Source organism: Pristiophorus japonicus, chromosome 5 (genome assembly GCF_044704955.1).
Source record: "Pristiophorus japonicus isolate sPriJap1 chromosome 5, sPriJap1.hap1, whole genome shotgun sequence".
Classification (NCBI taxonomy): Eukaryota; Metazoa; Chordata; class Chondrichthyes; family Pristiophoridae; genus Pristiophorus; species Pristiophorus japonicus.
The window spans coordinates 124513186-124585274 of record NC_091981.1 but is presented as its reverse complement, the minus strand read 5'-3'; the positions used below and the strand labels follow the sequence as shown (position 1 = coordinate 124585274).

Genomic DNA, 72089 nt, shown 5'->3' with positions numbered 1-72089 from the left:
GATGCTTGGACTGTTGTGAAATCCCCGAGGGAGACAGCTCCAAGTATATTGCTGTTCCTTGAAGGTGAACGCAAACTTATACTGGTCTTCTCTCCTTACAGGGATAGACCAGAAGCCGTTTGAGATATCCAGCACTGAAAAGGTAGTGGCAAACACAGGAATTTCCCTGATCAGGTCTGCCAATGCGGCTACTATGGGAGCACAAGCCGGGATGTTTTTATTGAGCACCCAATAGTCCACAGTGGCTCTCCACGAGTTGTCCGATTTTCTGACCGGCCACAGGGGAGAGTTCACGTGCGTGGCTATTGGCCTCAACACACCCTGCTCCACCAGTGAGCTCAGTGCTACCTCCAAATCGGCTTCTGCCTCTCTCGGGAAGTTATACTGCCTCTGAGGACGGGACATGGGATCCCCATTTACCCGGACTTCGACTCTGGCGACTCTCCCACAATCGTGTTTGTGGGTGGCAAATGCTGCGAGACTGGCTCGCACATAGGCCCTGTACTAGGCCGGGGTGTTTCTGACCAGAAGCTCCAAATCGTAACCCCCTTTCGGCTTCACAGTACATAGGGTCCCTTTGTCCTGCTCTTTCTCATTAATCATGACTTCGTTATTCTCTCCCGGATCTACTATTCCCCATAAACAGTGATTACATAAATCCATCAGAATCTGGTGGGCTTTTACGAAATCTGCCCCTAGTATCCCCTTGTTAGCCTGCTCCCATCGCATTAGGACGCACTTTCACTTGGTTGTAAGTGCTCCCAACTTGAGGGTCAATGGGATTGAGAAGTACCCTGCCCTCTCGTCTCCTGTGAAGCCGACCAGCTCGTAGGGTACACCGTTAGACAGGGGTGAGGAGGCCGGGTCCTCTGTGTGGACAAGGGTGCTTGAAGCCCCCGTGTCCAACAGGTAATTACCCTGGCTCCCCTCCACCTCCATCTTTACCCACGGCCTTCCCCACGAGTCATAGTCCAGCGGACACAGGTAGGCGAGCTTGGTGGGGCCTAGTCACAGCTTCTGCTGTAGGGGAGCTGTTGGGATCTCCCTGCCTACAGCTACTTTCACCTGGCCGGAACCTGCCAGCAGCTGCCTGAGGGTTTCCACCGCAGTCTCGAATGCTGCGGTGGCCCTGGGTTTCTCGCCGCCTGAGTTCCCCTCCGGGGGTGTTTTCATTTCCTTGGTGCGGTACGGGTTGGTCCGGCAGTTGTTGCGGAAATGGCCCGGCTTGCCACACCCGTAACATACCCCCCCTCTTATCGGAAGGATATCCCCCTTCCTGGTGCCACTCTTTCTTGGGGGTTTGGTTGGGTTGCACCATGTGCGTATGGGTTTTTCAGGCTTTATGGGTTTTTCAGGCTTCTACTCCTCCTCCATCCGCCGTGTGGCGGTCAGTCTTCCGATCATGTCCTTTGTGAGGTTGGGGTCTGCGGGGATAAACCAGAGGTCTGCCCTTTCCTTTACACTGGGCAGGCTGTTCGCGATTATGGTGCGAAACCAGGCCTCCCTCTGCTTTATCGTGAGATTAGCCCTGTCGAGCAGACCCCCGCAGGCTGCGCTATACACCAGTCACAGCCTGTCCACATAGATCTGTGGGGCCTCTCTGGTTAGCTGACGGGTCTTTGCTATCCTTTCGAAAGGGCTTCCCTCGTTCCACGCCATGGCTTCCAGGTTGGCCCTTTTCAGATCTTTCAAGTTACAGTGTTCCCCTCGACAAACAGGGGGAAGAGCCTGATAGATTCTTCCATCTATTGAGAATAGGAGCACTTTAACCGCTTCTGCATTATCGCAGGCATTGAGGTCTACTGCCTGCGCTGCTTCCAGGAAATGGGCGTATGGGTCTCCTTGCCTAGTCAGCTTGGGGATGTGCGATACCATAGTCTTTAGGGCTTGCACCCCATGCGGGATAATAAACTCGCTGTCGAGCGGTCCCTGGAGTTGCGCACCCTGTGGGGGGCCGTACTTTCTCTGCACAGCCGGGCACATCGGTCCCGCTGCTGATGTTACTACTGGCTCCCCTTGTTCTTCAGCCGTGATCAAAGTGACAGACTCGACCCTTTCTACCTGTGTCCCATACCCCTTTGGCTGGGTCGGCTCCATCTGGGTGGCCTCATGCCCTTTTGGCTGGACTGACTCTCCCTGGCCGGTCCCATGCCCTGTGGCCTTCTTGGACTGCACCCTCTGTTCCTCCCTGAAGCCTGCCGGACACACTACCGGCGCCTCGGGAGGCGGCCGACTGGCTTCTGCTGTCGGATCCTCCTCCACTCCCCATTCATTGGTAGCCCCCCTGGGCCCCAGCAGACACACTGTCCCCTTTACCTGGGACAGAGCCTGGAGGAGGGATTGGATCCGTTTCTGGCAGGGCGCATGATCTGCCTTCTTACGGCTGATTTCCGTGTTGACTTTACAGGCAACACGCAACTCCTCTAGCTGGCCCTGCAATTCCTGTACTTGCTTTGCATAGGTTATACTTTGTTCCCTATGTTTCTGCTCCGCAGCCCGAGACACTGTAACCTGACTCTGCAGGTACGCCTGATGGTTGCGGAATGTTTCCTCTAACTGTGCCCTTCTATTCCTTTCCTCTATTAACTCTTCTGTGACCTTAGTACCCGCTGCAATGCTGGCTGCTGAGGTTATTACTGCTTCTTTGAGTTCATCCTGTAGCCTCCCTACCTGGAGGTCTAGCTCTCTAACCTGCCTTGTCAAGCAGATTAGCCAGATCGCATTCTCTATATTCTTTCTATAGGTTGGGCCCGCAGTCCACTGGGCCGCTGCGTCTGCTGGACGCGCGCCCTTGTCAGGCTCTGAACCTAAGCCTTAGAAAAATTAACTTTAGAAAACACATAATCTTTAATTCTTGCCTCCGTTTTGGAATGTTCCAGGATCACCTTCTCTGAGGTGGTCAGCTCATTTTCCTACTGAGGTCCCATCTGGGGTGCCATTAGTTGTAGGGGTTTTTCCTTCTCCGTTTGCTGGTGACCGGGCGCAGCCTTTAGACTATGGTGATTTGAGTTGCTATCACCAGTGGACCTTTTTCTTCCTGCTTATACCCAATTACAGCTGAGTGATATGTTTGATACCACCAATATGTCTGAGGCTGCTTATACCCAATTACAGCTGAGTGATATGTTTGATACCACCAATATGTCTGCGGCCGCTTATATCCAATAGCAACCTTGACGTTTTGAGGCGTCCTGTATCCCTATCTGGTTCTGACCTCAGAATTTAGGTGGATAGTGAGCTTCCCACAATAAAACACTCAGAGATGCAAAAGATAAGAAATGTTCCTGGAAAATTCAGTTAAGTCCTACTTTATTAAAACCCAGGTGAGCGTTTAAACAAGGTTACATTGCTAAAACAACACAAAGGCTAATACACACATGTATATTTGGTACGAGCCCCCAAAGTGTGGACCAAGTGAAATACAAAGTCATTGCACTGGCTTGTTGAACCACTTTGAACTAAGAAAAGGTCTATGGGAGGAACGGACACATCAAAAGTTTTACACAGGTTTAAAATCCTTACACCCACTCTATCACCCACCCCCTCCTTTACACCTAACTAGCTAAGCTGACAGTTGGGAAAAGACTCCAGGGTGATACTCACAGTTTTCCTTTTGACAGGTATAGTGGATCCCACCTTAAATCGGGCTTCTCCAGTCGTCCTCGGAGGTTTTATCTGCTGCGAGGCTGAGTCCCTCTCTCTTCCTTCGAGGTGTCGTCAAATCTCTGTCTCTGTCTGAGTGTGTCTCCTTCCGAGTGTGTGTCCTTCTTGTGTGCATCTCCTTCTCCACCTGTGTGTCCTTCTTGCTGTTGCCTTTATATCCGATTCGGTTCCGGCCCCTTTTGCGCCCAAACTGAATCAATGTCTCATTGTTTAAGTCGAGGTGGGGATGAGGTGTTAAGTGTAAAGCATTGTTTCTTGTGCACCTCAGTGCCTAATCGTCTGGCTGGCTATTGTGTCAGGATCGGGATGTCCTGAGGTGTGTGAGGCTTTCCTATTGTCTTTATGTACATGGGTAATGGGCTGGTAATAGGCCCATCTCCTTGATTAGATCCAGGTAAGCTGTTCTTTACAAAATGGGCCGGGTATTCCCCATTGGTCAACGATTTCCCTGCTTCCGGCCTGGCTCGATTCACTGATTGGCCGGCCCAGGATGCACCTTTCCGGGATTGGCTGGCTTCTCAGCCTGCCTGTGGCCCTCGAATTCACAAAGTGTCTGGCCACAGGCATCCTTCCCAGCCTGCCTTTCTTCCTGTGGCTTGCCTTGGCCAAAGTTCGATTAGAGGATGATCCCATGCTCTGTTTCCTTGTAACCGGGTGCCCTTTTCTTTTTATAGTGTAGCACTGGATTTTCGACCTTTACAGATGTGCACTTAAAGGGCCCAAGTTTCAACTGGATTTGTCCCTATTTTTTGGAGCAACTAGTTATTTTTGGAGTATCCTAGAAATTGCAATTCTCCACATTTAGTTTGCTTCAGTTTCAGTGAGTTAGTTTAAACACAGAAAATAGATGCTGGAGTAGGTCATTCGGCCATTCGAGCCTGCACCACCATTCAATATGATGGATGTATATGTGGACTTGAATTTACACTGTACAGCTCATCCCTCGGAGTCCCAAGGGATCCCATAATCCCTTGGGAGCAGAGGTATTTAAGGGGGCTTTACAAGTTGGAGAGGCACTCTGGAGACCTGCAATAAAAGACTAAGGTCACATTTTATTTTGAGCTCACAGTGTTTAGTCTGACTCTTTCTCCATACACAACAACTGGCAATGAGATACAGATAGTGAACCCAAAGAAGCAGAGAACAGTGGGCATCCTGGAGAAATTTTCGGAGGGAGATGATTGGGAAACTTTTGTGGAGCGACTCGACCAATACTTTGTGGCCAATGAGCTAGATGGAGAAGAGAGCGCTGCCAAACGAAGGGCGATCCTCCTCACCGTCTGTGGGGCACCGATGTATGGCCTCATGAAGAATCTGCTCACTCCAGCGAAACCCACAGAGAAATTGTACGACGATTTGTGCACCCTGGTCCGAGAGCATCTGATGGCGAAGTACTGGTTCCATACCTACAAAAGGTCTGAAGACCAGGAAGTGGTGAGTTATGTCGCCGAGCGAAGACGCCTTGCAGGACATTGCGAATTTGAAGGACATTTGGAGCACGTGCTCAGACTTTTTCGTACTTGGCATTGGCCACGTAACCATACTTTGCAAACATTTGACTGTAGAGACCCCAACCTTGAGTAAGGCCAGAGCGATAGCCCAGGCGTTCATTGCCACCAGTGACAATATGAAGCAAATCTCTCAGCACACAAGTGCTGCTACAAGTACTGTGAACAAAGTGATGTTGTTTTCGAATCGTAACATACAGGGCAGGCCACACATACCTACAGCTGCATGTTTGCAGATGACTCAGAGTCCACCATCAAGGATGATGAATGCACGGCCATTAACACCTTGTTGGCACTGCGGGGGTGATCATCGTTTCCATTCATGCAGATTCAAAAAGTACATTTGCAAGGGCTGTGGAAGAATGGGAAACCTCCAACGAGTGTGCAGGCAAGCTGCTAAGCCTGTTAAACCTGCAAACCACCATGCTGCAGAGGAGGACAGATCCATGGAGGATCATGACGAACCAGAGCCTCAGATAGAGGAGGCAGAGGTATATTCACCACGAATTGTTCCCCGATAATGCTGAATGTTGAACTAAATGGACTCCCAGTGTCAATGGAGCTGGACACGGGCGCAAGCCAGTCAATCATGGGCAAAAAGACTTTTGAAAGGTTGTGATGCAACAAGGCCTCAAGGCCAGTCTTAACTCCAGTTCGCACGAAACTAAGAACTTACACAAAAGAACTGATTCCTGTAATCGGCAGTGCTACCGTAAAGGTCTCCTACGATGGAGTGCTGCACAAGTTACCACTCTGGGTGGTACCAGGCGATGGTCCCACGCTGTTCAGCAGGAGCTGGCTTGGAAAGATACACTGGAAATGGGATGACGTCTGAGTGCTATTGCCCACTGATGACACTTCGTGTGCCCAGGTCTTAAACAAATTTCCTTCGCTGTTTGAACCAGACATCGGGAAATTCCAAGGAGCAAAAGTGCAGATCCACCTCGTTGTGTATTTCTAAAGCTTGCACTCCCATGTTCCGCCACCAGGGAGCTCATTCCCTGAAGTCCCAAGGGATCCCAGCATCCCTTGGGAGCACTGTATATAAGCCAGCCCCTAAGGCCTGTTCCTCAATCTGGAGTGTCTTATTAAAGACTGAGGTCACTGTTACTTTAATCTCCCTGTGTGCAGCCTCATCTGTGTTAGGAACACAATAACTGGCGACGAGAATACAAATCCAATGCAAAGATGCAGCAAACTGTGGGCATCCTGCATAAGTTCTCAGAGGGTGAGGACTGGGAAGCCTATGTCGAATGGCTCGACCAGTACTTTGTAGCCAACGAGCTGGACAGAGAAGGAAGTGCTGCAAAAAGGAGAGCGGTCCTCCTCACAGTCTGCGGGGCACCGACCTACAGCCTCATGAAGAATATTCTGGCTCCGATGAAACCCACAGATAAGTCGTATGAGGAGCTGTGTACATTGGTTCTGGAGCATCTTAACCCGAGGGAGAGCGCGCTGATGGCGAGGTATTGGTTCTACACGTGCCAGTGATCTGAAGGTCAGAAAGTGGTGAGCTACATCACTGATCTAAGGCGACTTGCAGGACAATGTGAGTTTGATGGCTACCTGGAGCAAATGCTCAGAGACTTTTTTGTACTGGGCATTGGCCACGAGACCATCCTACGAAAACCTTTGACTGTAGAGACACCGACCCTCAGTAAGGCCATTGCGATAGCACAGGCGTTTATGTCCACCAGTGATAACACCAAACAAATCACACAAGTGCTAGCAATGTTCATAAATTAACTGGAACTGTTTTTTTGAGCAGATATGTACAGGGCAGAACCCACGAGTCTGCAACTGCCAGAAGGTCTCAGGTGACCCAGATGACTTAGAATCCCCAACAAAGGATGAATGCAAGGCAATTCACACCTTGTTGGCATTGTGGAGGCTTCCATTCAGCCTATTCATGCCACTTCAAAGGGTATGTTTGCAAGAGCTGTGGAACAATAGGGCACCTCCAACAAGCTTGCAAACGAGCTGCAAGCTCTGCAAAAGCTGCTAACCACCACGTGGCAGAGGAAGATCAGTCCATGGTGGATCAAAGCAATTTCGAGCCTCAGAGAGAGGAGGCAGATGCTGAAGTACACTGGGTGCAAACATTTTTGATGAAATGTCCACCTGTAATGCTAAACATAAAATTGAATGGCTTACTCGTAGCCATGGAACTGGATACTGGTGCTAGCCAATCCATCATTAGTAAAAAGATGTTTGAGAGACTGTGGTGCAACAAAGCATTCAGACCAGCCCTGAGCCCCATTCACACGAAACTGAGAACGAACACCAAAGAGCTTATCACTGTGCTGGGCAGTGCCATGGTCAAGGTCACCTACGAGGGCACGGTGCACGAACTGCCACTCTGGATTATCCCGGGCGATGGCCCCACACTGCTTGGAAGGAGCTGGCTGGGCAAAATCCGCTGGAACTGGGATGACATCCGAGCGCTATCACATGTCGATGAGGCCTCATGTACCCAGGTTGTCAACAAATTTCCTTCCCTTTGTGAGTCAGGCATTGGAAACTTTTCCGGGGCGAAGGTGCGGATCCACTTGGTCTCAGAAGCATGACCCATTCACCACAAGGTGCGAGCGGTACCTCACATGATGAGGGAGAGAGTGGAAATCGAGTTGGACAGGCTACAACGCGAGGGCATCATCTCCCCAGTGGAATTCAGCGAGTGGGCCAGCCTGATTGTTCCAGTACTGAAAAGTGATGGCACGGTCAGGATTTGCAGCGATTATAAAGTAACTATTAATCGTTTCTCGCTACAGGACCAATACCCGCTACCTAAGGCAGACGACTGGGCAGGACCGGAACCAATGGCCGAGGGGGAGTGTTTGCAAGGCTGTTGGGGAGGAGTTAAACTAATATGGCAGCAGGATGGGAACCAATGCAGGGAGACAGAGGGAAACAAAATGGAGACAGAAGCAAAAGACAGAAAGGAGATGAGTAAAAGTGGGGGGCAGAGAAACCCAAGGCAAAAAACAAAAAGGACCAATGTACAACAAAATTCTAAAGGGTCAAAGTGTAATAAAAAGGAAAGCCTGAAAGCTCGGTGCCTCAATGCGCGGAGTATTCGGAACTCAGGAGAGGGCTCTGAGCTAGTTAGAGTAGGTGAGAGCGCAGATGAACAGGACCCCAAGAAAGAATGCAAAAGGCAGGAGGCAACAGAGCAGAGTAGCACTGGGGTAAGTGTAAACCACAAGGTGATAGGAAGGGATAATATGTATGAATATAAAGGGGCTGCAGGAGGGGTCAAAACTAAAAATCATGGTTTAAAAACTAGTATCAAAACACTTTACTTCAACGCATGCAGCATTCGAAATAAAGTAAATGAGTTGACAGCACAAATCATTACAAATGGGTATGATTTGGTGGTCATTACAGAAACGTGGTTGCAGGGTGGCCAAGACTGGGAATTAAACATACAGGGGTATCTGACAATTCAGAAGGATAGACAAGAAGGGAAAGGAGGTGGGGTAGCTCTGTTACTAAAGGATGATATCAGGGCAGTTGTGAGAGATGATATTGGCTCTAATGAACAAAATGTTAGAAACATAGAAACATAGAAAATAGGTGCAGGAGCAGGCCATTCAGCCCTTCTAGCCTGCACCGCCATTCAATGAGTTCATGGCTGAACATGAAACTTCAGTACCCCCTTCCTGCTTTCTCGCCATAACCCTTGATCCCCCGAGTAGTAAGGACTTCATCTAACTCCCTTTTGAATATATTTAGTGAATTGGCCTCAACTACTTTCTGTGGTAGAGAATTCCACAGGTTCACCACTCTCTGGGTGAAGAAGTTTCTCCTCATCTCGGTCCTAAATGGCTTACCCCTTATCCTCAGACTGTGACCCCTGGTTCTGGACTTCCCCAACATTGGGAACATTCTTTCTGCATCTAACCTGTCTAAACCCGTCAGAATTTTAAACGTTTCTATGAGGTCCCCTCTCATTCTTCTGAACTCCAGTGAATACAATCCCAATTGATCCAATCTTTCTTGATAGGTCAGTCCTGCCATCCCGGGAATCAGTCTGGTGAACCTTCGCTGCACTCCCTCAATAGCAAGAATGTCCTTCCTCAAGTTAGGAGACCAAAACTGTACACAATACTCCAGGTGTGGCCTCACCAAGGCCCTGTACAACTGTAGCAACACCTCCCTGCCCCTGTATTCAAATCCCCTCGCTATGAAGGCCAACATGCCATTTGCTTTCTTAACCGCCTGCTTTACCTGCATGCCAACCTTCAATGACTGATGTACCATGACACCCAGGTCTCGTTGCACCTTCCCTTTTCCTAATCTGTCACCATTCAGATAATAGTCTGTCTCTCTGTTTTTACCACCAAAGTGGATAACCTCACATTTATCCACATTATACTTCATCTGCCATGCATTTGCCCACTCACCTAACCTATCCAAGTCACTCTGCAGCCTAATAGCATCCTCCTCGCAGCTCACACTGCCACCCAACTTAGTATCATCCGCAAATTTGGAGATACTGCATTTAATCCCCTCGTCTAAATCATTAATGTACAATGTAAACAGCTGGGGCCCCAGCACAGAACCTTGCGGCACTCCACTAGTCACTGCCTGCCATTCTGAAAAGTACCCGTTTACTCCTACTCTTTGCTTCCTGTCTGACAACCAGTTCTTAATCCACGTCAGCACACTACCCCCAATCCCATGTGCTTTAACTTTGCACATTAATCTCTTGTGTGGGACCTTGTCGAAAGCCTTCTGAAAGTCCAAATATACCACATCAACTGGTTCTCCCTTGTCCACTTTACTGGAAACATCCTCAAAAAATTCCAGAAGATTTGTCAAGCATGATTTCCCTTTCACAAATCCATGCTGACTTGGACCTATCATGTCACCATTTTCCAGATGCACTGCTATGACATCCTTAATAATTGATTCCATCACTTTACCCACTACTGAGGTCAGGCTGACCGGTCTATAATTCCCTGTTTTCTCTCTCCCTCCTTTTTTAAAAAGTGGGGTTACATTGGCTACCCTCCACTCCATAGGAACTGATCCAGAGTCAATGGAATGTTGGAAAATGACTGTCAATGCATCCGCTATTTCCAAGGCCACCTCCTTAAGTACTCTAGGATGCAGTCCATCAGGCCCTGGGGATTTATCGGCCTTCAATCCCATCAATTTCCCCAACACAATTTCCCGACTAATAAAGATTTCCCTCAGTTCCTCTTCCTTACTAGACCCTCTGACCCCTTTTATATCCGGAAGGTTGTTTGTATCCTCCTTAGTGAATACCGAACCAAAGTACTTGTTCAATTGATCCGCCATTTCTTTGCTCCCCGTTATGACTTCCCCTGATTCTGACTGCAGGGGACCTACGTTTGTCTTCACCAACCTTTTTCTCTTTACATACCTATAGAAACTTTTGCAATCCGCCTTAATGTTCCCTGCAAGCTTCTTCTCGTACTCCATTTTCCCTGTCCTAATCAAACCCTTTGTCCTCCTCTGCTGAGTTCTAAATTTCTCCCAGTCCCCAGGTTCGCTGCTATTTCTGGCCAATTTGTATGCCACTTCCTTGGCTTTAATACTATCCCTGATTTCCCTAGATAGCCACGGTTGAGCCACCTTCCCCTTTTTATTTTTACGCCAGACAGGAATGTACAATTGTTGTACTTCCTCCATGCGGTCTCTAAATGTCTGCCATTGCCCATCCACAGTCAACCCCCTAAGTATCATTCGCCAATCTATCCTAGCCAATTCACGCCTCATACCTTCAAAGTTACCCTTCTTTAAGTTCTGGACCATGGTCTCTGAAATTACTGTTTCATTCTCCATCCTAATGCAGAATTCCACCATATTATGGTCACTCTACCCCAAGGGGCCTCGCACAATGAGATTGCTAATTAATCCTCTCTCATTACACAACACCCAGTCTAAGATGGCCTCCCCCCTAGTTGGTTCCTCAACATATTGGTCTAGAAAACCATCCCTTATGCACTCCAGGAAATCCTCCTCCACCGTATTGCTTCCAGTTTGGCTAGCCCAATCTATGTGCATATTAAAGTCACCCATTATAACTGCTGCACCTTTATTGCATGCACCCCTAATTTCCTGTTTGATGCCCTCCCCAACATCCCTATTACTGTTTGGAGGTCTGTACACAACTCCTACTAATGTTTTTTGCCCTTTGGTGTTCTGCAGCTCTACCCATATAGATTCCACATCATCCAAGCTAATGTCTTTCCTAACTATTGCATTAATCTCCTCTTTAACCAGCAATGCTACCCCACCTCCTTTTCCTTTTATTCTATCCTTCCTGAATGTTGAATACCCCTGAATGTTGAGTTCCCAGCCCTGATCATCCTGGAGCCACGTCTCCGTAATCCCAATCACATCATATTTGTTAACATCTATTTGCACAATTAATTCATCCACCTTATTGCGGATACTCCTTGCATTAAGACACAAAGCCTTCAGGCTTGTTTTATTAACACCCTTTGTCCTTTTAGAATTTTGCTGTACAGTGGCCCTTTTTGTTCTTTGCCTTGGGTTTCTCTGCCCTCCACTTTTCCTCATCTCCTTTCTGTCTTTTGCTTTTGGCTCCTTTTTGTTTCCCTCTGTCTCCCTGCATTGGTTCCCATCCCCCTGCCATATTAGTTTAAATCCTCCCCAACAGCACTAGCAAACACTCCCCCTAGGACATTGGTTCCAGTCCTGCCCAGGTGCAGACCGTCCGGTTTGTACTGGTCCCACCTCCCCCAGAACCGGTCCCAATGCCCCAGGAATTTGAATCCCTCCCTGCTGCACCACTGCTCAAGCCACGTATTCATCTGCGCTATCCTGCGATTCCTACTCTGACTATCACGTGGCACTGGTAGCAATCCCGAGATTACTACTTTTGAGGTCCTACTTTTTAATTTAGCTCCTAGCTCCTTAAATTCGTTTCGTAGGACCTCATCCCTTTTTTTGCCTATGTCGTTGGTACCAATGTGCACCACGACAACTGGCTGTTCTCCCTCCCATTTCAGAATGTCCTGCACCCGCTCCGAGACATCCTTGACCCTTGCACCAGGGAGGCAACATACCATCCTGGAGTCTCGGTTGCGGCCGCAGAAACGCCTATCTATTCCCCTCACAATTGAATCCCCTATCACTATCGCTCTCCCACTCTTTTTCTTGCCCTCCTGTGCAGCAGAGCCAGCCACGGTGCCATGAACTTGGCTGCTGCTGCCCTCCCCTGATGAGTCATTCCCCTCAACAGTACCCAAAGCGGTGTATCTGTTTTGCAGGGGGATGACCGCAGGGGACCCCTGCACTACCTTCCTTGCTCTACTCTTCCTGCTGGTCTTCCATTCCGTATCTGGCTGTGGACCCTTTCCCTGCGGTAAGACCAACTCACTACACGTGATACTCACGTCATTCTCAGCATCGTGGATGCTCCAGAGTAAATCTACCCTCAGCTCCAATTCCGTAACGCGGACCGTCAGGAGCTGGAGGCGGATACACTTCCCGCACACGTAGTCGTCAGGGACACCGGAAGTGTCCCCGAGTTACCACATGGTACAGGAGGAGCATAACACCCGACCGAGCTCTCCTGCCATGTCTTAACCCTTAGATACACTTAAACTGGTAATAACAATGTTAAAAGTTACTGACCAATATAAGAAGAAAAAGAAAAACTACTCACCAATCACCAGCCAATCACTTACCCCCTAGGCTGTGACGTCACCTTTGTATCTTTGCCTTCTCCCTGCAGCTGCACCGGTACGCCTCTCGCCGACCCCGGACTCGCGCTGCTCCGAGCTCCCGCCTCCTCGACTGACTGCTCGAACTGCTCGACTCCCGCTGGCCTTTATAGGCCTCTCGCCGACCCCGGACTCGCGCTGCTCCGAGCTCACGCCTCCTCGACTGACTGCTCGAACTGCTCGACTCCCGCTGGCCTTTATAGGCCTCTCGCCGACCCCGGACTCGCGCTGCTCCGAGCACCCGCCTCCTCGACTGACTGCTCGAACTGCTCGACTCCCGCTGGCCTTTATAGGCCTCTCGCCGACCCCAGACTCACGCTGCTCCGAGCTCCCGCCTCCTCGACTGAGTCCGGGGTCGGCGAGAGGCGTACCGGTGCAGCTGCAGGGAGAAGGCAAAGATACAAAGGTGACGTCACAGCCTAGGGGGTAAGTGATTGGCTGGTGATTGGTGAGTAGTTTTTCTTTTTCTTCTTATATTGGTCAGTAACTTTTAACATTGTTATTACCAGTTTAAGTGTATCTAAGGGTTAAGACATGGCAGGAGAGCTCGGTCGGGTGTTATGCTCCTCCTGTACCATGTGGGAACTCGGGGACACTTCCGGTGTCCCTGACGACTACGTGTGCGGGAAGTGTATCCGCCTCCAGCTCCTGACGGTCCGCGTTACGGAATTGGAGCTGAGGGTGGATTTACTCTGGAGCATCCACGATGCTGAGAATGACGTGAGTATCACGTGTAGTGAGTTGGTCTTACCGCAGGGAAAGGGTCCACAGCCAGATAGGGAATGTTGAATCATTGTGGGTGGAGATTAGAGATAGTAAGGGGAAAAAGTCACTGGTGGGCGTAGTTTATAGGCCCCCAAATAATAACTTCACGGTGGGGCGGAAAATAATCAAGGGAATAATGGAGGCATGTGAAAAAGGAACGGCCGTAATCATGGGGGATTTTAACCTACATATCGATTGGTCAAATCAAATTGCACTGGGGAGCCTGGAGGAGGAATTGATAGCATGCATACGGGATTGTTTCTTAGAACAGTATGTTACAGAACCTACAAGGGAGCAAGTTATCTTAGATCTGGTCCTGTGTAATGAGACAGGAATAATAAACGATCTCCTAGTAAAAGATCCTCTCGGAATGAGTGATCACAGTATGGTTGAATTTATATTACAGATTGATTGGTGAGGAAGTAGTGTCTCAAACGAGCGTACTATGCTTAAACAAAGGGGACTACAGTAGGATGAGGGCACAGTTAGCTAAAGTAGACTGGGAACACAGACTAAACAGTGGCACAATTGAGGAATAGTGGAAGACTTTTAAGGAGCTCTTTCATAGTGCTCAACAAAAATATATTCCAGTGAAAAAGAAGGGCGGTAAGAGAAGTGATAACCAGCCGTGGATAACCAAGGAAATAAAGGAGAGTATCAAATTAAAAACCAATGCGTATAAGGTGGCCAAGGTTAGTGGGAATATAGAAGATTGGGAAAATTTTAAACGACAGCAAAGAATGACTAAGAAAGCAATAAAGAAAGGAAAGATAGATTACGAAAGTAAACTTGCGCAAAACATAAAAACAGAAAGTAAAAGCTTTTACCGATATATAAAAAGGAAGAGAGTGACTAAAGTAAATGTTGGTCCCTTAGAAGATGAGAAGGGGGATTTAATAATGGGAAATGTGGAAATGGCTGAGACCTTAAACAATTATTTTGCTTCGGTCTTCACAGTGGAAGACACAAAAACGATGCCAAAAATTGCTGGTCACAGGAATGTGGGAAGGAGGACCTTGAGACAATCACTATCACTATGGAGGTAGTGCTGGACAGGCTAATGGGACTCAAGGTAGACAAGTCCCCTGGTCCTGATGAAATGCATCCCAGGGTATTAAAAGAGATGGCGGAAGTTATAACAGATGCATTCGTTATAATCTACCAAAATTCTCTGGACTCTGGGGAGGTACCAGCGGATTGGAAAGCAGCTAATGTAACGCCTCTGTTTAAAAAAGGGGGCAGACAAAAGGCAGGTAACTATAGGCCGGTTAGTTTAACATCTGTAGTGGGGAAAATGCTTGAAGCTATCATTAAGGAAGAAATAGTGGGACATCTAGACAGGAATAGTGCAATCAAGCAGACGCAACATGGATTCATTAAGAGGAAATCATGTTTAACTAATTTACTGGAATTCTTTGAGGATATAACGAGCATGGTGGATAGAGGTGTGCCGATGGATGTGGTGTATTTAGATTTCCAAAAGGCATTCGATACGGTACAACACAAAAGGTTACTGCAGAAGATAAAGGTACGCGGAGTCAGAGGAAATGTATTAGCATGGATCGAGAATTGGCTGGCTAACAGAAAGCAGAGAGTCGGGATAAATGGGTCCTTTTTGGGTTGGAAATTGGTGGTTAGTGGTTTACCACAGGGATCGGTGCTGGGACCACAACTGTTTACAATATACATAGATGACCTGGAAGAGAGGACAGAGTGTACTGCAACAAAATTTGCAGATGACACTAAGATTAGTGGGAAAGCGGGTTGTGTAGAGGACTCAGAGAAGCTGCAAGGAGATTTGGATAGGTTAAGCGAATGGGCTAAGGTTTGGCAGATGGAATACAATGTCGGAAAGTGTGAGGTCATCCACCTTGGGAAAAAAAACAGTAAAAGGGAATATTATTTGAATGGGGAGAAATTACAACATGCTGTGGTGCAGAGGGACCTGGGGGTCCTTGTGCATGAATCCCAAAAGATTAGTTTGCAGGTGCAGCAGGTAATCAGGAAGGCGAATGGAATGTTGGCCTTCATTGCGAGAGGGATGGAGTACAAAAGCAGGGAGGTCCTGCTGCAACTGTACAGAGTATTGGTGAGGCCGCACCTGGAGTACTGCATGCAGTTTTGGTCACCTTACTTAAGAAAGGATATATTAGTTTTGGAGGGGGTACAGAGACGATTCACTAGGCTGATTCCGGAGATGAGGGGGTTACCTTATGATGATAGATTGAGTAGACTTGGTCTTTATTCGTTGGAGTTCAGAAGGATGAGGGGTGATCTTCTAGAATCATTTAAAATAATGAAAGGGATAGACAAGATAGTGGCAGAGAGGTTGTTTCCACTGGTCGGGGAGACTAGAACTAGGGGGCACAGCCTCAAAATACGGGGGAGCCAATTTAAAACCGAGTTGAGAAGGAATTTCTTCTCCCAGAGGGTTGTGAATCTGTGGAATTCTCTGCCCAAGGATGCAGTGGAGGCTCCCTTATTGAATGTATTCAAATCACAGATAGACAGATTTTTAAGGGAATTAAGGGTTATGGGGAGAGGGCGGATAAGTGGAGCTGAGACCACGGCCAGATCAGCCATGATCTTTTTGAATGGCGGAGCAGGCTCGAGGGGCTAGAAGGCCTACTCCTGTTCCTAATTCTTATGTTCTTATGTTCTTATGACCTATTTGCGATGCTGGCAGGAGGCAAGACGTTCACCAAGCTCGACCTGACTTCGGCCTACATGACGCACGAGCTGGAGGAGTCTTCGAAGGGCCTCACCTGCATCAACACACACAAGGGACTGTTCATCTACAACAGATGCCCATTTGGAATTCGGTCAACTGTAGCGATCTTCCAGAGAAACATGGAGAGCCTACTCAAGTCGGTACCACACATGGTGGTCTTTCAGGACGACATATTGGTCACGGGTCGGGACACCGCTGAGCACCTACAAAATCTGGAGGAGGTCCTCCAGCAACTGGATCAGGTAGGGATGCGGCTGAAGAGGTCGAAATGCGTCTTCATGTCAACAGAAGTGGAATTTTTGGGGAGAAAGATCGAGGCGGACGGCATTTGGCCCACAGACGCCAAGACAGAAGCTATCAGGAACATGCCCAGGCCACACAACATCACGGAGCTGCAGTCATTTCTGGGACTCCTCAACTACTTTGGTAACTTCCTACCAGGGTTAAGCACCCTTTTAGAGCCCCTTCATGTGTTATTGCGCAAAGGTGAGAACTGGGTATGGGGAAAAAAGCCAAGTAATTGCCTTTGAGAAAGCCAGAAACATTTTATGCTCCAACAAGCTGCTTGTATTGTATAATCCGTGTAAAAGACTTGTGCTAGCATGTGACGCGTCGTCGTACGGAGTCGGGTGTGTATTGCAGCAAGCTAACATTGCGGGGAAGTTGCAACCTGTAGCCTATGCTTCCAGGAGCTTGTCTAAGGCTGAGAGGGCCTACAGCATGATTGAGAAAGAGTCATTAGCGTGTGTGTTCGGGGTAAAGAAAATGCATCAGTACCTGTTTGGCCTCAAATTTGAGCTGGAAACCGATCACAAGCCCCTCACATCCCTGTTCGCTGAAAACAAGAGGATAAATACTAATGCCTCAGCCCGCATACAAAGGTGGACACTCGTGCTATCAGCATATAACTATGCCATCCGCCATAGGCCAGGCACTGAGAACTGTGCGGATGCTCTCAGTCGGCTACCATTGCCCACCACGGGGGTGGAAATGGCGCAGCCTGCAAACTTGTTGATGGTGGCGCAGCCCGCAGACTTGTTGATGGTCATGGAAATGTTTGAAAATGATAAATCACCTGTCACGGCCTGCCAGATTAGGACTTGGACCAGCCAAGATCCTCTGCTGTCCCTAGTAAAAAAACTGTGTACTGCATGGGAGCTGAGCCAGCATCCCCGTTGAAATGCAAGAGCCAATCAAGCCATTCCAGCGGCGAAAGGACGAGCTGTCCATTCAGGCAGATTGCCTGTTGTGTGGTAACCACATAGTGCTACCCAGGAATTCGAACCCATCATGCCCAACAGCCCAACAAGGCCAGGCTCACCTAGCAGCTCTGCAGGATCAACAACACGCCAGCCCAGCGAGGGCACAGCCAACACACCAGAACAGACATTTGTACCGAGGCGGTCCACCAGGGAAAGAAAGGCTTCCGACCGCCTCACCTTGTAAATAGTTTTCACTTTGATTTTGCGGGGGGAGTGATGTTGTGCATCTGAAAAGCATGCACTCCCATGTTCCAGCACCAGGGAGCTCGTAGAAACATAGAAACATAGAAAATAGATACAGGAGTAGGCGATTCGGCCCTTCGAGCCTGCACCGCCATTCAATGAGTTCATGGCTGAACATGCAACTTCAATACCCCATTCCTGCTTTCTCGCCATCCCCCTTGATTCCCCCTAGTAGTCAGGACTACATCTAACTCCTTTTTGAATATATTTAGTGAATTGGCCTCAACAACTTTCTGTGGTAGAGAATTCCACAGGTTCACCACTCTCTGGGTGAAGAAGTTTCTCCTCATCTCGGTCCTAAATGGCTTGCCCTTTATCCTTAGACTGTGATCCCTGGTTCTGGACTTTCCCAACATTGGGAACATTCTTCCTGCATCTAACCTGTCTAAACCCGTCAGAATTTTAAACGTTTCTATGAGATCCCCTCTCATTCTTCTGAACTCCAGTGAATACAAGCCCAGTTGATCCAGTCTTTCTTGATATGTCAGTCCCGCCATCCCGGGAATCAGTCTGGTGAACCTTCGCTGCACTCCCATAATAGCAAGAATGTCCTTCCTCAGGTTAGGAGACCAAAAAGTACACAATACTCCAGGTGTGGCCTCACCAAGGCCCCGTACAACTGTAGTAACACCTCCCTGCCCCTGTACTCAAATCCCCTCGCTATGAAGGCCAACATGCCATTTGCTTTCTTAACCGCCTGCTGTACCTGCATGCCAACCTTCAATGACTGATGTACCATGACACCCAGGTCTCGTTGCACCTCCCCTTTTCCTAATCTGTCACCATTCAGATAGTAGTCTGTCTCTCTGTTTTTACCACCCAAGTGGATAACCTCACATTTATCCACATTATACTTCATCTGCCATGCATTTGCCCATTCACCTAACCCATCCAAGTCACTCTGCAGCCTCATAGCATCCTCCTCGCAGCTCACACTGCCACCCAACTTAGTGTCATCCGCAAATTTGGAGATACTACATTTAATCTCCTCGTCTAAATCATTAATGTACAATGTAAACAGCTGGGGCCCCAGCACAGAACCTTGCGGTACCCCACTAGTCACTGCCTGCCATTCTGAAAAGTACCCATTTACTCCTACTCTTTGCTTCCTGTCTACCAACCAGTTCTCAATCCATGTCAGCACACTACCGCCAATCCCATGTGCTTTAACTTTGCACATTAATCTCTTGTGTGACCTTGTCGAAAGCCTTCTGAAAGTCCAAATACACCACATCAAATGGTTCTCCCTTGTCTACTCTACTGGAAACATCCTCAAAAAATTCCAGAAGATTTGTCAAACATGATTTCCCTTTCACAAATCCATGCTGACTTGGACCGATCATGTCACCTCTTTCCAAATGCGCTGCTATGACAGATTCCTAGCATCCCTTGGGAGCACTGTATATAAGCCGGCCCCGAGGCCTGTTCCTCACTCTGGAGTGTCTTATTAAAGACTGAGGTTACTGTTACTTTAACCTCCCTGTGTGCAACTTCATCTGTGTTAGGAACACAATACACCTAATTCCGGGGGCGCGACCCATCCATCACAAGGCGACAGCAGTACTGTAAATGATGAGAGAAAGGGTGGGGATCGAGTTAGACCGGCTGCAAATAGAGGGCATAATTTCACCGATCGAGTTCAGCAAGTGGGCCAGTCCTATTGTCCCAGTCCTCAAGGGAGACGGCACCGTCAGAATCTGTGGAGATTACAAAGTAACTATCAATCGTTTCTCCCTGCAGGACCAATACCCACTATCAAAGGCTGACGACGTCTTTGCAATGCTGGCGGGAGGAAAGATGCTCATGAAGCTGGATCTGACTTCAGCCTACATGACGCAGGAACTGGAGGAATCATCGAAAGCTCTCACCTGCATCAACACGCACAAGGGTCTTTTTGTTTATAACAGATGCCCGTTTGGAATCCGATCAGCGGCAGCGATATTCCAGAGAAACATGGAAAGTTTACTGAAATCAGTCCCGCACACCATGGTCTTCCAGGACGACATCTTGGTCACAGGTCGGAGCACAGTCGAGCACCTGCAGAACCTGGAGGAGGTTCTTAGTCGACTCAACCGCATGGGGCTCAGGTTAAAACGCTCGAAGTGCATTTTCCTGGCGCCTGAAGTGGAGCTCCTGAGAAGGAGGATTGCGGCGGACGGCATCAGGCCCACCAACGTGAAGACGGAGGCAATCGAGAACGCACCGAGGCCACAGAACGTGACGGAGCTGCGGTCGTTTCTGGGACTCTTGAACTACTTTGGTAACTTCTTATCGGGTGTCACACACTGCTAGAACCACGGCGTGTCTTATTATGAAAAGGGGGCGAATGGGTTTGGAGCAAAAGCCAAGAAAATGCCTTTGTAAAAGTGAGAAAATTGTTATGCTCAAACAAATTGCTTGTGTTGTATGATCCATGTAAGCGTTTGGTACTAGCATGTGATGCGTCGTCATATGGTGTCGGGTGTGTATTGCAACAAGCTAATGATTTCGGGAAACTGCAACTGGTTGCTTATGTATCCAGGAGTCTGTCTAAGGCTGAGAGAGGCTACAGCATGATTGAAAAAGAAGCATTAGCGTGTGTCTATGGGGTGAAGAAAATGCATCAATACCTGTTTGGGCTAAAATTCGAATTGGAAACTGGCGATAAGCCACTTATGTCCCTGTTTTCCGAGAGTAAAGGGATAAATACCATTGCATCGGCCCACATCCAGAGATGGGCGCTCACGTTGTCCGCATATAACTGCGCCATCCGTCACAGGCCAGGCACAGAAAACTGCGCCGATGCTTTCAGTAAGCTGCCATTGCCCATCACAGGGGTGGAAATCGCGCAGCCCGCAGATCTAGCCATGGTTATGGAAGCATTTGAGAGTGAGCAATCACCCGTAACTACCCAGCAGATCAAAACCTGGACAAGCCAGGACCCCTTATTATCTCCAGTCAAAAGCTGTGTGCTTCACGGGAGCTGGTCCAGTATCCCAGTGGAAATGCAGGAAGAGATAAAGCTGTTCCAGCGGCGCAAAGATGAAATGTCTATACAGGCAGACTGCCTTCTGTGGGGCAATCGAGTAGTGGTCCCCAAGAAGGGCAGAGACACCTTCATCAATGACCTCCACAGTACCCACCCAGGCATTGTAATGATGAAAGCGAGAGCCAGATCCCATGTGTGGTGGCCCGGTATCGATGTGGACTTAAGAGTCCTGTGTGCACAGATATAATACATGCTCGCAGTTAAGCAATGTACCCAGAGAGGCGCCATTAAGTATATGGTCTTGGCCCTCCAAACGGTGGTCTAGGGTACACGTGGACTATGCAGACCCGTTCTTGGGTAAAATGTTCCTTGTGATTGTAGACGCGTATTCCAAGTGGATTGAATGTGAGATAATGTTGGCTAGTACATCCGCTGCCGCTACTGAAAGCCTGCAGGCCACGTTTGCCACTCACGGCTTACCCGATGTCCTGGTGAGCGACAACGGGCCATGTTTTACCAGTGCTGAGTTCAAAGAATTCATGACCCGTAATTATATCAAACATGTCACATCTGCCCCGTTTAAACCAGCGTCCAATGGTCAGGCAGAGAGAGCAGTGCAAACCATCAAGCAAGGCTTGAAGAGGGTAACTGAAGGCTCACTGCAAACTCGCCTATCCCGAGTTCTGTTTAGCTACCGCACGAGACCCCACTCACTCACTGGGATCCCACCTGCTGAATTGCTCATGAAAAGAGCACTTAAGACAAGGCTCTTGTTAGTTCACCCTGATCTACATGAACAGGTAGAGAGCAAGCTGCTTCAACAAAGTGCATACCAGGATAGCGCAAATGTGTCACGCGAGATTGAAATCAATGATCCTGTATTTGTATTAAATTATGGATAAGGTCCCAGGTTTCTTCCCGGCACTGTCGTGGCCAAAGAGGGGAGCAGGGTATTTCGGGTCAAACTCTCAAATTGACTCACTCGCCGTAAACACTTGGACCGAATAAAACTCAGATTTATGGACTATCCTGAGACACCCACCTTGGACCCTACCTATTTTGATCCCCAACATACACACCAGTGGCAACCGGCACCACAGTTGACCACTAAGCAGAACTCATCATCCACAGCAGCCCTGCAGGGCCCAACACACCAGGCAGCCCAGCAAGGCCAGCTGCACAGCAGCCCAGCGAGGGCCCAACAAATGATTCAACAACACCAGCTTTCACACCGAGACGATCAACCAGGGCAAGAAGGGCCCCAGATCGACTCACCTTGTAAATAGTTACACTATTGAATTTGCACGGGGTGAGTGTTGTTGTATATAGGGACTTGTATTTACTCTGTACAGCCACCAGAGGGCTCACCCCCTAGAGTCCCAAGGGATCCTATCAGCCCTTGGGAGCACAGGTATTTAAGGAGGCTTCACAGGTTGGAGAGGCACTCTGAAGACCTGCAATAAAAGTCTAAGTTCACACTTAACTTTGAGCTCACAGTGTTTAATCTGACTCTTTCTCCATACACAACAATGATCATGGCTGATCATGCACTTCAGTACCTCATTCCTGCTTTCTCTCCATACCCCTTGATCCCTTTAGCTGTAAGGGCCACATCTAATTCCCTTTTGAATATATCTAATGAACTGGCCTCAACAACTTTCTGTCGTAGAAAATTCCACATGCTCACAACTCTCTGAGTGAAGAAGTTTCTCCTCATCTCGGTCCTAAATGACTTACCCCTTATCCTTAGACTGTGACCCCTGGTTCTGGACTTCCCCAACATCGGGAACATTCTTGCTGCATCTAACCTGTCCAATCCCGACAGAATTTTATATGTTTCTATGAGATCCACTCTCATTCTTCTATATTCTATTGAATATAAGACTAGTTGATCCAGTCTTTCTTCATATGTCAGTCCTGCCATCCTGGGAATCAGTCTGGTGAACCTTTGCTGCACTCCCTCAATAGCAAGAATGTCCTTCCTCAGATTAGGAGACCAAAACGTACACAATATTCAAGGTGTGGCCTCACCAAGGACCTGTACAACTGTAGTAAGACTTCCCTGCTCCTGTACTCAAATCCTCTCGCTATGAAGGCCAACATGCCATTTGCCTTCCTCACCATCTGCTGTGCATGTATGCCAACTTTCAATGACTGATGTACCATGACACCCAGGTCTCGTTGCACCTCCCCTTTTACTAATCTGTCACCATTTAGCTAATCTGCCTTCCTGTTTTTACCACCAAAGTGGATAGCCTCACATTTATCTACATTATATCGCATCTGCCATGTATTTGCCCATTTACCTAACCTGTCCAAGTCACCCTGCAGCCTCTTAGCATCCTCCTCACAGTTCACACTGCAACCCAGCTTAGTGTCATCTGCAAACTTGGAGATATTACCTTCAATTCCTTCGTCTAACTCATGAATGTATATTGCAAATAGTTGGGATCCCAGTACTAAACCTTGCGGTACCACACTAGTCACTGCCTGCCATTCTGAAAAGGACCCGTTTATTCCTACTCTTTGCTTCCTGTCTGCCAACCAGTTCTCTATCCATGTCAGTACATTACCCGCAATACCATGTGCTTTAATTTTGCACACCAATCTCTTGTGTGGGACCTTGTCAAAAGCCTTTTGAAAGTCTAAATACACCACATCCCCCTTGTCCACTCTACTAATTACATCCTCAAAAAATTCTAGAAGATTTGTCAAGCATAATTTCCCTTTCATAAATCCATGCTGACTTGGACCGATCCTGTCACTGCTTTCCATATGCACTGCTATTACATTCTTAATAATTGATTCCAACATTTTCCCCATTACCGATGTCAGGCTAGCTGATCTATAATTCCCTGTTTTCTCTCTCCCTCCTTTTTTAAAAAGTGGGATTACATTAGCTACTCTCTAGTCCATCGGAACTGATCCAGAGTCTATAGAATGTTGGAAAATGACCATCAATACATCCACTATTTCTAGGGCCACTTCCTTAAGTACTCTGGGATGCAGACTGTCAGGCTCTGGGTTTGCTGCTTTTTCTGGCCACTTCCTTGGATTTAACACTATCCCTAATTTCCCTTGTTAGCCATGGTTGAGCCACCTTCCCCATTTTATTTTTATGCCAGACAGGGATGTACAATTGTTGAAGTTCATCCATGTGATCTTTAAATGTCTGCCCATCCACCGTCAACCCTTTAAGTATCATTCGGCAGTCTATTCTAGCCAATTCACGTCTCATACCATCGAAGTTACCTTTCCTTAAGTTCAGGACTCTAGTCTCTGAATTAATTGTGTCACTCTCCAGCTTAGTGAAGAATTTTACAATATTATAGTCACTCTTCCCCAAGGGGCCTCGCACAACAAGATTGCTAATTAATCCTCTCTCATTACACAACACCCAGTCTAGGATGGCCAGCTCCCTAATTGGTTCCTCGACATATTGGTCTCGAAAACCATCCCTTATACACGCCAGGAAACCCTCCTCCACTGTATTGCTACCAGTTTGTTTAGCCCAATCTATATGTAGATTAAAGTTAGCCATGATAACTGCTATACCTTTATTGCATGCATCCCTAATTTCCTGTTTGATGCCATCCCCAATCTCACTATGACTGTTTGGTGGTCTGTACACAACTCCCACTAGCGTTTTCTGCCCTTTGGTGTTCCGCAGCTCTACCCATACAGATTCCACACTAATGTCCTTCCTTACTAATGCATTAATCTCCTCTTTAACCAGCAACGTTACCCCACCTCATTTTTCTTTCAGTCTATCTTTCCTGAATATTGAATACCCTTGGATGTTGAGTACCCTGCCGCCATGTCTCCGTAATCCCAATTACATCATATCTGTTAACAGCTATCTGCGCAGTTAATTCATCCACTTTATTATGAATGCTCCTCGCATTGAGACACAGAGCTTTCAGGCTTGTTTTTTTAACACTTCGTCCTTTTAGAATTATATTGTAATGTGGCCCATTTTAATTTTTGCCTTTGATTTTTCTGCTCTCTACATCTACTTTTCTCCTTTGTACCTTTTGCTTCTGGGCCCATTTTACTTCCCTCTGTCTCCCTGCATAGGTTCCCATCCTCCTGCCCCATTAGTTTAACTCCTCCCCAACAGCACTAGCAAACACTCCCCCTCGGACATTGGTTCCAGTTCTGCCCAGGTGCAGACCGTCCGGTTTGCATTGGTCCCACCTCCCCCAGAACTGGTTCCAATGTCCCAGGAAATTGAATCCCTCCCTTTTGCACCATTCCTCAAGCCACATGTTCATCCACCTATCCTGCTATTTCTACTCTGACTAGCATGTGGCACTGGTAGCAATCCTGAGATTACTACCTTTGAGGTCCTACCTTTTAATTTAACTCCTAGCTCTCTAAATTCAGCTTATACGACCTTAATCCTGCTTTTTACCTATATCGTTAGTACCTTTATGCACCACGACAACTGACTGTTCACGCTCCTCCTCCAGAATGCGCGGCAGCCGCTCCGAGACATCCTTGACCTTTGCACCAGGGAGGCAACATACCATCCTGGAGTCTCGTTTGCAGCCCCAGAAACGCCTATCTATTCCCCTTACAATAGAATCCCCTACCACTATAGCTCTCCCACTCTTTTTCCTGCCCTCCTGCGCAGCAGGGCCACCTATGGTGCCATGAACTTGGCTGCTGCTGCCCTCCCCTGATGAGCCATCTCCCCCAACAGTACCCAAAGTGGTATATTTGTTTTGCAGGGGGATGATCACAGGGGACCTCTGCACTACCTTCCTTCTCTTCTTGATGGTCACCCATTCCCTATCTGCCTGTGTAACCTTTACCTGCGGTGTGACCAACTCACTAAACCTGCTATTCACGACATCGTCAGCATCGCGGATGCTCCAGAGTGCATCCATGCGCAGCTCCAGTGCTGCAATGTGGTCTGTCAGGAGCTGCAGCTGGATTTGCTCTGTTTCGTTTTATTTCAGTTTTTTTGTCAAAAGGGGATGTTTCCAGCCACTTAGGCCTGTTTTGTAAGTTTGAATCCAAACTAACTTAGAACGGAGTAAGTGTCTACTTTTGTAAGTTCTGAAAAACCTTAGCTAGAGTTAAGTTCAGTGCAGGCACAGCCAGAGACAGGGGGTGGGAAGCATTAAACACAAAGGACTAAAGCATTAAATATATCACTTAAAATAGCTTAAAACCTCTTGCGGTGATATTTTGCCTTATATCTGCTGAGTGAGAACAGTTGTTTCTCTTTGTATAAATAAACAAGTGTAGGCTCCTGGCTGAGGTGAACACATCAACACCTAATTGTGGCTAAGTTGATTCTTTGGAAAAAAATCATACCCCATTAGTCCAACCTATTAATTGAATAACTTACCTCAGACTAGATTATCTCTCATTTGTAAGAACTAACTGTTTGACATTAACATGTCTCTGTCAGGGACTGACTGTTAGAGTAACATGGTGTAGCCCACCCTAACCCACCACTGTCTCCCACACCCTGAACACACTCTTCCCCCCTCCCCCCACCTCCCAATCCTTTGATCCATGTGTTCCTCCTCACTCCTACACCCCCAACACCACTCTTTCCGCCCCCACCCCACCCACCTCCCAACCCTTCGCAGCCAGCAGCAGGACCAATCTGTGCGTCCCAGATACTGTGTAGGACAATCAGTCGCTGGCTTCTTCGGCCCACGGACACCCATCCCACTGCAGCAGGAGAGATCTCCGAGCCCCGACACGTCACACCAGCACGCCCCTCAATCATGGCTAGGTGTGGGAGGCAGGCATGACTGAAGGGGTGCGGGATGTCTATCTTTTGCAGGTTTTCCTAAATGTTGCGTGATGATATGATAATGGGCCATGATTCAGTTTTAATGTATAATAAACTTTATTGAAACGATTGCAATGTACTTTACTTTAGTGCAATAATAAGAACATAAGAACATAAGAATTAGGAACAGGAGTAGGCCATCTAGCCCCTCGAGCCTGCTCCGCCATTCAATAAGATCATGGCTGATCTGGTCGTGGACTCAGCTCCACTTACCCGCCCTCTCCCCATAACCCTTAATTCCCTTATTGGTTAAAAATCTATCTATCTTTGACTTGAAAACATTCAATGAGCCCTGGGCAGAGAATTCCACAGATTCACAACCCTCTGGGAGAAGAAATTCTTTCTCAACTCGGTTTTAAATTGGCTCCTCTGTATTTTGAGGCTGTGCCCCCTAGTTCTAGTCTCCCCTACCAATGGAAACAACCTCTCTGCCTCTATCTTGTCTATCCCTTTCATGATTTTAAATGTTTCTATAAGATCACCCTTCAACCTTCTGAACTCCAAGGAGTAAAGACCCAGTCTACTCAATCTATCATCATTAGGTAACCCCCTCATTTCTGGAATCAGCCTAGTGAATCGTCTCTGTATCCCTTCCAAAGCTAGTATAGCCTTCCTTAAGTAAGGTGACCAAAACTGCACGCAGTACTCCAGGTGCGGCCTCACCAATACTTTATACAGTTGCAGCAAGACCTCCCGGCTTTTGTACTCCATCCCTCTCGCAATGAAGGCCAACATTCCATTCGCCAACTTGATTACCTGCTGCACCTGCAAACTAACCTTTTGGGATTCATGCACAAGGACCCCCAGGTCCCTCTGCACCACAGCATGTTGTAATTTCTCCCCATTCAAATAATATTCCCTTTTACTGTTTTTTTCCCCAAGGTGGATGACCTCACACTTTCCGAAATTGTATTCCATCTGCCAAACGTTAGCCCATTCGCTTAACCTATCCAAATCTCTTTGCAGCCTCTCTGAGTCCTCTACACAACCCGCTTTCCCACTAATCTTAGTGTCATCTGCAAATGTTGTTGCACTACACTCTGTCCCCTCTTCTAGGTCATCTATGTATATTGTAAACAGTTGTGGTCCCAGCACTGATCTCTGTGGCACACCACTAACCACTGATTTCTAACCGGAAAAGCACCTATTTATCCCGACTCTCTGCTTTCTGTTCGCCAGCCAATTCCCTATCCATGCTAATACATTTCCTCTGACTCCGCGTACCTTTATCTTCTGCAGTAACCTTTTGTGTGGCACCTTATCGAATGCCTTTTGGAAATCTAAATACACCACATCCATCGGTACACCTCTATCCACCATGCTAGTTATATCCTCAAAGAATTCCAGTAAGTTAGTTAAACATGATTTCCCTTTCATGAATCCATGCTGCGTCTGCTTGATTGCATTCTTGTCATGATTCAGTTTCAATGTATAATATATTTCATTGAAATCTTTACAATGTGCTTTACTTTAGTGCAATAAAATCATTCTTGTATCAAAATGTAATTTGATATGACTCTTTAAGATCACTTAAAAACTCTAAGATCACTTATATACTTGTAAAGTTACAAAACTTAGTAAACAATTTCAATTTAAAAACAGTTACAACAGTGGCATTAGCAATTATTACAACAACAACAGCAGCAAAGAAAGACTGCACCCAGCTCTCGTCCACATCTCGGTGAATGTGCACTGCCTCTTGTGGGGGGTGGGGGGGGATGGTGGGGGTGGGGTTGGGGTGGGGGGGAGAGGGGGAGGGGGGTGAGAGAGTGTGGGGAGAGAGATGGGGGGGCCCAGCTTGGGTCTCTACAGAGGCTGATACGGGGATTGCAGTGGGAGTGGCATTTGATTGGCCGGGATGTGTGCCCTTATTGCAGCAATTAACTCCCTCAGTGCCTCTGCCAGTGTTTGCGCTGCTCCTGATATTCCCGCACTCAGTTCATGTGGCATAACTGCTATTTCTCCAGACAGTGCTGTTAACTCATCACCATCCCATCTGACAATGCCCTCGAGTGAACGGGTAAGGCCAATGCTCTCCACACCCAATACAATAACCTCAAGCGCATCTGTTGAATGCTGCATCTCAGGAGAGCCTATTTGGATTCTCCTTCCTCTCGCCCCGGCTCTGTCTCATGGCACCCCTCCAGTGCGAGGCGCAGGGTGGGACGGTGGGGCCCTGGGTGTTCCACGCTGTACTCCACCTCCACCACTGGGACCCGCTTTCTCTGACAGTGGGGCCCTGGTGTTCCAAACTGCATTCCACCACCACCACTGGGACCCTCTACCTCTGACAGTGGGGAACTGGGTGTTCCAAGCTGCATTCCACCACCACCACTGGGACCCGCAACCTCAGAATATGTGAAACCATGGAACATCGGACCAGAACTTACATCACTAAACGCGGATGGGTACGTGAGGAGACGATGGCATGCTGTGTCAGAATTAAAGCACTACGCAAAGATGGGGGGGTGGATGAAAGAGTGGAATGTTGGATGAGAACTCGTGGTATTGTCTGGGAGAGTGAGGCCCTGCACTATGGACTGATCCATATTACGATCAACATTCTCTCCTGAACACATATCCGTGCCCCCCCTCCTCTCCCCCACCGCCTTGGTCTTGATCGCACGCATCTGAGTCTTCTTCTGAATCTTCAGGATTGGCATCATGTTCTGTAAGGTATAACCGAACAGTCAAATGGTTAGCAGCACAGGAGTGGGCAGGATGGGTGACATGAGTACTCTCACACATAGCAGGCCAGGCAGCAAGTTGACTTTAAGGGTCACGATGCATTTTCAGGACTTACCCTCTCCCATACCTGTGGGCCCAGCTTGTGCATCACTGATTGCTTTTCTCCAGGCACGACTCATCAGGGCAGCGACCCTCTGTTCCAAGGGTGTCAGTTGGTGTAGATTTGGCAGGCCTCCTCCTGTTCGTGTTCTTTCCATTTTGCTATGGGCCAATTTCTTCTGCAAAGATGAAAATATAACTTTTTAGAGAGGTGCCTTTCTGCTAGATGGGACATATACAGCTGGTCACATTTACAATTGCAATTCCATTGAGAAAAGGAAGATATTACTTACACTAACTACTTGACTAAGGTCCTGCCATTTCTTTTTACACTGGGCCCCAGATCTCTTGGTATTCACCACTCCACAGTATTCTTCTGCAACTAGGTCCCAGCAGTTCTTGATTTCTTTGGGTCCCACCCTTGTGCAGCCTCTGTTGCTGGTGTCCAGCTCCTGCCATCTACCCTCAATGACATTAACTAGTGTCTCCACTTCTTCATGCAAGAAGTTCTTCATTCTCGCTGCACCTTCTTGCATTGCTGTACTGGATTTACACTCAGTGATTTTTAAAAACACACAGTCCTTACCTTGCATGCACCTTTGCAGCACTCAATTGCACTCCAAGAATCACTTACAGACTTTTTACTCCTTCCCTTCCTGCACCGAAAAAATCACACAGCTCGCTTTAACAGAGTGCCACTTTCTCCCTTTAAATGGCCGATTGCCAAGGCCGAAGACCCATTGCACATGCGCGCATGCTACAATGCACATGCGCAACGCTGCTGACAATGCAAATCATGCTGGGCCCTAGCCCCGCCCCCCCGCCGGCTGCGAGGATACTTGCTCCACCCCCCTCAGCCTCTGATGCGCCATGCCACGGTCCTACAAGCAACGGGAATTCCACGGTAGGATATCGGCGTGCTTTTTTTCCAAAACAGCCGACGCAACTGATGGAGGTGCGCCATTCTAATCATCAGCTGAAACTTGGGCCTCAAGTGTCTGGAGTGGGGCTTGAACACAGCAAACCTCTCAGGCGAAAGTGCTACCCACTGAGACACGGCTGACAGCTGCCAACTTAGCTCACAGTTCTATTGCCTTTGGGTGAAACAATTCCACTCGAAGAGCAGGAAAAAGTAGCGAATCATCCTCCACTTGACTAAAATATAACGTCGCCCAGAACAGTAACTTTGGTTGGTTTCCTTATTGCAAATATGTTGCGCCCATTCTTGCTTTCTTTCTTGATCGAACGGATCACAATCATCATCATCATAGGCAGTCCCTCGAAATCAAGGAAGACTTGCTTCCACTCTAAAAGTGAGTTCTTCGGTGACTGAACAGTCCAATACGGGAACCACAGTCTCTGTCACAGGTGGGACAGTCGTTGAAGGAAAGGGTGGGTGGTACTGGTTTGCCGCTCCTTCCACTGCCTGCACCTGTTTTCTACATGCTCTCAGCGACGAGACTCGAGGTGCTCAGCGCCCTCCCGAATGCACCTCCTCCACCTAGGGTGATATTTTGCCAGGGACCCCAGGTGTCAGTGGAGATGTTGCATTTTATCAAGGTGGCTTTGAGGGTGTCTTTGAAACGTTTCCTCTGCTGAAACATTTCCTCTGCCACCTTGGGCTCGCTTGCTGTGTGGGAGTTCCGAGTAGAGCGCTTGCTTTGGGAGTTTTGTGTTGGGCGTGCGGACAATGTGGCCCGCCCAACTGAGCTGGTCGTATGTGGTCAGTGCTTCGATGCTGGGGCTATTGGCCTGATCAAGGACACTAACATTGGTGCATCTGTCCTCCCAGGGGATTTGCAGGATCTTGCGGAGACATCATTTGTGGTATTTCTCCAGCGATTTGAGGTGTTTGCTATATATGTATATAGCACAATGCTGAACTCCAGAAATGCCTGCTCCCTCTGTCCCTCCTCCCACCTGCACAAACTGCAATTCAAGCCTCTCAAAATAGCAAGTGCCTTGGATTCATTCTCAGGCGGATAAAATAGACTGCAATAATTATTTGTCAATTAATTGTCAGATATTCAAATGCTGTCCATGAATAATGCATCGAACAATTGCAATCTTTGCACTCCAGATGCCTGGAATGTGAAACATACCATCCAAAGGCTCATTATGTGAAGAGAACGTTACTTGTTCCCCTCTCTGACACTAATATGAATTCAGCCTCAATTTTGTATTGGCTGGTGGTGGGTTGAAGGCCAGTCGGTATTTGATTCCAGCCAAGGATTCAATGTGGTGGCTGACATCAGCTCTGTCTCCCCAGCAGATCTGTCCTGTTTGCAGAAATGACACCGCAGGTTCCTCCTTAACCCCTTGTCGCTTGTTGCGAGGCCCCACATCCTCACTGGTCAATGCTGCATTGCGCTTGGTTTTCTTGCTGCTCGGTCCGTCCTTTTGTTGCTTTCTGTTGACCTTGAAGTCAGCGGATTGGTGCGGGGTCCTTTCGGCCCGGGATGGCAGTGGCTTCTGTTCCCAGCCCAGCCCTTTGTTCCTAACCTCAGCCCTTCTGAGCATCCCTCAGCAACATCAGTTTTTGGCGCAGGCCTTAAGCTCCACCCACAAAGCTTAAGGCCAATCTGCGCTGCTCCAAATTCAAAGTTAATTCCGGCGAAAGTTGGACTTTTTTTTTGGTGCATTTGGGCCACTAAAAAATCAAACCTACCTCTTCAACTGCACCAAAAATCACCCATGTGGAAAATTGAGCCCAAAGTGCCATAACCTACAGGGCTACGGACCGAGGGCTGGAAAGTGAAATTAGGCTGGGTAGCGATGGGCTGAAATGGCATGTTTCCTTCCATGTTGTAAATTTCTATGATTCTATGATTCTAAAAAGGCCATTCGGTTCATTGAGTCTCTGCCGCCTCTTTTGAAGAACAACCCAGTTCGTCCCACTTCCCTGCAATGTTTTCTCTTTCAAGTATTTATCCAATTCCCTTTTAAAGGCTACTAATTGAATCTGTATCCACCACTCTATCGGGCAGTGCATTCCAAATCCTAACCACGTGTAAAAAAAGCTTTTCCTCTGGTTCATTTGCCAATCACCTGAAATCTGTGCCCTCTAGTTATCGACCCTTCAGCCATTGGAAACTGTTTCTCTTTATTTACTCTAACCAAACCCTTCATGATTTGAAACACCTCTTTTTTAAAAAGAAATTAAGATCGAACATCCAGAATATGGAAGACCAATTTTACTCATGGGTATTTAGACATCGACAGTGACCAGAGGTCAACATGTCAGAGTCATCCTACCCACACAGCCGGGAAAGGAAGCTTGGCTGCTGGAAGAGTTAATGAGGCTCCCTACAGGGAAAGATTAGATGGGAATATCGAACAATACCTATGACAGCAACAAAGTGATAATGCACTTGAGCCCCTTTTTAGATAACTAGAGCCCCAGGAGGCAAGAAATGGGAAAGAGCATACACCATTCACCTTCTATTAGTTTAAACTAAGAGCGGGAAATTGAGTAAAAGGAATAGAGAGCTTGGAGGGAGGTTGTACAGTTGGAGAACTTTATATATAGGTCAGTGAGGACAAGGGTGATGGGAGAGCAGTACAGTGTGGATAGGATATGGTCAGCAGAATTTTGGATGAGTTGCATTTTACTGAGAATGGGAGGCCAGCCAGAAGATAATTGAAATAGTCCAATGTGGAGGTGAGAAAGGAATGGATGAGTTTCAGCAGCAGATTGATTGATGCAGAGTGAGACGGGCAATTTAGAGAGACAGTCTTGGTGATGGAGAGTGTATAGGGTCAGCTTGAGGTCAAATAGGATGCTGAGGTTGTGAACAGTTTGGTTCAGTGTGAGATAGTGGCTAGGGAGAAGAATGGAATCGGTGGTAGGGTACAGAGCTCGTGGCAGGGGGGTCGAAGACAATGGCTTCAGTCCTCTCAATGTTTAACTGGATGGAATTGCAGCTCATCCAAGGCTAGATGTCGGCCAAGCAGTCTGACAACATAGAGACGGGAGGGATCGAAAAAGGTGGTGGAGAGGTAGAGCTTGGTGTCACAGTATATATGTGGATCCTGACCCTATGGGAGGAATTTTTCAGGTGGTCAGCGGGTGTGTTTAGGGGCGGGTTGGATGAGAAAATGTTTTTTTCGACAGTGGGTCGGGACCCTGCTGTCACCCATCACTACACGCCTTTCCCAGATGTTGGGTCTGTCAGCACTGAATAGACCTGACACGCAGCGGCGAGGGAGGCAATTCAGCTCATGATGAGCTTGTTAAGAGCCACTTTAAAAGTAGTTTGAGCTCACCTTAACATTTTACGAGGTTGCCCACTGGGTCCACCCTGCTTTGGGGATCTTGTCAGGTCAGCAGGTTGGGAGTAGAATCAATATGGAATGATATGATTACTTGACAGCTACAAATGTGGTGTAAAAGCTCCTAGCTCACAACTGTTCAATTTCCAAGCTCAGAAGTTGTTGCTTACTCCATTTGAAAGCTAGATTGAGATTTATGCAGGTGGCAAGTGTTTGGAGCAAATTCTGTATCCAGTGTCACCTCATTGGAACAACTTCTCTCCCCATTGACAGATTGCTTCTGCCATTTCAAGTTCCCCTGTCATCTATTAGATCAGCATCGGTGCCCTTGAAACTGTCTCAACTTGGTCCCCAGAATTCGTCCCTGATGAACTCCAACACCAGCAGCTCCAGGCACACGACCAGCATCACCAACAACACCAACCTTCTCCGCAATCACCTGATGCTGCACAAGACAGATGGCATCAGCACCCGAGCACACTGCTGCCTGGGAAGCCATGGAAGGCCTCACTATGGTCATATTTACTTCACTTGATGCTGTACACCCTGGCTGCCACATAATGTGGCAGATTTGCACCACCCTACACTATCACCATAAAGCATCCCTACAATGTCCAAGCCATTCCTTTCACACTCATAACCATTGTAGGGGTACCGTTATGTCTCAGCATTCACTGCTACTCACTAAGCAACTTCCAAAGGTGCACACAGATCTGTCCAAGAATGCAAAATAAAGGTTTCAATGTTTGACATCATATTAACATAATCTTTACATGAACATTAAATAAACATCCAAGTGCTTTCCCTTGTGTGTTGTTCGTTGGTATGATGGGACTAGGATGAGGGTGAGTGTGAAGAGCAGCTAGTGAGATGGGGAAGTGTCATGTATGTATGTAGCCACCAGATGGTGTCATTGATGGAGGCCACTGATCAGCACGCACAATGTGCTGCTCTGGTATAAAAGGTCAGTCATTTTGTGAGTCAGGCACTATGGGCCGTAATAAAGCCAGAGCCAAGGTTGTACCTTGTTCAGTTAAACAGTACTCAGCTGGCACTTTTATTTCATATATAACATTTGGTGACGAGAATACAAGAACTTTTGTTTGCAAAATGAGCACGATTCTATTTTTAGAGTGATTCGTGGAGGGAGAAGATTGGGCAGATTTTGTGAGCCGTTTGAACCGGTACTTCATGGCCAACAAATTGAAGGGGGTCGACGATGCAGATCGGCACTGGGCCGTGTTCCTCACTGTGTGCAGTTCAAAGATCTACGGTCTGATAAAGAATCTACTCATGCCTAGTGATCCAACAGAGAAAACGCACGAGGAGTTGTGTACATTGGTACGAGAGCACTTCAAGCCAGACGATGGCATCATCATCTCGAGATACAGGTTTTATACACATGTTCGATAGGAGGGCCAGAGCGTGGCGGAATTCGTTGCCAACCTGAGACGTCTAGCAGGACCGTACGAGTTTGGGACGGTGTTGGCAGACATGCTGCGGGACTTCTTCGTTTTCTGTATCAACCACGAGGTGATCCTGCGCAAACTTCTGGCGGTGGAGGAGTTGGATTTAAAAAGGGCCATCCAGGTCACTCAATCATGTATGATGACGGACAAGAATTTAAAGCAAATATCGATGAAGAACCGAACCATGGCAAGTACTGTAAGTGCAATTGATTCGGCGTTCGGCAGAGTGGCACATGGCAGGGCCTATCCGGCTGCGTTCGCGAATGATTCGGCATTCAGCAGAGCAGCACGTGGCAGGGCATATCCGGCTGCGTTCGTGCAACCTGTGGCTGCCCAAAGTCCGCCAGTGGGAATGTATCCGATTTCTCCATGTTGGCGTTGTGGGGGAAATTATCGGCACCAGCAGTGCCAATTTAAGCAATATAGTTGCACAGGCTGTCTGAGAGTGGGGCATCTCCGGCGCAATTGTCCGCAGATGAGCAAGTGTGCTGTGACACACCACGTGGAGGATAATAATCAAACTAGCCCGGATCTGGATACGCAATCCGAGATGCCAGAGGAGGAAGTGTATGGACTGTACTCATTCACAACCAAGAGTAAACTAATTTTGATTAATGTGAACTTTAACGGGATACCAGTATCGATGGAACTGGACACGGGTGAGTCAATCGATCATGAACGAGAGGGCATTTAATAAGCTGTGGGGCCCAGGCTGAGCCCTGTTAACGCCAAGCTGTGCACATACACCAAAGAACTGATAAAGGTGATTGGCAATGCACAAATTAATGTGTTGTATAATGGTGCGGTTCACGAGTTACCACTGTGGATTGTTCCAGGCAATGACCCAACGCTGCTTGGCAGGAGCTGGTTGGAGAAAATCAGATGCGACTGGAACAACATAAAGGTGTTGTCATCGGAGGAAGATACATGTGTCCAAGTATTGAGCAAGTTCCCCTCGCTGTTCGAACCGGGTATCGACAATGTCACGGGAGCCAAGGTGCAGATCCACGTGAACTCAGATGCAAGACCCGTCCATCACAATGCTCGGCATGAGGGAGAAGGTCGAAATTGAACTGGACAGACTCGAGCATGAAGGGATCATATCACCGGTCGAATTTAATGAATGGGCCAGCCCCATTGTTCCTGTGCTGAAAAGTGATGGCACAGTCAGAATCTGTGGAGTCTATAAGGCTCCGATCAACAAGGTTTCGAAACAAGATCAGTACTCGTTACTGAAGGCTGAGGACTTGTTTGCGATGCTAGCTGGAGGGAAGTTGTTCACAAAACTGGACTTGACGTCAGCCTATATGATGCAGGAGTTGGTCGAGACATCAAAGGGATGTATGTGTATTAACGCGCACAAAGGACTGTTTATTTACCACAGGTGCCCATTTGGAATTCGCTCGGTGGCAGCAATATTCCAGAGGAATATGGAACGTCTACTGAAGTCCATTCCCAGAACTGTCATGATCCTGATCACTGGTCATGACTCCAAGGAACATCTGAACAACCTGGAAGAGGTTCTACTGCGTTTGGACAGAATGGGACTCAGACTTAAACGCTCGAAGTGCGTCTTCATGGCACCGGAGGTTGAATTTTTCGGGAGGAAAATCGCTGCTGACGGCATCAGGCCTACTGACGTGAAAACCAAAGCCATCAAGAATGCACCCAAGCCACAGAACGTGATGGAGCTGCATTTGTTCCTGGGTCTACTCAACTACTTTGGTAACTTGCTACCTAAATTGAGCACCTTACTTGAACCACTGCACATGCTATTGAGAAAAGGCAACATTGTGTTGTGGGGCGCATTGCAAGACAGAGCTTTCAAGAAAGCCACCGATCTGCTTTGCTCGAACAAGCTGCTGGTACATTATGACCCATGTAAATGTTTAGTTTTGGCCTGTGACAGATCGTCATATGGAATTGGTTGCGTGTTACAACAAGCCAATGAGTCGGGGAAACTTCAACCTGTCGCATATGCATCCAAAAGTTTGTCTAAAGCAGAAAGAGCCTACAGCATTGTAGAAAAAGAAGCTTTAGCGTGTGTGTACAGTGTTAAAAAGATGCATCAATACCTGTTCGGTCTGAGGTTTGAACTAGAGACCGATCACAAGATGCTCATTTTGTTGTTTTCCGAGAGCAAAGGTATCAATATCAACGCTTCATCCCACATGCCAAGGTGGGCGCTGACATTATCTGCCTATGATTATGTCATTCACCACAGACCTGGCACAGAGAATTGTGCCAATACTTTGAGCCGGTTGCCGTTGCCCACACCGAAGGTGGAAACGCCACAACCAGCAGATTTAATGTTAATCATGAATGCTTTTGAGAGTGAAGGTACTCCTGTCACAGCTCAACAAGTTAAGACCTGGACCAGCCAGGACCCGATATTATCGGTGGTAAAGGGCTGCATCCTCAAAGGGGATTGGTCTGCCATACCTAAGCAAATGTGTGAGGAGGCCAAACCGTACGTTCCTCGCAAGGATGAACTGTCTATTCAAGCAGATTGCATAATGTGGGGCAATCGAGTTGTAATGCCAAAGAAAGGGAGAGAGAAGTTTGTGCGTGAGTTACACAGCACAGATCCTGGTATAGTGATGATGAAGGCCATCGCCAGGTCCCATGTATGGTGGCCAGGAATTGATTCTGAGCTGGAAGCATGAATGCATCAGTGCAACACCTGCATGCAGCTCAGCAAAGCACCAGCGGAATTGTCGCTGAGTCTGTGGTCATGGCCATCCAAACCTTGGTCCAGCATCCATGTAGATTTTACAGGTCCCTTCCTGGGCAAGATGTTTTTAGTTGTGGTGGATGCTTATTCGAAGTGGACAGAATGCATAATCATGTCATCCAGTATGTCCACGGCAACCATAGAGAATCTCAATGTCATGTTCGCGACACATGGTCTGCCTGACATAGTGGTGAGCGACAATGGGTCGTGCTTCACCAGTCAGGAGTTTTAGGAGTTTGTAAAACTTAACAGCATAAAACATGTAAGGTCAGCACCGTTCAAGCCTGCGTCCAATGGGCAAGCATAACGTGCAGTACAAATTATCAAGCAAAGCATGAGGAGAGTAACCCAAGGGTCACTGCCGACCTGCTTGTCTTGCATACTGCTGAGTTACAGGACAAGACCCCACACACTCACAGGGGTCTCGCCTGCTGAACTCATGATGAAAAGAGGTCTTAAGACCAAGTTATCTCTTGTACACCCGGATTTAAGTAATCATGTTGAATACAGAAGACAGAGTCAACAAGGGCACCACGATCACGCAACTGTGTCATGCAAGATTTCTGTTAATGATCCTGTATATGTGTTAAATTATGGTCAGGGTCCCAAATGAATCGTTGGTACGGTCATGGCCAAGGAGGGCAACAGAGTATTTGTTATTAAGCTCAAGAATCGGCAAACTTGCAGGAAACACATGGATCAAACAAAGCTGAGGCACACAGACGAACCAGAGCAGTCAGACGAAGAAACCGTCGACGACCAACCAACCTACCAGCAGCCTTCAGTGGACTCAAGGGTCATTAGTGAACTCGGAATTCTGATCACGGACTTGTTCAATGAAAATGGAATTACAATTCCTGACATGGCCACTGCCACCCCCAACAAATCAGCCATCCAGTCACCAGCCACAACAGACTCTACACATTCACCCAAGGCCGGAATCCAACTGAGACGGTCAACCCGGGAGCGTAAAGCACAGGGCCATCTCAACCTGTGAAAGACTGTGATAAGATCTCAGAGGAGGGTATTGTCATGTATGCACATGCTATTTGTAGCCACCAGATGGTGTCATTGTTGGAGGCCACTGAGCAGCATGCACATGGTGCTGCTCTGATATAAAAGACCAGCCATTTTGTGAATCAGGCATTTTGGGCTGTAATAAAGCCAGAGCCAAGGTTGTACCTTGTTTAGTTAAACAGTACTCAGTTTGTACCTTTATTTCATACATAACAGGAAGTAATAATGTAGAGGGATGGGTGGAGGTGCAAGGTAAGTTGGTATAAGGATATGTAGGTGTAGGGTTTTCGTTTTACACTCTATCTTGATTTGTAGACCTCGGGAATTACAGGAAAGCACTACACGTGATGCAAAGTTTAGGCTTAATCCAGCTGTCAGTTTTATTATGCAAAAACTAACTAAAAATGACAGAACAAGACTTCTGAGAGAATTGACCGAAGACATACAATTACCTGTCCAGTTAGTTGCTGTAACCGTAGATTGTAGGTTCATGGTCGTTGGTTCCATGACCGGTTGTTCCTCTTCAATTTTCCCTCTTCTGGTCGTTCTCTTCTCTTCCATTTCTTCCATGTTCATTCCATTCCTTTTCATTCGCCCCGAGCTGCTTCCAGCTCGTGTATATATATATCTATTTTATGAATAAAACGCCCACTGAGCTGAGGTTTTCGTTAATGTGTCTGGATCGATTCGTTGTTTGTGGTGATCCGTTTGACTGATTGCAATGATGGGCCTGGATATCCACAATTTTCACACTGAGTCTGCAGGGCAAAAGATAACTCCTTATCTTAAGTGCCCCGTTCTCCAAAAGTGCACACTTTGTGGGATCCTATGTTGTCCTGGTTTTGTGCAGACTTGTAGTCTCTGGAGAGAATTGTTTGCCCCCTCCAACCAATCAGTTCAGGGGTTCCTGGTTTAGATTTTTTCAATCCCTTTGTTTTGATGCATAATCAGGTCTAGCTCTTGACCGCAGAGATTGCTTTTAATTTTAAAGGGCGCCTTTTCTCCCTTTGTCCAGTCAATCCCAAAAGTTTGTATTAAATCATTTTTAGTTTGTGGCCTTTTCCTGTGCCTTCTGTAAAAGTGTGCAACCCTTACATAGGGTTAATTGGACAGCTAGTAAAAACTGGTTCCCTAAACAGGCTAGTGGTGAGTCAGCTAGGAACAGTATAAAAAGAGGGGGTTTGGTGCAGTCTTGCTTGGAGTGCAGCGGCAGGTCAGAGAGCAAAGGTAAGAGTTTGGTAAGTGGGAGAGTTCGGGCAAGTGGGAGTGGGAGGTTTTGCTTTGTCTTGTTTTCCCCTCCAGTGCTGACTCCCCGACCTGGGAAGAAAAGAAAACGAAGTGTGACGTTACAGCAAGAGGTTTGGGGATGTCGGAGTGGCCTATAAAGACCCAGCGGCAGTCGAGAGGCGGTGGCAGTTGGAGAGACAAGAGTTTGGGGACGTTGGAGTGGCCTATAAAGGCCAGCTGGTGCAACTGTAGCAGGGAGAGAAGGCAAAAAAGTAGAAAGAAATCGAAAGGTGATGTCACAGCCAAGGGGGTAACTGATTGGCTGGTGATTGGTGAGTAGTTTTTTCTTTTTCTTTTCTTTATCGGTAAGTAACCTTTAGCATTATTGTTGCCAAATTAAGTTAATCTAGGGGTTAAGTCATGTCAGGAGAGCTCGGACACGTGTTATGCTCCTCCTGTACTATGTAGGAAGCTCATGGCACTGTGGGTGGCTCTGCTGCACAGGAGGGCAGGAAAAAGAGTGGCAAAGCTATAGTGATAGGGGATTCTATTGTAAGGGGAATAGATAGACGTTTCTGCAGCCACAACCGAGACTCCAGGATGGTGTGTTGCCTCCCTGGTGCAAGGGTCAAGGATGTCTCAAAGTGGGTGCCGGACATTTTGAAGGGGGAAGGTAAACAGCTAGTTGTTGTGGTGCATATAAGTACCAACGATATAGGTAAAAAATGGGATGAGGTCCGACAAGACAAATTTAGGCAAATAGGAGCTAAATTAAAAAGTAGGACCTCAAAAGTAGTAATCTCAGGATTGCTACCAGTGCCATGTGCGAGTCAGAGTAGGAATCGTAGGATAGCTCAGATGAATACATGGCTTGAGGAGTGGTGCAGAAGGGAGGGATTCAAATTCCTGGGACATTGGAACCGGTTCTGGGGAAGGTGGGACCAGTACAAACCGGACGGTCTGCACCTGGGCAGGACTGGAACCAATGTCCTAGGGGGAGTGTTTGCTAGTGCTGTTGGGGAGAGGTTGAACTAATATGGCAGGGGAATGGGAACCTATGCAGGGAGACAGAGGGAAGTAGAATGGAGGCAGAAGCAAAAGATAGAAAAAAGAAAAGTAAAAGTGGAGGGCAGAGAAACCCAAGGCAAAAAGCAAAAAGCCATATTACAGCAAAATCTTAAAGGGGCAAAGGGTGTTAAAAAGACAAGCCTGAAGGCTCTGTGCCTCAATGCGAATATTTGGAATAAGGTGGACAAATTAACTGCGCAGATAGCAGTTAACAGATATAATGTAATTGGCATCAGGGAGATATGGCTCCAGGGTGACCAAGGCTGGGAACTCAACATCCAGGGGTATTCAACATTTCGGAAGGATAGACAGAAAGGAAAAGGAGGTGGGGCGGCGTTGCTGGTTACAGAGGAAATTAATGCAACAGTAAGAAAGGACATTAGCTTGGATGATGTGGAATCTGTATGGGTGGAGCTACGAAATACCAAAGGGTAGAAAACGCAAGTGGGAGTTGTGTACAGACCACCAAACTGTAGTAATGAGGTTCGGGACAGCATCAAACAAGAAATTAGGGATGTGTGTAATAAAGGTACAGCAGTTATCACGGGCGACTTTAATCTACATATTGACTGGGCTAACTAAACTGGGAGCAATGCGGTAGAGGAGGATTTCCTGGAGTGTATTAAGGATGGTTTTCTAGACCAATATGTTGAGGAATCAACTAAAGGGCTGGCCATCCTAGACTGGGTGATGTGTAATGAGAAAGGACTAATTAACAATCTTGTTGTGCGAGGCCCCTTGGGGAAAAGTGACCATAATATGGTAGAATTCTTTATTAAGATGGAGAGTGACAAAGTTAATTCAGAGACTAGGGTCCTGAACTTGGGGAAAAGTAACTTTGATGGTATGAAATGTAAATTGGCTAGAACAGACTGGCAAGTGATACTTAAAGGGTTGACGGTGGATAGGCAATGGCAAACATTTAAAGATCACATGGATGAACTTCAACAATTGTACATCCTTGTCTGGCCTAAAAATAAAATGGGGAAGTTGGCTCAACTGTGGCTAACAAGAGAAATTAAGGATAGTGTTAAATCCAAGGAAGAGGCATATAAATTAGCCAGAATAAACAGCAAACCTGAGGACTGAGAGAATTTTGTAATGCAGCAGAGGAGGACAAAGGGTTTAATTAGGAGGGGGAAAATAGAGTATGAGAGGAAGCTTTCTGGGAACATAAAAACTGACTGCAAAAGCTTCTATAGATATGTGAAGAGAAAAAGATTAGTGAAAACAAACGTAGGTCCCTTTCAGTCAGATTCAGGTGAATTTATAATGGGGAACAAAGAAATGGCGGACCAGTTAAACAAATACTTTGGTTCTGTTTTCACGAAGGAAGACAGAAATAACCTTCTGGAAATACTAGGGGACCGAGGGTCTAGTGAGAAGGAGGAACTAAAGGATATCCTTATAAAGCGGGAAATTGTGTTGGGGAAATTGATGGGATTGAAGGCCGATAAATCCCCAGGGCCTGAGAGTCTGCATCCCAGAGTACTTAAGGAAGTGGCCTTAGAAATAGTGGATGCATTGGTGATCATTTTCCAACAGTCTATCGACTCTGGATCAGTTCCTATGGACTGGAGGGTAGCTAATGTAACACCACTTTTTTAAAAAGGAGAGAGAAAATGGGTAATTATAGACCGGTTAGCCTGACATCAGTAGTGTGGAAAATGTTGGAATCAATTATTAAAGATGAAATAGCAGCGCATTTGGAAAGCAGTGACAGGATCGGTCCAAGTCAGCATGGATTTATGAAAGGGAAATTATGCTTGACAAATCTTCTGGAATTTTTTGAGGATGTAACTAGTAGAGTGGACAAGGGAGAAACAGTGGATGTGGTATATTTGGACTTTCAAAAGGCTTTTGACAAGGTCCCACACAAGAGATTGGCATGCAAAATCAAAGCACATGGCATTGGGGGTAATGTAGTGATGTGGATAGAGAACTGGTTGGCAGACAAGAAGCAGAGAGTCGGGATAAACGGGTCCTTTTCAGAATGGCAGGCAGTGACTAGTGGAGTGTCACAGGGCTCAGTGCTGTGACCCCAGCTCTTTACAATATACATTAACGATTTTTATGAAGGTATTGAGTGTAATATCTCCAAGTTTGCAGATGACACTAAGCTGGGTGGCGGTGTGAGCTGTGAGGACGCTAAAAGGCTGCAGAGTGACTTAGACAGGTTTGCTGCGTGGGCAAATGCATGGCAGATGCAGTATAATGTGGATAAGTGTGAGGTTATCCACTTTGGGGGCAAAAACACGAAGGCAGAATATTATCTGAATGGCTGCAGATTGAGAAAGAGAGAGGTGCAACGAGACCTGGGTGTCATGGTTCATCAGTCATTGAAAGTTGGCATGCAGGTACAGCAGGCGGTGAAGAAGGCAAATGGTATGTTGTCCTTCATAGCTAGGGGATTTGTGTATAGGAGCAGGGAGGTCTTACTGCAGTTGTACAGGGCCTTGGTGAGGCCTCACTTGGAATATTGTGTTCAGTTTTGGTCTCCTAATCTGAGGAAGGATGTTCTTGCTATTGAGGGAGTGCAGCGAAGGTTCACCAGACTGATTCCTGGGATGGCGGGACTGACATATGAGGAGAGACTGGATCAACTGGGCCTTTATACAGTGGAGTTTAGAAGGATGAGAGGGGATCTCACAGAAACTTACAAGATTCTGACAGGTCTGGACAGGTTCGGTGCGGGACGAATGTTCCCGATGATGGGGAAGTCCAGAATCTGGGAACACAGTCTTAGGATAAGCGGTAGGCCATTTAGGACTGAGATGAGGAGAAACTTCTTCATTCAGAGTTGTTAACCTCTGGAATTCCCTGCCGCAGAGAGTTGTTGATGCCAGTTCATTGGATATATTCAAGAGGGAGTTAGATATGGCCCTTACGGCTAAAGGTATCAAGGGATATGGAGAGAAAGCAGGAAAGGGGTACTGAGGTGAATGATCAGCCATGATCTTATTGAATAGTGGTGCTGGCTCGAAGAGCCGAATGGCCTACTCGTGCACCTATTTTCTATATTTCTTTGTCAGGAAGGCAGAATGGTGGGAATATGATGAGTGGCACATCAGGATGAAGTTGAGTGTGACTTTGCAGTAACATTTCGTGATCTACTGAGATCACTGAAAGGTTTGCAGCACTGCAGCTAAGTCCTTCTGACTGCATTCCTACTTGTGCCCTCCTGTACAATTCACAACCAGACTGCGTTGGTCTCCAGGGGAGGTCTCTTCCACCCATGGGAAGGGAAGAGAACATCCTTGTGTGCCAAGACTCCCTCTATGAACATATGGAGGGAGTCATGGGAGAGCCTGGGTACCTCTGTGCAGTGCTTCTCAGTGTTTGCTGCAACTCAGTGCTATAGAACATTTCTTCTTCTTCTTCTCCTTCTTAGGTGGTCACTCGAATCGAGGATGACTTGCTTCCACGCCTAAAAGGAATGAGTTCAATGAGTTCACAAGTGCTTCAGTGAAGGACCTAATATTCCAGGTCCCGAACTGCATATTGAAGTGTGGAAGATGCCTTTAGATGGAATTTTTTAACGTGTGGTGGCTATTGCACACCAGCCACCACACGGGCTTGACAGAGCGAGGTCTTGATCCAGTGACAAGGGTTAACCAAGACAAGGGTTAACCAAGACACACATATCGCAGAGTGGACTGGCCCGTGCTGCCCAAACTAAATTTGCGTATGGCCGTTTAAGGAAATCGGCTGATGATGCATCATTGAATGTCAGCAGACCAGGCTTCCTTCAATTGGCTGGGAAACATGCTGGGCGGGCTTAACAAGCCCAATCAACATTAAATCATTTTGGACAGCAGGCTGGAGCCAGCAGCAAAGGACCCGCCACTGATTTCGCCCGCCATGAACCCGCCTATGTCTTCGAATAATGCTGCCAAGAAGCAACTTGTAGATGAGGGAGAGGGCCATGGGGGACTTGTAGATGAAGTAGAGAGTGATGAGGATCATTGGGGGACTCCAGAGGTAATGGTGCAGGGTCGGGGAGATTGGTCATTGGTGCAGATGCTCTGGCTATGATTGGATAGATAAGAATGTAGTGATAATGACCAGATAATTTGTTTTAGTGATGCTAGTTGAGGGATAAATATTGGCCAGGACACCGCATTGAGATCCACTGCCATGGGATCTTTTATCTCCACCTGAGAAAGCAAAGCCTCTAGAAGGATGTTGAGAGAATGGAATCACTTTCTGCTTAGAACAATGCCAGAATGATGATAGGAGCAAAGTGGGTGCAGACTCTGGCACCTTGCACCTGTGGGTACCTGCAATGCAGGCAAAGCCTAGTGCTCTTTTGTCTTCCCTAGCTCTCTCTATTGGAAAAGAGATGTAGGTGTTCCTCCTGTTGTGGAGAGCCATGGTTATCTCCCTGATACAACAGTGGACTGTAAACTGTGAGATGTCACTGATGTCACCTTCTGTGCCTGGAAAGTGTCTGTACCATAAAATATAAGGGCCACGGTGACCTTGACAGTGACCGGCAGTGATGTTCATGCCCTAGTGCGAGGCTCGAATTGTGGCTGCAGAAGGTGATCTAGCTCCGACAAGCTCTGTTGTTTGGACAGATCAATGGGAATGATACAGAACAGCCCAGCCAAGGCCTTCAAAAGTAATGTTGCCTGCTATGCTCTGCACAACTTTGCCCTGCAAATAGATCTGACTGTGGAGCAATCAGGATAAGAGGACGAGCAGAAGAGAGTGGAGCTGACCATAAGTCAAAGGAATTGTGCACTACGATGAGTAACTGGCCGTCAAAAGTTATTCAGCAGGATCGAATTGACCAAAACTTAATTAAGTCATCCTCACATGTGGTCAATACCCCCTGGAAAGGTCTGCCCAGCAGGAAGGGAATAACATTTGTCATGGTAGCGTTGGAGGATTTTTTAAATTTATGATTAGATGTTCTATCTATTCCTCAAATCAATAAAATTCTTAGATGCTGAAGCCAGTGTTCATCGTTTATTAAGCATACAATACATGCAGTAGTGGTTAACATACACTTAACAGCTTGCAACTGCATGGGGGCGTGGATAGATTTGAGACTCAAACATGTTATATTTCTAAGCTCAGCATACAGGTTTTTTGAATCCAAGATATCTGTAAAAACTGCCACTTTTTATATATTTCTCTCACCCAACTCTGCAGGGCTGCGGGGGAGGTGAACCAGCTGAACTGCTCTTGTGGAGAGCTGGCACAGGCTCGACTGGCCGAATGGCCTCCTTCGGTGCTTTAATCATTCTATGGGGGAGAAATTGGGGTCATTTGTGCCTCCCAACAGTGCCCCCCGGGGCGCAAAAGACTTTTTGCTTGAGCACAGCAATCTGTTTTGCCCCAGAGCAAACATTCAGTATCGCCCCTGAAGCTGCGCCGAGCGATGCCAGCAACACTACAGGGGGCGGGTACATGGTGGCTGACTGCTCGCGGGGCGCTAGTTAAATGGGAGGTGGCGTGCACATAAACAAAAAATCGGCTGACATACCTGTCGTGGCCCATTGCCTCCTTGAACACGGGATCCATGCTGCAAATTGGCAATTCGGCACTCCGCTTGAGTGTCGGGCTGATGTTATCTCAGTGTCCAAATGAACTGAGCGCACGCCATTTTGCAAGGTTAGCTCATTTAAATATAATTTGGATGCTGCCAGTGTGTAGCACAGGATGCGTTGGGAGTGCACCAAATTTGCATGGGCAGAATTGCAGGCGCCAGAAGCATCTGACCGCCAGCATTAAATAAAAAATGTCCTTTTGTTGGGAGAGAGGAGCACTTACATTGCGGAAGAATCAGCCAATGCTGACAGAGAAGCTACGCTAGGTGATCTGACTGCAAAGTCAGGCACACTCAGAGCCTTCCTATCGGGTGCAGTTATTAGAGGATGTTGAGTGACTGCAGCCGCTCAGGTATTCCAGTCGCATTGGTAGAGGTATCTAACTTGAGCCTTGTGCAAAGTTTGCACCATACACTGGTCGACTGTATTTTGGGATGCTTAGCACCGTGACTATGTTGCAGGCCTTGGTGCTCCAGGCATCTGATGCCTCACATCACATTACTGACCTCATAAAATCAGCCTTTCACTTGCAATTCTTTCAGATAAGGCTCCTAAATCAATCAGGAAAATTCTGCTGACGTTGAAAATTACTCCCCTAATCTCGGACATATAAAATGATACATGTGGAATAAAGTGCTGAATTCTGAATTAAAAATGAAATATAAAATAAAACTAAAAATGCTGAAAATACACAAAGATTCTGGTGAAGTTGTGACGAAAAGTCCCGTGTAACATACTCATCTGTCCTTTCTCTTTCAAATGCTGACTGATCTGTTGCAAATTTCCAGTATTTTATAATTGTAATACAGAAAGATACATTGAATAATAGCCAAGTAAACATTGCATTCTGCATCTTCCAACACCCTAGCTAGTGCTAACACCAACTACGTATAAACATCTACTTATTTTATATCTTAAGCACTACCTGTCATACAAATTGAAGCAAGTGAAAAAGAAACTTACATTTATATAGCACCTTTTACGACCTCAGGACGTCTCGAAGCACTTTACAGGCAAGGCTGTACTTTTGAAGTGCAGTCACTGTTGTAATATAGGAAATGCGGCAGGCAATTTGCGCAAGCCCCCACAAACAGCAATATGATAATGACCAGATAATCTGGGTTTTTTAAGATGTTGATTGAGGGTTAAATATTGGCTAGGACACCAGAGATAACTCCCCTACTCTTCTTCCAAATTATGCCATGAGATCTTTTATGCCCACCTGAGAGAGCAGACAGGGCCTGTGTTTAACATCTCATCCAGTGCAGCACTCCCTTAGTACTGCACTGGAGTGTCAGCCTAGATTTTTGTGTCAAGTCTCTGGAGTGGGACTTGAATCCACAACCTTCTGACTCAGGGGTGAGGGTACTCCCGACTGAACCAGGGCTGATATATAGGCCCTGAAAAATCACAGCCTCACATCCTAACTTTGGTGGGTGTGCACAGAGAAACTTGGCTGGGATGGCTCTGTGGTGCTGGAGCCTCCAGCAGCACGTTATAAGGCCATCAATGTAAGGAGTTGACTGGGGCAGGGACTCTGAATGCTGGATTTCCCAGGCTCCAGACCTTCTTAAAGACACAAAATATCGTTGGCCCAGGAACACCTGATCAGACTATACACAAGCCACTGATGGCTGTGGGGATCAGGCTAGCATTGAGGTGTGGACCACTGAATCTATGCGCACTAAATTGTAGTACATTTTTTTTGAAGCAGCCCCCTAATGGACTGCTGTTGGCTCCCATATGTTTTTTCTGGGGAACTTGATACCACCCCGCCCCCCTCCCTCAGATCTCACTTGACCCTGCGAACTTTGGCGGGGTCAGTGGTGGAAGTGGGGGCGAGTCTCACAGGTTTTCAGAATCAGAATCCACATAGAAAAATGTCTCCCTAAAGCTATATTAGATCTGATAAATATACAAGACCTCAATAACGTAACTTTTAGACTGAAAAATATGCATACTCTAGACTTTGGAACAAGGTTGTGTTCCAATGTTATCCATCAGTAGATGTTAATTTGTATTCTCTATGTCATATGCTATTGGTCCATCCATAGAGAATCCCAAGTAAAAGGATACTTTCTCAATGCTTAGACCACTTCTCAGCTTGCCCAAATATACAGGGCGCACAGGAATTTTGATTTTTTCAACAGTGCCAAACTCTACATACACCTTGTTATCTTCCCCTGTTCTACCATTCATACGAAGGAGAAGCTTTTTGACTTCGTTTTCTTTCCAAATTTCTCCAGATTGCCATAAGGAATTCAAGTGTAGCACTTTACTGAAGTACTGGTCGATTTTTGCTTTGTGAACAAATCTGTTCAAACCTTCTTTTTTGCAGAGATAGAAATGTGCAACCGGATGTTTGGAACGACTCATTCGCCCGTATCGTCCTCTAAATGACTGTTTGATTGCAGTCATGCACTTCAAAAGAAGTTTGGAATCTTCATTAACGTCATTATCTTTTGTTGGCCAAAATAATAGGGAAGCCAAGAAATATGGCTCAACGTGACCACAATCAAACCCCACATCTTGCAACACTTCTTTCAAAAGATCTCTAAGTTTATCATAAGTTTCAATTTTCTTGGGCTTTGGTTTAACACAGTTAAGTACAATGTTGGCCAAGATAAAATTTTGTTTCTGTCTTAATAACTTTAATATTGTTGAATTTTGAAGTATAAATTGGTATTTACTGACAATTTCTTCCATTCTTTTTCCAGCTTCTTGATTATTCGTAAGGAACTCAAGCAAACCAGCAAAGCGGTCAGCTTTGTGCAATTCTAAAAACCTTCTGCATTCTTCCAACTCAAGTGGCAGGCTGAGTTTTGGTTTGTTCATCTTTGCAACCCTACTGTCAAACTGTGACGGACAGAATATTTCTGTGTATTTTCCAAAACATTCTGAAACTTTTCTGCGAATCTTAAATTCTGCGGTTTCTTTCTCAATATTCTTTGTTTTGAAATAGACAAAATAGTCTTCAAAAAAGTCAAAAGCTTTTTTCATTGTGATCTGGATATTAATCAGGTATCGGTTATATTCTTCAACCACTGAACATAACTCTTCATCAACATGGTTTGTCTTTTGAATGTGCCCAAGATTCATGTTTCCTGAGAGTAAATGCATTATTTCGTCCTTTTTACTGAAGAATGGTATCATTCTGAGGATATCTATAACATACAGAGCAACTTCAATGTCTCCAACATAACCAGAAGTGTTATACACATCATATTTCCGTTTTGTCCTCTGTTCCTGCCATTCAATTCTGTCTTCTTTTTTTTCTGTCAGTTGCTGAGATTCTCTGAAAGCATTTGAAGCAGATTCTGCAAGATCCAGGAACTCCCTCAACTGAATAGAAGTCAACACAGTTTGTTTCTCAATTTCAACACATTCCATCCTGTGTTTTAACTTGCTTTTAAAAACTTGGCCTAATGTATCAGTTATGTAAGAATTGTCTTTTGCTTGATCTCTAGCTTTTAAAGCCCATTTAAGCGCTGAATCAAAATCTTTTACTATCAGATAGAAGTGTCTCGCTAGGACCTGGGAAATGAAGGGATTTTGTTCAAACCTATTTGATGCCTCAGTCAAAACATTTATGACTTGATCATTTCCTTCCTCCTTCTGTATTGCTTCAATTAAAGGGGAGAACAAAGTATTTGTTTCATCTCCATGTTCTTTTCGCTGTCTTGTAATCAACAAAGTCCATGTGTCTTGTAGGAGTTTTTCTTTTCCAATGCTACGTTGGAGAAACATGTTTTGACAGAGCAAATCTAAGGCAATTTTACTCTTGGGAAGATTGTAGGAATGCTTCAATTCTTCCAAGCAGCGACTTGCAATCAATGAGTGGATGATCCGAATTCCCTCGTATCTTCCATATTCTTCCACTTCTACACGAATAAGAAGGGTGCAGTAAGTGCCCATCACATCTTCAAACTTTTCTGGACCCCAGAATGAAGTTTTCACTTGTCCTATTCCCAAGAATTCTTCACATTTTGAAACTGAAATTGAAGAATCTTTAACATACCAATTCAGTAAAGCCAAAAATGAAATCAGCTGCCCTTGCTTACTTGCAATAACCAGGTCCTTCAAAATATTATGGACCACATTTTCAATGTATCTTTTATCAAAGTTACTCTTCATGATCATGAAAGAGTAGAAGTTTTCAGGTTTTGAGTGTTGTTGCTCAATTTCCTCAAGCTTTAACTCAAACAATCGTTGCTCGTTAATAGACAGTTTATGTTTTAGGGCAACACTGTCCAAAACACTCACTTTTGAGCTTTTGACTGGATCCTGGGATCTCATACAGTTTAAAATAATTACCAGGGGCAACTCGAATCGCAGGCTTTTTTCTGCAACAGCAGACTGAATTGCGTTCTGTAACACATGCACATTTTCTAATTCTTCAAAGTCATCTATCAAAAGTAATACTGGTAAGTATTCAGTGTTCGAGCTTCCTCCATAAGTGACCAGACGAATGACTTGTCTTCCAATTTCTAAAAAGTCTTCTTTACTGTTCTTCAATACAGCACATCTGAACTTTTTCCTCGACTCCCATAAAACATGCATGGCTAATGTTGTCCCACCACAGCCTGGATGATGAAATAGATTGATAATCTTCACACACATTGCAGAAGGTGATTTTGCATTAATCAATCTATCAAGTGTGGTGTAACTGTCTCGTTTGATAAAAGGAACTTTTGTGGAAAAGTAGAAGTTCCACCATGATGCTTTGCCACCTCTGTAAAACTGCTCCTCTTTGGATTTTTGAAATTCCTTAAAAGAATTTTGATTATTTTCTATTTCAGTGCCCTCGCATTCATTTTCGCACAAAACTTCAAGTGCAGTCAACAGCTCCTCCTCTTTTTTCTGAAGAACAACAGATGCTGAAGTTGCTGAGGGTAAGAATCGCCTTGTAGATCGAGTAACTGATTTTAATTTCAGAACAGTGGCATTGACCTCATCAAGGCTTAAGGCAGAAACACATCTATCCCTAAGTTCCTGTGAATCACATGTGCATTGCATGAGGTCCTTCCATCGCAAGAATGTTTGCTCACTTTCACAGATGCACATTATGTCCTCTGTTCCTTTCAGTTCTTGGTAAAATGAACAGAAAGTTTCAAGAAAGGGATCTTTTGGATCATCTACTTTAGACAGGAGCAAAAAAACAACAAGAAATTTCCCTTTTGGCATGATGTCTGTTCGACACAGAAATGAAACCAATTTCCTGACATCTGCAGCTCGTTCTTTATACCACATTTTCGGCAGTAGTGGCTCATAGATCAGATCTTCAAGGTCTGACCTTCCATTGCAAAATATCCAGCTTGTTTGCTTATACAAGTTCAGTTGTTCAATCTTTTCATTAATTGCTGTATCATTATCTTGGAAGTGACTAGGGAAGTGAAGGTTTGCTGCTCTCTCTTCACGATATGACTTACACACACCACTGGTTACAGACTCAGGATCAAACTCTAGCACACAAAACAATTTAATTTCCTTTAGAAACTCAAAATTTTGAGTTTGAGTCGGCTGGGATTTGTTTGTCACTAATATGTACCATTGGTAATAGGATGTGTCAATCATTTCTGAGCCACCTGTAATCATCCTTGCCAGCTTATAACCCTCTTGGTTTTTTGTCTGCTTTTGTGGTTTTTCTTCAGCACTTTTACGTTTCTCCACCAAGGTTCCTACTGTCTCAGTGAGGAACCTTCTATATTCAGCTTCTCTTTCTGTGATATTTTTATTTCCCAGAATATCTCTGGAGCTGCTTCCATCACGTATGAACAGGTGTTTCTCTTTACTCTTCATCCATCTTTTGTCAACCTGATTCATCATGTAAATATGATATAATTTTGAACTACAAATCCTGTAGCTTGGTACAATATCAACTTCAATTACAAACTTTGTTAACAATGTTTGATTTGGGTTTAAAATTTCCACAAAGCGAGGTGGTCTAATGGACAGTTTTGCATCTGTAATGTCTTTTTGATCAAAGTAATGAACAAAGTTGTTGTGAAGATAGTCAACATATTTATCTGTGCTATCCACAGACACACCTATAATCTCACCATGTTCATATCCACTTCTGGTATCTCCTACCCCAAAATGGATGGTACCATTGGTTCTGCTATTCATGCATGCAGCTGAGAATCTAAAAACCTCATTGCCAAACTTCTTCTTCATATCTTCCTCTGTTGCACTCTCTGTAACATTAAAAAGCTTAAACTCGTGTACTGGGTCAATTAGATTGGAGGGCCCAGTTTCAGGAGGAAGAATATAGTTCTGTATGTACCTTGTACCTTGATGTTGGTCAAATGGATATGGTTCACATCTTGTTTTTGATGTATTTTGTTCCAACTGCTGCTTGTGTTTTCTTGCTCCTGATTCTGTGGCAGATTGTATCTTTGCATCAGTAGCAGAAGTCTGCTGTGAGTTTGTAGTAGCCAAGTTTGGTTGTGTTTCTGTGTCTACATGACATCTAATGGTAGAGTTATCGGATTCAGTTTTACCTTTTCTATTCTTTGCATTGTGTTTTTGTTTAGATTTCTTTGTAAATTCTATGGAATCTGGTTTATTACTATGACCCTCTGTTTCACTACTGACAGCCACCTTGCATTCTGAATCATTTGCTCCTGAAGAAGGGGATCTTACTGAACTTTTTTGCTTATCATTGGCAACAGTTGATGGTTTTGTGTCCAACTTTGAGCTCTTGATGAATTCATCTCGTTTATGTATTATTACAGCAGCTGGTCCAGCCTTTACACCCATTTCATTTATGTCTGCTTTAGTAAGTTCCACCAATACCGCTCCCCAGACATCTTGATTGTACAGTATGTCACCATATTCCTGACCAAGTTTCAATAGATCAACTACCCAGTGTTTCACATGCTCTTTGGTCCATTCAGTTAAGTCATCAGGTAAATTGCACAGTTTGCTCATCTTTGGTTCTTCACCTTTAATAGAAATACATATTTCAAATTATTTATTTTGTCAAAGATTTAAATTTTGTGTAACTATCATGTGTTCTTTTATATTATTAATTGTGAAATAAATGGCAGTTCTAAGACCGAGAGACACTATCAAAGTTGAAAAAAGATGACAAGATTTTCATGGGGCTTCGTGGATGTCCCACTGTAACTTCAATAAAAGAAACATCTTAAATGACAATTTACGCCATTTCTCCAGGATTACTGACTACCTTCTGCTGGAGGTTGGGAGAAGCCTCAGGACAATTACTGGCAAGGAAGTTCTAATTAGATGTTGGGAAATTTGAATTTCAGGATGCTGTGGGTTGTAGAAGGAAGGATAAACTGGGGAGGTGAATGATTTTTGTTTTCAAGTCCTGTAAATGGAAGAGCTGTATGGGAGATGGTACAATGAGTTCTGATTTCAAAGCATTGAGGAAGTAGGGAAGAAAATATAGGAGGTCATGTTTGGAGCTGATGGAAGAACAAAAGAGATAATAAAAGCAGTGGCTGTAATACTGTTGATAAAATAAGGACAAACAAAACATTGTAACACAGAGAGTGATATGACTCTATAGGGCCGGATTTTCTTCTGGGGCTGATTTGCTACCGGGGTGAGTCACAATACATACGATGAGGAGAGGCCACCAAACGCAAATATCTCATTGGATGACAACTCAGAATTTAGAGCCGCTGCTCCAGTTTCTCTTCACTGTGACTGTCTGGAATGGGATTTTAACCCTGCGCCTTCTGATTCAGTGTCAGGGATGCTACAACTGAGCCAAAGCCTTCTGCCTACTGCGGAGGTTACAGGAAGGATTCTAGCAGGCCAGAAAATCTTCGACTGTTTCTCCCATTATTTGGTAGTTCCCAGGAAGTATGTGAAGCTTTATAATTTCTCTCAGCCTCAGGGTACTGACGCCTTCAATCTTGATAGGACAACTCAAGGTAGTTACCCATCTGCAGATAATGCAATCAAAACACGGACTAACCTCGGTCAACCGAATAATGTATGTCGGCACGGAGATAGGAAAGATCCATTGGTGTAGATCAATTGTTAGTTTTAAATCTGAGATTGATGGTGTTGTGTATCTGTAAAACATGCACTCCCATGTTCCACCACCAGGGAGCTCATCCCCTGAAGTCCCAAGGGAGCCCAGCATCCCTTGGGAGCACTGTATATAAGCCGTCCCCTAAGGCCTGTTCCTCACTCTGGAGTGTCTTACTAAAGACTGAGGTCACTGTTACTTTAACCTCCCTGTGTGCAGCCTCATCTGTGTTAGGAACACAATAACTGGTGAAGAGAATATGACTCCAACGCAAAGATGCAGCAAACTGTGGGCATCCTGGAGAAGTTCTCGGTGTGTGAGGACTGGAAAGCCTATGTCGAATGGCTGGACCAGTACTTTGTAGCCAACGAGCTGGACGGAGAAGGATGTGTTACAAAAAGGAGAGCGGTCCTCCTCACAGTCTGTAGGGCACCGACCTACAGCCTCATGAAGAATCTTCTGGCTCCGGTGAAACCCACAGATAAGTCATATGAGGAGCTGTGTACACTGGTTCGGGAGCATCTTAACCCGAGGGAGAGTGTGCTGATGGCGAGGTATCGGTTCTACACGTGCCAGCGATCTGAAGGTCAGGAAGTGGCGAGCTACGTTGCCGAGCTAAGGCGACTTGCAGGACACTGTGAGTTTGATGGCTACCTGGAGCAAATGCTCAGAGACTTTTTTGTACTGGGCGTTGGCCACGAGACCATCCTATGAAAACTTTTGACCGTAGAGACACCGATCCTCAGTAAGGCCATTGCGATAGCACAGGCGTTTATGTCCACCACTGATAACACCAAACAAATCTCTCAGCACACAAGTGCTAGCAATGTTCAATGGAACTGTGTTTGCGAGCAGAAATGTACAGGGCAGAACCCACGAGTCTACAACTGCCAGCAGGTCTCAGGTGACCCAGATGACTCAGAGTCCCCAACAAAGGATGAATGCAAGACAATTCACACCTTGTTGGCGTTGTGGAGGCTTCCATTCAGCCTATTCATGCAGCTTCAAAGGGTATGTTTGCAAGAGCTGTGGAACAATTGGGCACCTCCAACGAGCTTGCAAACGAGCTGTAAGCTCTGCAAAACCTGCTAACCACCACGTGGCAGAGGAAGATTGGTCCATGGTGGATCAAAGCAATTTCGAGCCTCAGAGAGAAGAGGCAGATGCTGAAGTACACGGGGTGCTCACATTTTCGAATAAATGTCCACCTATAATGCTAAACGTAAAATTGAATGGCTTACCCGTAGTCATGGAACTGGACACTGGCGCTAGCCAATCCATCATGAGTAAAAAGATGTTTGAGAGACTGTGGTGCAACAAGGCAATCAGACCAGCCCTGATCCCCATCCACACGAAACTGAGAACGTACACCAAAGAGCTTATCACTGTCCTGGGCAGCACCATGGTCAAGGTCACCTATGAAGGCACGGTGCACAAACTGCCACTCTGGATTGTCCCCGGCGATGGCCCCACAGTGCTTGGAAAGAGCTGGCTGGGCAAAATCCGCTGGAACTGGGATGACATCCGAGCACTATCATATGTCGATGAGGCCTCATGTACCCAGGTTCTTGACAAATTTCCTTCCCTTTTTGAGTCAGGCATTGGAAACTTTTCCGGGGCAAAGGTGCGGATCCACTTGGTCCCAGAGGCACGACCCATTCACCACAAGGCGCGAGCGGTACCTCATATGATGAGGGAGAGAGCGGAAATCAAGCTGGACAGACTGCAATGCGAGGGCATCATCTCCCCAGTGGAATTCAGCGAGTGGGCCAGCCCGATTGTCCTGGTACTCAAAAGTGAAGGCACGGACAGGATTTGCGGCGATTATAAAGTAACTATTAATTGTTTCTCGCTACAGGACCAATACTCGCTACCTAAGGCAGACGACCTATTTGCGACGCTGGCAGGAGGCAAGACGTTCACCAAGCTCGACCTGACTTCGGCCGACATGACGCAGGAGCTGGAGGAGTTTTCGAAGGGTCTCATCTGCATCAACATGCACAAGGGACTGTTCATCTACAACAGATGCCCATTTGGAATTCAGTCAGCTGTAGTGATCTTCCAGAGAAACATGGAGAGCCTACACACGGTGGTCTTTCAGGATGACATATTGGTCATGGGTCGGGACACTGCCGAGCACCTACAAAACCTGGAGGAGGTCCTCCAGCGACTGGATCGTGTAGGGCTGCGGCTGAAGAGGTCGAAATGCGTCTTCATGGCAACAGAAGTGGAGTTTTTGGGGAGAAAGATCGCGGCGGACGGCATTCGGCCAACAGACGCCAAGACAGAGGCTATCAGGAACGCGCCCAGGCCACAGAACGTCATGGAGCTGTAGTCGTTCCTGGCAATCCTCAACTATTTAGGTAACTTCCTACTGGGGTTAAGCACCCTTTTAGAGCCCCTACATGTGTTATTGCGTAAAGGTGAGAACTGGATTTGGGGAAAAAAAGAAGTAATTGCTTTTGAGAAAGCCAGAAACATTTTATGCTCCAACAAGCTGCTTGTATTGTATAACCCGTGTAAAAGACTTGTGCTAGCATGTGACGCATCGATGTACGGAGACGGATGTGTATTACAACAAGCTAACGTTGCGGGGAAGTTGCAACCTGTCGCCTATGCTTCCAGGAGCTTGTCTAAGGCCGAGACGGCCTACAGGATGATTGAGAATGAGGCATTAGCATGTGTGTTCGGGTAAAGAAAATGCATCAGTACCTGTTTGGCCTCAAATTTGAGCTGGAAACCGATCACAAGCCCCTCACATCCCTGTTTGCTGAAAAAAAGGGAATAAATACTAATGCCTCAGCCCGCATACAAAGGTGGGCACTCGCGCTATCCGCGTATAACTATACCATCCGCCACAGGCCAGGCACTGAGAACTGTGCGGATGCTCTCAGTTGGCTACCATTGCCCACCACGGGAGTGGAAATGGCGCAGCCTGCAAACTTGTTGATGGTGGGGAAGCCCGCAGACTTGTTGATGGTCATGGAAGTGTTTGAAAATGATAAATCACCTGTCACGGCCCGCCTGATTAGGGCTTTGACTAGCCAAGATCCTCTGTTGTCCCAAGAAAAAAACTGTATACTGCATGGGAGCTGGGCCAGCATCCCCGTTGAAATGCAAGAGCCAATCAAGCCGCTTCAGTGGTGAAAGGACAAGCTGTCCATTCAGGCAGACTGCCTGTTGTGGGGTAACCATGTAGTGCTACCCAAAAAGTGCAGGGAGACGTTCATCTCGGATCTCTACAGCACACACCCGGGTATAATAGTGATGAAAGCGATAGCCAGCTCCCATGTGTGGTGGCCTGGTATCAACTCTGACTGAGAGTCCTGTGTACGGCAATGCAGCATATGTACTCAGTTGAGCAACGCGCCCAGAGAGACACCACTAAGTTTGTGGTCCTGGCCCTCCAGACCATGGTCGAGGATCCATGTCGACTATGCGGGCCTGTTTCTTGGTAAAATGTTCCTGGTGGTGGTGGATGCTTTTTCAAAATGGATTGAATGTGAAATAATGTCGGGAAGCAGCGCCACCGCCACCATTGAAAGCCTGAGGGCCATGTTTGCCACCCATGGCCTGCCTGACATACTGGTCCGTGACAACGGGCCATGCTTCACCAGTGCCGAATTTAAAGAATTCATGACCCACAATGGGATCAAACATGTCACCTCGGCCCTGTTTAAACCAACCTCCAATGGGCAGGCAGAGTGGGCAGTACAAACCATCAAAATAGAGTCTTAAACGAGTCACAGAAGGCTCACTCCAAACCCACCTGTCCCGAGTACTGCTCAGCTACCGCACGAGACCCCACTCGCTCACAGGTATGGCCCCGGCTGAGCTACTCATGAAAAGAACACTTAAAACCAGACTCTCGCTGGTTCACCCCAACCTGCATGATCAGGTAGAGAGCAGGCGGCAGCAACAAAATGTAAACGATGGTCGTGCCACTGTGTCACGGGAAATTGATCTGAATGACCCTGTGTATGTACTAAACTATGGACATGGTCCCAAGTGGATCGCGGGCACGGTGATTGCTAAAGAAGGGAGTCGGGTGTTTGTAGTTAAACTAGACAATGGACAAATTTGCAGTAAGCACCTGGAAAAAAGGAGGCTCCGGTTCACAGACTGCCCTGAACAACCCACAGCAGACACCACTTTTTTTGAGCCCACAACACACACCCAAAGGATCAGCTACACCACGCCGGACCAGGAAATCGAACCCATCACGCCCAACAGCCCAGTGGTGTTTGCGACAACCGCCCTTCAGTGCTCCGTATCGCGCCCTGGTGGGAATGCCTGTGAAAGCAGGCATTCCAAGCTGTGGTGGCCGCAGTGAGCTGAGTAATGACGACCTCAGGTAAGTGTGATTGTTTTTTAAAATGTTTGCAATTTATGTTGAAGTGGCGTGAGCTATGTATTGGGGATGTTTTTGGCCTTTTTTTCAGGTTCCCCCCCAGGCATCTGTTAGGGTGCTCCGAGGCCAGCTGTTTAGCTTGGGATTTTCTCTTACTCAGCCGGCCTAGCACCCTATAAGAGGTGTGCAAAACCTCCCTTAACAGCCTGGTCCAAACTCTGGGCCCAGCTGATGAATTTTGCGGCGGCAGACGCAAACCATTTGCCAGCGCAAAATTTATCGCTCTGCCTGGGAAACCTCCACAACTGAGGTGGGACCGAATTTGTCCCGCAGAGATTTTAAACAAAACAAAAATGCGCCCCCTCCTCCCCCCCCCCCCTCTAGTTTTAGTTGAAATGCCCAGTGTTGTGTACTCCCCCAGGTGTGTTTACCTGTGGCTTGGGGTCTCTGTCAGGACATAATCGGGCAAAATGTACATGCTGAATGGCGGATGTCCTTTCCTCTTTCCACACCTTATGTCCTCTGTCCTGCCAAATATAAAACACCAATTAAAATAAAACCTACAATTTGTTGCACCCAAAACTCAAACGATCATTTTTGGTGAAAAAGCAACCGATGTTTAAAATAATTGCATTCCAATAAACAGCTGGAACCGAACAGCTGGCTCTGCAGCGCTCTGCGTATTTCACTCTGATTTACTCACACAGCGATCTCCGACTGTCAGCTGCTGTCTCCTCAGGTTACCTCGCAGTTGCTCCTGACTCGCGTCTTTCTCTCACCGACAGACAAATCACTTCAAAGACTGGAGAAAAAAACAGCGGCAAGAGGAGTTACTTCAGAATAAATTTCTGCTGCGTAGTCTAGTCTGCTGTGGGTCCGCGGAAGTCCCTGAAACTGAAAGCAACCTTCAGTTTCCGCACACTCCCAGCGACCGCCTATCACAGTTGTTGTCGACATTGGGAGCTTGTAATGCAGCGAAAAGTTGCGCAAATCATCGAATGGACAAATAATGACATATCTGTGTTTAGTATGTCGAATAGATGGAAGGATACAGAGCAACCCATTAAATATTCTCTTGAAACTGTGAAGATTGGTTGGAATCAAATTGTTTGGATCTATATGAGGACTATTGCATAGAATTTTACAGCACAGAAGCAGACCATTCGGCCCAACAGTTTATGCTGGTGTTTAAGATGTGGGAGGGAGCCAAAAATGGGCAGAGATTATGCTCTGAAATTGTTGAACTAGATATTGAGTACAGAAGGCTGTAAAGTGCCTAAACAAAAGATGAGGTGCTGTCCCTCGACATCTCTGTCTTCAGCCTCCTGCACTGTTCCAATGAAGCTCAAAGCAAGCTTGAGCCCCCGGTCTTATATTTTTCTTTCTCTTTGTCTTCAATGGCAGCTGGTCATTATTCCACCATTCACACCCTATCAAGACTAACCTTTTTCTAACTTCTGCCATTACCATTTAAATTTGAGCCATTATCCCTTTGTCTCTCTAATCTCTCCTGCCTTCCCCCTATCACAGATCTTCCCTTTTGTTCTTTCCTCCCCTCTCCCTTTCAGTGCTCCTTAAGATCTGTTCTTTTCGAACATTCAGCAGTTCTGACGAAGGGTCGTCGACTTGAAATGTTGACTCTTTTTCTTTCCACAGATGTATCTGACCTGCTGAGATTTTCAGCATTTTCTGTTTTTACTCCTCAACCACTCCTTGTGGTAACGAGTCCCACATTCTCATCACACACTGAGTAGAAAATTTCTCCTGAATTCCTTATTGGATTGATTAATGACTATCTCTCCCGGAAGTGGAAATACCGTTTCCCACATTGGAACAGTAATGTACAATGAAGTAAAATACTTCATTGGCTGTAAAGCACTTTGAGATGTCCGGTGGTCATGAAAAGCACTATATAAACGTAAGTCTTTCTTTTTCTCTACATCTACTCTATGGAATCCCTTCATCATTTTAAAGGCCTCGATCAGGCCACCTCTCAATCTTTTTTCTGGAGAAAAGAGCCCCAGCCTATTCAGTTTTTCCTGGGTGTTGTTCCCTCTCAGTTCTGGTATCATCATTGCAAAAAAAAATCCATTTTCTCTAGTGCTTCTTTATCCTTTTTGTAACATGGATTCTTACAATATTTCCAGCTTTGTTTTACACATGAGCCCAGAAATTACTCCTGGTGATATTAGCAGACAAAAATGCTGCACATTCATATGACATGCCTCTACACATATTAATCAGTTTATCGTAAAATCTGTTAATGTTAAAATAATAGACAGAAGAATATCCTATTAATTTATTAAGCTTTCTTCCAGTAATATCGGCCACAATAATTCCTGGCTGTGGTCTTTAAAAAGAGTCAAGAGGAAGGTTCACCTTCTCTGGAATGTTTCCATTTTTGTGTCAAGCTGTTTTAAAGTAATATTTGTGCATCAGAGCAAAGCAGTTTCAGCTATGCATCAACTCTGAAGTGGCAGCATAAATTCAAACATTAGGTTGTGATCTGACCAAAGGACAAAATCTTTGTCAAAAATTGGATATTTTTGTTCAGTTTTGAATTAGTGGATGTTCCTTCAAGTGTTGTAACAGCCCAGACGCAGTTTAAAAAGAAACAACATTAGTTCAAATTCTGAGGAACTATCATCGATCTGAAACATTAACTGTTTCTCTCTCCACAGATTCTGCCTGACCTGCTAAGTATTTCCAGCATCTACTGTTATTTCAGATTTGCAGCAACACAATATTTTACTTTTGTATTAGTTCAACTTCTCTGTACCACTTTTATTTCAATACAATGTTGCATGTTTCAACAGTTAAAGACTGGAGAGAGAAATAATTCAAACTTAAATATGACTAACATTTCCTTTTTAAATCTGAGTACTGACCTATTCAAATCTCAGAAGCACCAAAAACTCTTTCCCGGGATATAAAAAGGAACTGTTTTGTTCAAATCAAATGGTTGAAATTTTCCGGGGGCTTCAGTGGGTAGGATCGGTGACGGGTCAGGTGGGAAATTTGATTATTTCGACAGTAGGTCGGGACCCTGCTGTCAACCCGCCACAATGCGCCTTTCCCACAAGTGCGTATGTGATCTCCGATCCGACCTGACCCAATTAAACCAATTATTAGGTTGTTGACAGACCCATAATAATGCTTTTAACCTTACCTTTTAACTTTAACTGTTCGCTCAATGCGGTCCACACTGCTTGGGGACCATGTCTATGACCCTGAGGCAGGAGTTGAATGGCCATTGCTCCAGCTAATTATTTGACAGCTTCAAATTTACAGTAAAAGTTCCCACCTGACAGATCATCACTTTCCTCAGCCACAAGCTGTTTATCAGTCCAGTTCCAGCACAGATTCTGCAGACTTTCCACTTTCCATTCTCTATCTACTCTTAACTCATTGATAGAAATCTCTCACCATTGACATATTGCTCTTTTAAAATTTGTTCCGGGATGTGGGCTTTGCTGGCAAGGCCAGCATTTATTACCCATCCTTAATTGCTCTTCTATACTTGTAATCTCTACTTCACATGTCATCTATTGCATCAACATGGGTGCCCTTTATACTGTTATCACCTTTGTCCTAAGAATCCGTCCATGATGCACCCCAACACAGCAACTCCAGGCACACCAGCAGCACCAACAACACCAACCACCTCTGCAACACACGATGCTGCACAGGATAGAGGGCATCAGCACCTGAGCACGTTGCTGCCCGGGGAGGCCAGGGATGGCCTCACCATGGTCAGATTTACTTCACTTGAAGCTGTACACCCTGGTTGGCACATGTGGCACAAGGTTGGCACCATCCCACACCAACACCATAAAGCATCCCTACAATGTCCAACCCATTCCTTTCACACTCACCACCATTGTGGGGGTATCGTTATGTCTCACCATTCACTGCAGCTCACTAAGTCATTTCCAAAGGTGCACACAAAGCTGTCCAAGAATGCAAAGTGTTGGAAATAAAGGTTTCAATGTTTGACAGCACATTAACAGAAACTGTACATGAACATTGGAAAAAACAACCAAGTGGTTACCCTGTGTGCTGTTAGTCAGTATGATTGTACTAGGATGAGGGTGAGTGTGAGGGGTGGCTAGAGATATGGGGATGTGGTAATGTAGATAGAGAGGGGTGGGTGGAGGTGCAGGTAAGTTGGTGTGAGTAAGGATGTGCAAGAGTAGGGTAGGGAAGGCAGAGTGATGGGGATGTGATAAGAGGCATAGCAGGATGAGGTTGAGTGTGGCTTTGTACTAATGTTTCATGATCTAATGAGATAATTGAAAGGTTTGCACAACTGCAGCCTGGTACTCCTGACCACATCCCTGCTTGTGCCCTCCTTTGCAATGTGCAACCAGGCTGTTTTGGTCTCCTGGGGAGGTCGCTTCCATCCATCAAAAGGGAAGAGGACCTCCCTGCATGCACTGACTACATCCATAAGCATATGGAGGTAGTCATGGGAGAACCTGAGTGTAGCCCTCCACCTCTGTGCACCGCTTGTCAGTGTTTGCAGCGCCTCAATGCTGCAGAACACTGACAGCACAAATGTCAAAAGAAAGTTGGCCATTGTCCTTGGAAACTGGCTAATGACATGTCATGAATGACATCACCAGACCCACTTCCTCTAATTGGACTGGGAAATGTGCTCAGCAGGATTAACACACCCCATCAACGTTAATTCATTTTCCAGAGTGGGATGTAGCCAGCAGTGGGGCCGTGACCTGCCCTGACCTGCTGAGGTAAGGAAAATCCCAGCCTTTGAGTCTGTTTGAGGAATCAATTTTGTAAAAAAAAAAGTCAATTTGAAAGACAGATAAATCAATTTGCATTTCCAAGAAACAGCATGGAGTAATTAGGCTACAATAGTGTTACAAAATTCCAGACCATATACTATTACTTAAAAGTTATTTCTAAATAGTTAGATTTGGTTTTAGAATTGCAATCTTTTTATTAATTTGTTCACTCAAGGAGATAGATGGAAGAACGATACCTGCAAATATATAACTGTATCATATGACTGTAACTAATATGCTTCGTTATCATTTGCAAAATAAATTGGCGTGTACTGCTTTCAAAGACTGGTGAGATCTTATGGAGACATAATTCAGGAGGTAAAAGCAATTACATTTGCATTTGATTCACTAAAGTCAAATATTCCAGTTTGATATTACTGCTCTACACACTAGTAGCAATAAATAACAATAGCAACAACAACTTGTATTTATGTAGCACTTGTAATGTGGTAAAACATCCCAAGACGCTTCACAGCAGTGTTATAAGAGAAAATAAATACATTCGACATCGAGCCACATAAGAAGAAATTATGGCAGATGGTCAAAGAGGTAGATTTTAAGGAGCGTCTTAAAAGAGCACACACCACTTTTTTCGAGCCCACAACATACACCCAAAGGATCAGCTACACCACGCCGGACCAGGAAATCGAACCCATCATGCCCAACAGCCCAGTGGTGTTTGCGACACCCGCCCCTCAGTGCTCCTTATCGCGCCCTGGTGGGAATGCCTGTGAAAGCAGGCATTCCAAGCTGTGGTGGCCGCAGTGAGCTGAGTAATGACGACCTCAGGTAAGTGTGATTGTTTTTAAAATGTTTGCAATTTATGTTGAGGTGGTGTGAGCTATGTATTGGGGATGTTTTTGGCCTTTTTTTCAGGTTCCGCCCCCCTAGGCATCTGTTAGGGTGCTCCGAGGCCAGCTGTTTAGCTTGGGATTTTCTCTTACTCAGCCGGCCTAGCACCCTATAAGAGGTGTGCAAAACCTCCCTTAACAGCCTGGTCCAAACTCCGGGCCCAGCTGATGAATGTTGCGGCAGCAGACGCAAACCATTTGCCAGCGCAAAATTTATCGCTCTGCCTGGGAAACCTCCCCAACTGAGGTGCGACCGAATTTGTCCCGCAGAGATTTTAAAAACAAAAATGCACCGCCTCCTCCCCCCCCTCTAGTTTTAGTTGAAATGCCCAGTGTTGTGTACTCCCCCAGGTGTGTTTACCTGTGGCTTGGGGTCTCTGTCAGGACATAATCGGGCAAAATGTACATGCTGAATGGCGGATGTCCTTTCCTCTTCCCACACCTTATGTCCTCTGTCCTGCCAAATATAAAACACCAATTAAAATAAAACCTACAATTTGTTGCACCCAAAACTCAAACGATCATTTTTGGTGAAAAAGCAACCGATGTTTAAAATAATTGCATTCCAATAAACAGCTGGAACCGAACAGCTGGCTCTGCAGCGCTCTGCGTATTTCACTCTGATTTACTCACACAGCGATCTCCGACTGTCGGCTGCTGTCTCCTCAGGTTACCTCGCAGTTGCTCCTGACTCGCGTCTTTCTCTCACCGACAGACAAATCACTTCAAAGACTGGAGAAAAAAACAGCGGCAAGAGGAGTTACTTCAGAATAAATTTCTGCTGCGTAGTCTAGTCTGCTGTGGGTCCGCGGAAGTCCCTGAAACTGAAAGCAACCTTCAGTTTCCGCACACTCCCAGCGACCGCCTATCACAGTTGTTGTCGACATTGGGAGCTTGTAATGCAGCGAAACGTTGCGCAAATCATCGAATGGACAAATAATGACATATCTGTGTTTAGTATGTCGAATAGATGGAAGGATACAGAGCAACCCATTAAATATTCTCTTGAAACTGTGAAGATTGGTTGGAATCAAATTGTTTGGATCTATATGAGGACTATTGCATAGAATTTTACAGCACAGAAGCAGGCTTATAATATTGCCAAAATAACAGTAAGGCTGAGGATTGGGAGGATTTTAGAATTCAACAAAGGAGGACCAAGAAATTGATAAAGAAGGGAAAATAGAATGTGAGAGTAAACTAGCGAGAGACATAAAAACAGACCGTAAAATAGGTATTGGGAAAGGAAAAGATTAGCGAAAGTAAATGTGGGTCCCTAACAGGCTGAGACAGGAGAACTTATAATGGGGACTAGAAACATAGAAACATAAAAAATAGTTTCAGGAGTAGGCCATTCGGCCCTTCAAGGCTGCACCACCATTCAATAAGATCATGGCTGATCATTCACCTCAGTACCCCTTTCCTGCTTTCTCTCCATACCCCTTGATCCCTTTAGCCGTAAAGGCAATATCTAACTCCCTCTTGAATATATCCAATGAACTGGCATCAACAACTCTCTGCGGTAGGGAATTCCACAGGTTAACAACTCTCTGAGTGAAGAAGTTTCTCCTCATCTCAGTCCTAAATGGCTTACCCCGTATCCTTAGATTAAATAAGGAAATGGCAGAGAAATTAAACAAACCTTGTGTCTGTCTTCACGGTGGAAGACGCAAAAAACCTCCGGGAAATAGTGGAGAACAAAGGGTCGAGCGAAAATGAAGTACTGAAAGATATTCGTATTAGTAAAAAAATAGTCCTGGACAACTTTTATACAATGTCAGAAAATCTGACGATCACTGGGCTGCATTCGGCACTGTTTTTCCCCACAAGGTTGAGTGAGTGCGCTGCGCATGGTATAAACATCGCATATGGGCATTGCTCTTTGATGATAGTTTGGACATCAATTTATTTCCCACTCATATTTGAAGCATTATCATAAGATTGTCTGTGACAATTTTGTATTCGATCCCATTCTCATCTAGAAAGGCCAGTATTATTTCTCGTCCAGTTTGACCGATTATCGGCAAGAACTTTAAAAAGCTTTCCTCAGGACCTGTTGGTAGAACATTGCGAACGACAAATGCCAGGTGATGTGAGTGTGTGACATCTGGCATTGAATCAACAGATATTGAATAGAACTGTGCTGATTTCAATTCCTGGATAATCGTCTCAAGTACTTTGCCACCCATCAGACGAATCAGTTCTCCACAAGTGGTGGAAGACAAGTATGAAGTATGCCCCTTGCCTTTGTTGGCGAACCACTTGATGTGTTCTGAAAGAAATACATCGTAGTTTGTGAGAACCTCCAACACACCCAGATAATTACCATTATTTGGAGACCCAATGATTTCGTCTCTGCCTCGCAATGAAATACTTCGTTCACAGACAAACGTTATCATACTGACAGCCCGCTCTAGCACCTAGCACCAGTACTGCTGTTCATTTTCAAACTGGAAGACTATATGACCATCCACACAACCAGTGCTTGCTTGTCTAGTGAACATTATTACAATGGCTTCTCTATGCTGGTGGCTGTTTCTGTGAGATGATATCCTGTCATCTCCATGCTTGCAGTCATTAAGCCCATGAGTAAAGTGGCTACTTGTTTGTGCTGTGACCTTGCAAGAAAAGCAATATACTCTATCGTTTGAAGGTGAATAACAGAGCCACGTTCGCTCCACATGTTACATGTGAAGAAGGACTTTGAGCAACATCGGCGACATCCTTGGCATGAATCATGTGGGAGATTCGAAAGTCTATATCACAGTTTTGGCAGTCCTCACTACCTTTTGCAATCTAATGGCTTTGCATGTCTTCTGAAATATTGTCTCCCCACAGCCCAGTGTCACTCGTAAGTTGCGCCTCTTTCAGCTCAGTATGTGCCAGTTGGTTTTCATCTTCTTTAACTTTTTGGACTTGGAACTCCAACTCGGCCAACTCCGGGTCCGGTGCCACTAGTGGTTTCATTGTTGAAGTTGACTGCACAGCGTCTTGGCTTTCATCTTCACGATCTTGAGTTTTTAGTTGGAAAAACTTATTTATTTTAAGCAGTTCAGCTACTACTTGTCTCTTTTGGTCCTTGCGTAGTTGGTACTCTTTCCTTTTTTTCACCACCAATTTGTGTGTAGAATGCAACTCTAGAAAAATGGCATCTAGAGTCTGTTTACATCAAGTCAAGAATAACATGCGCCTGAGCCCTTGCGGCTTCGCTCCGCTCTTGCTAGGTTATTTATGTCAATACTGTTTACCCTTACCCTTAATCTGACCCTGTATGGGCCCCACTTTAGGCTTGGGCCTTGAGCGACTGCATTCTATAGTCACTCAAATTAGGGGAAATGTATCAGTACTCCAACTCTACAAAGCATAGAGCATGGTGCTCCAACTTCCAGCTAACCTAGGAGCAGTGCTTGTGGAGGTTGAAAGAAAGAATTACTTGCATTTATATTGTGCCTGTCGCAACCACAGGTTGTTTCTGAGCACTTTACCCAGAGAATGGTTAGAATGTGGAACTTGCTACCGCAAGGTGTAGTTGAGGCAAATAGCATAGATGCATTTAAGGGAAAGCTAGATAAACAAATAAAGAAGAAAAGAATAGAAGGTCATGCTGATAGGATTAGATAAAATAGGGTGGGGAGGAGGGTGGTGTTGAGCACAAACACTGACATAGACTAGTTGGCTGAATGGCCTGTCTCTGTATTATAAATTTTATGTAATTCTATGTAATATGATATCTCAGGCTGTCAACAATGCAAACATAAACAAAAGGGCATAAAGGCTTGACAAGCTGCTGTGATAATATGAATTATAAATATAAAATATATATGTACCATATGCATGCACAATGACAAGCACAATTTTAATTGACCCATGCACCCTAATGACTTATACCGCTTACAATTAATTAATCTATGTAATAGCAGCCATTCCTCAGTGAAATTAATTTTCATGCCGTTGTCTAGCTGTCCATGAATTACACAGCAGTTAGCCACACTGCTGACAGGAACCACCATGAGACTGTACCAGTTCAATCACTCTGTATCAGAACTCACACACCAGTGACATTTGTGTCTTTTATGTTCAATTTATCCAGCTCCAAGTCCATTATCCAGCAATATAATAGTGTGCTACAGTATAAATTATAATATAAATTATATTATAAATTACAAGAATTCCTAAAGGGCTTAAAATTGGACATAAAACTAACAATGTTTGAGTTTGTTCGATCTTTTAGGTCAGCCATTTACTTTATGCCCAATAACTGTTTGTGTTGCCGCTTACAGTTGCTATGCAGAAGCTTGTTGCTGCAGCCTGTTCAGCTCCCTTCACTTCCTCTTCTTAGCATGCACAGGCTGGACAGCATTTTTCAGCAGGGAGTTGCCATTGATCAAAGAATGGAATTTCATTTTTAAACCTTCAATGCACACCCACAACAACTTTGAACACAGCAACAAGCATTGCGTAAATTATTTGCCTGTAAAACTACTTGGAGTGTAACAAAAAACAAGTTTAGTTACCAAAAATACTGGGGAAAAGTGTTGGAGTTTACAGACTCAGACTTTATGGCAACCAAAGTTATAATTAAACTTTGGTCAGTATCTTTTATTTTGACCTCGATAATAAGGCAATGGCTGTACTGGGCGATTCCTGTAAGCTGCCCTATATTTTTCAACTAAGCACAAGGAGTAGAAATTGGACCTTGATTTACCAACATCCTGCAACCCGAGACATCTGCAAAATGTCAGACCCAGAGTTGGGTTGGGCCATTTTTCAGAACTCCCTGGTGGCCACCTAAAACAGGTGTTGGGTCCCTTAAATAAGTAAACGAGGGGCCGAATGCCTGTTTGATGCCCCTCACAGAAATTGGGCAGTGATGAGGGGGCAGGTGTCAGGTGTGTCCCACTCAGGATTCTTCAGCGGCCCATTACAGCCTAAGCAGCAACCGCCAACTAAAGATAAGTGTTTAAGAAATCTTTTTTTACAAAACATTCCTTTGGAGCTAGGAGTGGAAGTGTTCTCCCGATTTTACAGTTGTCATGACCGCATCGCCGCCCATTCCCCCCATTGTCCGCCCCATTCTCCCTCCCAGGACTTACCTTTGGTCCACTGCTGGCTTGATATTCTTCTAAATCAACAATGGGCCCCAGCAGCTTCCGCAAATAATATTAATAAGGCTCAAGGCCCAATTTTGGGTGGGGTGTAAAAATGATTGATTTTTAAAGTGGGGGTGTAACCCAGCTCCAAAGGAATGTGCTTGGATGCCGGTGAGAAATCTAGTCGCCCAAGTTTGAGATTGCCTAATTGGATGCGGGCGGGTATTTATTGGTGTAATTAATATCATTAGGAGAGGTTAATGAGGTATTTTTAAATTGTGTTTATCTTGGCTTTAAATTTTACTTGAGCAGGACGTGTTAACTGACAAGGAAAACAGAAGCGAGTTTGATGAGCTGTTCAGGTGGGTATTTAAACTTTTCAATGTCCCATCAAAATAAAACCTCACTTATTGCAGCTGCTATCTCAGTTCCCTCTGGTAAGTGCCTGACAGAGGGTGCTTGTGTGGTTACAGCTTTTTTCTACCTTGGAGGATTTCAAATTGACAAGTTCAGGATGGGAGGCACCATGTATGTGCTTGACAACACATCACAAGAGGAAGACCATCACCATCCACGGGATTCACAATATGCTGTGGTGGGATCAGCACGGGAGAGCTGTTTTCAGGTAGAAGAGGACAAAGGGGCTCATCACTCTTCTTTGGATGAGGAGAACATAGAGGAGGAGGAGCAGGAGGATGAAGGTGACGCACCCCTCAAAAGACCAGCTGCTTACATCGCTGCCCGAGATGCCCTAATAACGCCAAGGTTCACCTTTTTTTTTCATTCTGGGATGTGGGCATCACTGGCAAGGCCAGTATTTATTGGCCATCCCCCTGATTGCCCTTGTAGGCTGCCTTCATGAACTGCTGTAGTCATTGTGGTGAAGGTACTCCCACAGTGCTGTTAGGGAGGGAGTTCCAGTAATTGGACCAAGCGATGATGAAGGAACGGCGATATACTTCAAAGTCAGGATGGTGTATAACTTGGAGGGAAACTTGCAGTTGAAGGTGTTACCAGTCACCTGCTACCTTTGTCCTTCTAGGTGGTAGAGGCTGTGGGTTTGGGAGATGCTGCTAAAGTTGCCTTGGCGAGTTGCTGCAGTGCATCTTGTAGATGGTACACACTGCAGCCACTTTGCGCTGGTGGTGGAGGGAGTGAATGTTTTAGGTGGGGAATGGGGTGCGAGTCAAGTGGGCTTTTTTGTCCTGAATGGTGTTGAGCTTCTTGAATGTTGTTGGAGCTGCACTCGTCCAGGCAAGTGGAGAGCATTGCATCACACTCCTAACTTGTGCCTTGTTGATGGTGGGAAGGCTTTGGGGAGCCAGAATGTAAGACACTTGCAGCAGAATACCCAGCCTCTGGCCTGCTCTTGTTGCCACAGTATTTATTTGGCTGGTGCAGTTAAGCTTATGGTCAATGGTGACCTCCAGGATGTTGATGGTGTGGGATTCGGTGATGGTAATGCCGTTGAATATCAAGGGCGGTGGTTAGACTCTCACTTGTCGGAAATGGTCATTGCCTGGTACTTGTGTGGCGTGAATATTACTTGCTACTTATCAGCCCAAGCCAGAATGCCATTCAGGTCTTGCTGCAAGAAGGCATGGACTGCTTCATTTTCTGAGGAGTTGCGAATGAAACTGAACACTGCAATCATCAGCGAACATCCCCACTGCTGACCTTATGATGGAGGGAAGGTCATTGATGAAGCAGCTGAAGATGGTTGGTCCTAGAACACTGCCCTGAGGAACTCTTGCAGCGATGTTCTGGAGCTGTGATGATTGACCTCCAACCACCACAACCATCTTCCTTTGTGCTAGGTATGACTCCAGCCAGTGGAGCGTTTTCCCCCTGATTCCCATTGTCTTGATGCCACACTTGGTCAAATGCTGCTTTGATGTCAAGGGCAATCACTCTCACCTCACCTCTGGAATTCATCTCTTTTGTCCATGTTTGAATCAAGGTTATAATGAGGTCTGGAGCTGAGTGGTTCTGGCGAAACCCAAACTGAGCATCGGTGAGGAAGTTATTGGTAAACAAGTGCCGATTGATGGCAAGTCAATGATACCTTCCATCGCTTTGCTGATGATTGAGAGTAGACTGATGGGGTGGTAATTATCTGGATATATCCTGTTTTTGTGGATAGGATATCCTGGGCAGTTTTCAACATTGTCAGATA

At 45.9% G+C, this 72089-nt stretch overlaps 1 protein-coding gene across 4 annotated transcripts; it reads right to left on the bottom strand.

The window, feature by feature from the left end:
• Window positions 1-29602: 29602 nt before the first annotated feature.
• On the bottom strand, window positions 29603-65614 carry LOC139264437 (sterile alpha motif domain-containing protein 9-like). 4 transcript variants are annotated; one of them, XR_011593345.1, is made up of 6 exons: window positions 65457-65614; window positions 65185-65275; window positions 59871-59969; window positions 59599-59689; window positions 47775-53755; window positions 29603-29645 (listed from the first exon to the last, which is right to left on the bottom strand). XR_011593345.1 is itself a non-coding variant. In XM_070880914.1 (5 exons), exon 5 carries the CDS (start codon window positions 53739-53741, stop codon window positions 48822-48824), a length of 4920 nt encoding a protein of 1639 aa, XP_070737015.1. In that variant the 5' UTR covers window positions 53742-53755; window positions 59599-59689; window positions 59871-59969; window positions 65185-65280; window positions 65457-65614; the 3' UTR covers window positions 46215-48821. The 4 variants fall into 4 exon arrangements, 3 of the variants coding, with proteins under 3 accessions (XP_070737015.1, XP_070737016.1, XP_070737014.1); XM_070880914.1 differs by lacking the exon at window positions 29603-29645 and having other exon boundaries at window positions 46215-53755; window positions 65185-65280; XM_070880915.1 differs by lacking the exon at window positions 29603-29645 and having other exon boundaries at window positions 46215-53755; window positions 59599-59694.
• Window positions 65615-72089: the final 6475 nt, after the last annotated feature.

What these genes read in the sequence shown, in the direction of transcription:
- LOC139264437 (XM_070880914.1), bottom strand. Translation starts at nt 53,741, where the DNA reads ATGAGCAAACTGTGCAATTTACCTGATGACTTAACTGAATGGACCAAA.